The sequence below is a fragment of the Vigna unguiculata genome, chromosome 1, assembly GCF_004118075.2.
Source record: "Vigna unguiculata cultivar IT97K-499-35 chromosome 1, ASM411807v1, whole genome shotgun sequence".
NCBI lineage: Eukaryota > Viridiplantae > Streptophyta > Magnoliopsida > Fabales > Fabaceae > Vigna > Vigna unguiculata.
The window spans coordinates 31,096,630-31,166,956 of record NC_040279.1 but is presented as its reverse complement, the minus strand read 5'-3'; the positions used below and the strand labels follow the sequence as shown (position 1 = coordinate 31,166,956).

The following is a 70,327-nucleotide window of genomic DNA, read 5'->3' as shown; positions in this document are numbered from 1 at the left end:
ATTCATAAAATTAATCTATATATTTATATAAGTAAATCAATGTACTTAAATGCCATTCAATAAAATTTCAAGAAGTGAAAATTCATAGTTTAGAGTAATATTCAACTTAAACATATTAAATTAAACACTAGTTTTCATAAAACTAATAGTTAACAGTTTTGGTAGTCAAATATACATAGTTTTATATTTTGTATTGAAAAAATCACTTGAAAAATGATAAGGAATATTTGTTCATTGTTCATTTACTTTAGTTAGACAACTAAGTATATTTTGAAATAATTTTAAAATTAATTCAAATTTTGAAATACAGGTGAATCTTAAATTGTAAAACGTTCTTCATCACATGATTCTGTGGAAAAAAAAAAGTCATCATTTTCAAATGTTTTATTCTTTTTGCTCAGTAAGCGTACCCTATGTAGGATATTTTAAGTTCAGATCCTAATAATATATCTGAATGAAGTAATTTATTTATTTGATTAATTTCTTTTAAAATAAGACGCGTTGTTTAGTTGAAAAAATTAAAAAGAAAATTGACGTTGAGTTTTTTTTTAAATAATTCAAATAACTAAAATAAATAAAAAAATTAAAATTCACTTAAAATATAAAGAAAATTAAAATTTCACAACTAAATATTTTATCTTCATACACATATTAAGAAAACTAAATTATTAAAAATTATTTAAATATTAAAATTTGACTAATACTTTTAAACTATAATTTTAAAATTTATATATTAAAATTAATATTTTTAAAATGAAATTTTATTTTAAAAGAACAATTCAATTATTTTATGCGAACAAAAATGTTATCCAAACATTAAAAACCATTTATCCTTTTAAGTTAGAAATATTGTTACCCTAATATTGTCACATATTATTGCATTCACTAATTAAGTGGCTAAATTTTTTTAAACTAACAAATTTAGAAGAGTTGGATAATAACAAAATCACAAAGACGAAAACTACTTTTGTTGACAATACTTACCTACCCACATGTGCATGTGAAATAAATATCTACACATTTTGTTTGTAATTGATTTATACCTTTTCATTAGTAGTTGGTTAAAGAACTACAAATTTTGTTTTCGTTATCTATTAGTTCAAGTTATTATCTTTATCTGTCAAATTAGTTGAAACAAAAACGTGATTCAATTATTGGAAAATCCTCATACAGATTAACTACGTACTATATATTAGGATTACATTAGCATCAATATGGTAATAAGATGCACAACACGTGTAGTGTACCATAAGGTTCATAATATGTAAGCAACCATATATATATATATATATATTTATATATATATATATATGCTAAAAGCATAAAGTTTTGAACTTTATCTGTTAACCACACTCATTGGATTAAAGGAAGCAAAAAGTGTCGCATCAATCTAAAGTTTTCTTAAAAGCGCGGGTTTTGCATGTAATGATGCCACGAACAAATATTATAGTTTGCAAACTCTTCTTCGTATTTCCCCTGTTTGAAGTTAACCAATGATGTTTTTTTTTTTGTTATCTTCGAATCTAAGTATTGCAAGTGCTGCTTTACGAGCGTTGAGATTCGGTTAAAGTCAAGCTTCGGTCCAAAATGATATTTCCACCATCGCTAGTTAGCTCATAAATGGAATCAATGCATCTTTTAGTTTCCTTTTTCGTATGTGCTTTTTCGTTTACTTTAGGATTATACGAGTCTTATCATATATCGTATATTTTAAGAAAACTATAAATGAATAACATTAACTAAAAATGAAATCGTTTGAACATTTTCAAATGTAAAAACATTAATATTTTTAGTTAATGTTTTTCTTTAACTATAGAAAAATATGGTTTTAATTAACGAGGGACAATGAAGCTTTTACATGAGTGAGAGATGTGGTCTAGTGAGGGGGTGTTTTAGTTTTGACTCAAGAGAGAGTTGATCAAGAAAAAGGGATTTCGTTCCTTTAAGAAAGTATTGCAATTTTCTCGTTTAATGAGAATATTGCTTATATTAAATTACGATATTGTTTATGATAGTTTTATTGGTATAATAACTTATTAAATTTATAGATAAATACTTGTTTCAAGGTTATATAAAGTTACAATTTTCTTTATTTTTTATTTATCAAGTATAACTTTTAAGTTGAAAATCATGTTCTAATTATAGTTTTTTTTTTCCTTTAATTCGATCTATTTTCATTAATTATTTTATTGTTCTATTTAGTCATTTTCTTTTATTAGTTGTTTCTCATGCTTTTGATATATTTTTATTATTTCATTTTTTTCTATTTAATCATCATTCTCCTTTTATTTTATACTCTTTCATTTTCATTTGAATTATTTTTATCATTTTAATTTTATTCAGTATTTTCCCCTTTCATGATCATTTTGTTTATTTTCCCTCTTTCATTTAATATATTCTTATTATTTAAATTTTCCGTTTTACATTTTTATGAAATGGATCCAAAATGAATGAATTAATTATTCTTTCATAACTGTATGTATCAATCTTCTTCTACTGAAAATTCCTAAAATTGACTTAAATTTCAAATGCACCACCAAAAACTTCACATCTAAATATTGTATGGAAACATTTATCTCCTAGGTCTACAATGAATACTACAAAAGTAACAACCACTAATCAACCACTAATTGAAAAGCGTCAATCTTCATTTACGTAGATATCTATTCAAAAACCATAATTTTTAACCTAAGGTACTGGGCAATATAACATTCGATGAAAGAGTCAATATTGATGATCTAAAATGGAAGCCATGCAAGAAGAAATTATGAACAATGGTAAAAGAAGAATTCATTTTGAATAAGTATACAATATAACTAAGGATAGACCTATATAGATCCTAGCCCTGTATTGCATTCACTTTCCTTTCGTTGCGTGGAGCGTGGAAAACCATAGAAATAAAAGAATGCAGCACTGGGATGGTCAAAACCCAGAACTCAACTTCCATAGTGGTAGCTCCTGGTTAAAAATTACTTTGACGCATCATACAAGAGAATCCAGTGCCTTTTCTTCCTTTAAAAGCTTATAATATCATAAATCTATATATGCTTAAGCAAATGATCCACTAACATAGAAGGAGCATAGTGAGATCTAGCTAGCATTTAAGGTTTCACATTCTATATACTTCAAAAGAAATACACACATTAATTGTTTTGATAAAGGTTTTCCCTTGGTTGGCCAATTTAGAACAAGTGCAAAGGTGTAGAAGGTGGATTATAAGGGCATTGGATGGTTAGGTCAATGACCTAGCTTTTCATGTGTGCAAGGCGCATATATTCTTGTCCCCTCCTTTATTTTCCTTCGCATATTCCTCTCTCTCGACCTTTTCATTTCCAATGCATAATATATAGAACTATGAATGAGATGCACCATAATCATCAATGAGTGCTAGGCCCCGTTTACTTCCCTTCCCTGCTTCAAGCATTTACACACACTCTCCTTATTGGAGGAAGATTTTTCTATATACTGCGTTTTGTTTGTCTCAAAACTAAGATTGGTACTGTATAATTGTTCTTCTACGACAACCTTGTCTCATAACTAATAGTAGTTTTGCAACGTTAAAGGGGACCACATTTATAACCGATCAAACTAATCTATGTTGTTCATGTTAAACGTGAAAAAAACTCATTCCATTTTCTTTAGCTAGTAATTTGGTATACTGGTTATGAATTAGCTCATTACTGAGTTGTTGTTTGGTGTAAGGGCCACTTCCACAGAACTTGTTCTTTTTAATCTGTGTGTGTGAATCCATGTGTATTTGGATGAAAAAGTGGACAACTTTCTTCTACCGTGATACCACATATGTACGCTACAGCGTCTGAGAATGCAAATCCGCATTATCATTCACTACTTATATAGATGGAGACTCAACAAAAGATTTCGAGTGAAAATTTGCATGTGACAGTTTTATGGATCACAGATTCATAGATACTCTCTCGTCTAGCTTATATAAAGAGGAAAGGAAACGTGATGGGTTTAGATATTTTTGCACCAAACTTTGCATCAACTTTCCACGTTCTTTGTGTGCATGATATTTCTCAAGGTCCTTGGAGATGACGATTGTGCCTACCTTTGTGCAACTCTTTTCTTCACTTGTTAAGAAAGCTAAGCCAAAACTATCATGTTCTAACCATAAAGTATTGTTTATTTATAGTTAATTTGAACATGAGATCTTATTTGACAGGTTTTAACCTAGTTTTGGTTAAATCAACTTAAGGTTGGTGTTGATGACCATCTGCTTTTTGCAAAATAGTTGATCGAATTATAAAGATATCAGACAAGGAATAGAAAAGTGAGAAAGTGATGCTATCTTTTTCTCTGACCAGAAATATAATAGACATATATTGAGTTTGAAGAGTGTGTTGTAAACTTTATGATGGAGTGAAAAAGTCAAGAAAAGCAGAGACCTCTTAGCTTAGAAGACATCAAAGTGAGGATTATTCAAACATTAATTGCTTTAGTATCCATTCCTTCGGTCACTCTTGCATGGTCGGTTGATTTATTAGCTTATACTATTAGATTAAGACATCTGCCTCTCCTTATATCAGTGGTTAACTAACAATGCACATCCCATAGTTCCTTCACTAAAGTCACAATGATTCCTTGCTATCACTGTCCACATTAAAGAAAAATGAAACCAAAATTTATAGTTGTCATGTTTTATTATAATATTGTAATATAACATGTTTTGCATAAAAAAAAATCAAATTCTGCAACTATTAGAGCATAACAGTTATAGTTGGTAAGAGTCCGTAAGTGTTAAGAAATGTAAATTTCACATTAAGTAAAAAATAAGAAAGTTTATCATTCTATAAGATGAAATCTTATAATTTTATTCTCATAAGTTTTGAGTTGGAGATAATATCAATCCTTATATGTAAAAAATAAGAAAGTTCATCATTCTATAAAGATGAAATCTTATAATCTTATTCTCATAAGTTTTGAGTTGGAAATAATATCAATCCTTATATGTGAGTCAGATTAATGTTTTATTTATGTTGTATTTCTCCAATGATCTCTTTTGAAAAATCCACGAGTAAGTTGATAACTAGACCTATGCATTTAGGAATTGAAGATATTGTTGGTATACTTATAAAAAATGAGAAGTTTACTTTTTCATAAAGTACAATAATTTTTTAACTACTAAATTTTGACAACTTTATCTTATAATCTGAGGTGATATCTTTTAAATGATTTCTCATTTTTACATTTTCTCATTCCTCTATATTTCAAAATCATTTAAAAAATATTACCTTCTGTTGGAAGAAAAAAAATTCAAAATTTAGTTGTTAAAATATTACTGTTTTTTCTTAAAAAAAAATAATAATCGAACCGTTGAAGAGGCAAAGATGGATTATAGGCCTGCCTTGAGATTCTCTACCACTGTGATTGTATTATATTTAGTAAAGTTTCTGTTTTGTGAAAATATTTTGTTGTGTGTGTTTGTATAGATAAAGATGGTAATGGCATTGGCAGAGCAGCTATGGGCACAATAATCAGAAGGTAAAGAAGGGAAGTTGAGTTGACATGCAGAGAGAATACTCTGACAGTGTGTCTTCTTCCTCACTGGACTTCTATTTTCTGAGGCAGCAAATTTGTTTAACTAGTTGATGAAGACAAGCCATTCTTAGCACTGTAATAGACCACCACTATATCTATGCAAAACTGCTCATTCCCACCTATTATATATGTATATACATTATTTCTCTCTATATCAATTAACTTCAGCCATCTTTTACTTCTTAGAGAGTGCTTTAACTTGGTCCAATCGAGTGTGCAGTATAGATAATTTTGCATATCAGTTGGTTGATGAAATTCCTCAGCCAAATAGTCCAGAATATGATCATTTCACTTTCCTTATGTGAAATATAAAATGGTTGGAAATTAAAATATACTTCCACTTTGGAGAAAGATACGTTGAATAAAGCTAAAAAAGTTGATAAAAGGTAAAAGTTGTTAAAATTTTGAGTTGAAAAATAGTGTCATTTTCCTAGATAAAATTGATGTGTCTCTCATTATCTCTTTAATGCCAAATATTCCAAGTAATTGGTAAATGAGATGGTTTATATTCATTTGACCTTTTCCTCCGATCTATTCATGTTATTTGATTTTGTTTAACCTGAATAAGGATGAATCTAAGACAAGTAAATTTTTTATTGAAAACCAATATTTTACATCATTTCCACTTTGATCCAATATAACTTAACAAATAACTAATAATTTGTTTAATATGACCTCTTTCCAAAGCCGAATTACACTTCTTCACCATTGTCTAGCATGGGAGAGGTACGGGAATCCATACCCCTCATTTCCAAAAGTTTATTAATTTTGCATGTTTTGTTTAAAAAATAGGTTTTAGTAAATAAATCACCTTTTAAAGTTGTAAATTATGGGGATGTAGGTCAGATGGTAGAGTGCTCGCTTAGCATGCGAGAGGTATGGGATTGATACCTGCATCTCCAATATTTTAATAATTTTGGACAAATGCCTTTTCTTTTCCTATAATTTATAATAATCTTGGATATATCGCCTTTTAATTTTGTAAAATATGGGGATATAGTTTAGATGGTAGACTGGTTGCTTAGCATGTGAGAGGTATGAGGATTGATACCTGCATCTCTAATAATTTTGAACAAATATTTTTTTATTTCGCTATAATTTATAATAATCTTGGATATATTACCTTTTAATTTTGTAAAACATTTTTAATTTTATAAAACATGGGGATGTAGCTCAGATGGTAGAGCGCTTGCTTAGCATGCAAGAGGAGGTACAGAGATCGAAATAAGGTATTTGTAAAAAATTAGTTGCAGAAGTATAGTAATAAGGTATTTGTAAGCATGAATATTTAACTCTTTAATTGTTAACATCACTCTTTTCCAATGATGAAATGGCAAGTATTCGGTAAAAATAAGGACCATTTAAAACATTCCCTCAAAATGAGGACCATCCGCAACAAACACTACGAAAATGAGGACCATCCGCAACAAACACTACGAAAATGAGGACCAAAAAGGTATTTAAGCCTTTATTTTGCTATAATTTATAATAATCTTGAATATATCGCCTTTTAATTTTGTAAAATATGGGGATGTAGTATAATCTTGAATATATCGCCTTTTAATTTTGTAAAATATGGGGATGTAGTTTAGATGGTAGAGTTTTTGCTTAGCATGCAAGAGGTATGGGGATTGATACCTCACATCTCCAATACTTTAATTTAATCTTTTTTGGATAAATAAATTTTTATTTCGCTATAATTTATAATAGACTAAGCAGCGTAATTATTAAGTTGGGTAATTTTTAAAAAACTTACTTTGACCAAAATTGAATTAAAATAAACTCTTTGTCCTCTTCCAAATAGCTTCTTGCACCTATATTGTAAAACATGGGGATGTAGCTTTGGTAGAATGCTCGCTTAGCAGCATAATTATTAAAATGGGTATTTTTTTAAAAAACTTAGGGTTATTGATAAGTCGTGTCAAAGTGGTATGACCTCATTATGAATAAGTCATATAAAAATAGTACGACTATAGGTGAGAATATTTTTAAAACTAAAGTCGTGTCAAGATATAGCATCACTCTAGTTTATAGCATTTTAAGTTGAAGTTGTAACATCTAGCACGACTTCTATCAAAATTGAATTAAAATCGTATTATTCTATTGTGACTTTAGTTTAAATGTACTAAAGTCACATTGCGTTAACACTATTTTAGCTTAAAAATGCTCTACATTAAAGTTGTGTCACATGTAAATCCCAAAAATTGAAACTATTACCCATACTATAAACTCAATAAAGAGCTTGTAACTTTTATCAATATAAAATGCAAATATAAACTTACTCAAATATACATCTTTGTCCTCTTCCAAATAGCTTCTTGCACCTATACCATTGGGAATATAAAAAAATTAACAAATAAACAAGCGGAAGCAAAATCCATATCAAATCTTCCCTAAATAAATAATATACAAAATAATAAAATGGATAAAACAGAAAATAGAAGAACCAATAGACCCAAACACTTTTTAACACGTCCATATGAAGGAAAAACGGACGAGACCTAGTCTAGTAAAATCTTCCACTAATAATAATTAATGGGTACATCACAAGTTATCTTGGAGCTTCTAAGGATCAACAAAGCTCTATTCTATTCACCAACAAGGTAGATAGCAAACTCTAATGGGTACTTAAATAAACAATAGAATGAACCTCAATATATGAGATGATGAATAAAACATTTCTTCCAACATGACTTCTCTGCACAAAATTGCAAAAGATAAACTGCTTGCTCTTTTCTTTTTCTTCATTCTCTGTGATAACTTATTTTCTTTTTCAACTAGAGGCACTCACAACTTCTGTCTCTCTGTCTCTCACTCTATTTTCTTCCTTAACAAATCTGATGTAAGGGTTGCATATTTTAAATTGCATAATGAATTGGAAGTGCATAAATAAAAATACATCCTTTTTTTTCTTAATTAAATTAGTATGGACCAAATAAATTGGTGACTCACCTGACATATACTTATATTTGTTTGTGTACATAGTACGATCATCGTAAGTCACACTACAATAACACATGCATGGGTAAGTCATTGACATTAAAGCATGTTATATATACCATTATCATCATCAACTCAATTCAAATATACAAAAACTCTTTATAAATTCACCAAATCCATTTTATTATACTTTCTAAATATTTGAATTAATTTTTGTAGTGCCTAGTCGGGATAAATGAGTTTCACCATGATCAATAACATAAAAAACACCTGCAACTACAATAATCAAAACTTTATGCATCATACATTTTATGGTTCCAAAATAATTATTCTCATTATATTTGTTTTCCATAACCAAATGAAACTCTAAATATTTGAAACCAAATAGTATAATTGAATAAATAAATAGGACTGGTACGTAACTGAAGATAAATATAAATAATACATAACTCAAGATAAATATAAATAAATAAATATGACTATTATGTAATTAGATAGTAATATAAATAAATAAATATGATCAATGCGTAATTGAAAATAAATATAAATAAATAGGACAAAGGCCTAAGTGGAGGTAAATATATACACAACAAGAAAGTATCTTATTAGTGACAAATTTTAGAGATAAAAAATAATTAGTCACTATAGGGACAAAGCTATATACCAAATTATAAATTATAAATTATTGGTACTAAATTGTCATTATAATGAATTGGTTTCTAAATTGGTCACTAACATTAGTTATTAAGGTTTTAGCCACAAAAAAAAATAGTTTTTTAAATTTGTCCTTGGTAGCTAAAATCTTGATAACTAGTGTTAGTGACAAATTTAAAAACTACTTTAGTTAACAGTAATTTTTCGTTTATAATTTGATATTTAAATTAGTCATTATAGTGACTAATTACCTTTTTATCACTAAAATTAGTCAATAATAAAACATTTTTTATTGTAGAAATATAAATAGATAAAACCAATAATAATTATACATAAATAAAATTGACGATACATAACTAGAATTAAATTTAATATATATATATATATATATATATATATATATATAAATATATATATAAGATTGACTTATGTATAACCGATAAATATAAATAAAAATTGGACTAGTGTGTAATTTAAGGTAAAAATAAACAAATATACAACACCAATACCGATGCATAATAAAAAAAATATAAATGAATAAATAAAATCAATGCCTATCTAAGAAGTAAATATAAATGAATAATTAGAATCAGTATAGAAAATAAATATAAATAAAATAAATAAATAAATAGAATAAGATTAAAATCACCTCACTTAATAAAAAATATATAAATAAAATAATTAGAAAAGATAATAAATAAATAAAATATAAATTGATAAATATCTCAATTTTTTTTCTACTTAGTAATATTTAAAAGAGCACTCAAATCAACAATTTTTCTCACTTACCCATATATATATATATATATATATATATATATATATATATATATATATATATATATATATATATATATATATATATATCTTAAAAATTTGTAATAATGAAGAAAATATTCTTTTATTTTCTCTTCCATGATTTGTAATTAAGAAGCCTTATTATGAATAAAATTTTGTTATCTTTTTTTTTATATATATGACGAGATAAGATTAAATATATATATATATATATATATATTATTTTAATTGTTTTTTATATTTTTTAAATTTAGCACGATATTATCTTTATAAAATAATAAATATTTTTGTAATTCATAAATAATAAAATTTTGGTGCACCGAAAAGTATTGCATTATAAATTTTGATATATTAGATTATTTTAACCTGATTTTTTCACAGTATAATGGAGACAATCTTACCTATGTTTATAATTTTTTTAATAAAAGAATTGTTCATTTTAGTAAACTTTTAAAAAAGTACAGTAATTTAATAAAAAGACATGTGACCATCCAGTCTCGGGTTAAAAACAAAAATGATTATAACTTAATACAACTAAAAGTTAAAAAAAAAAAAAAAAAAGTCCTAAATGAGTCAATTCCTCATTTATGCACCGTAAAACATGGTTATACGGTTTGTCATCTATTTTTTAGATTTTACTTGACGAGGAAAAATACATTATGTGTTATTAATATAGAAAAAAAATGAGAATATTAAATTAAATCTATAATTATTAAATCATCTCTTTTAATTTCTAATATTATGTGACATTCGTTATCTATACTAAAATAAATATTTAGGAACTCAAATTAAAGATTTTAAAATTTTAAAAGGATGAAAGAGAACGAAAAATATTTCATCAAGATTAAAATAAAAAAAAGTTATATATTTTATTAGAACTAGAAATTATTATTTCAAATTTTAGAGGATAACAAACAAAAAATAAAAGGATCAAAATCAAAATACATTTATTTTATAATTTTATGAAGAATAAAAAAAAATTAAACTATGAATATTATGTGTTTATAAATATTTCACTACATTTACCAACTCAAATTATAAACGTCTCATAATATAATATTTGTGCATAAGCTAATGAACTTTTTAAGTTTACTTTTGTCCTATTTATATGTAAGAATCCTTCACTCCATAATGAAAATTCAGGAGTTAAACAAAGTTTGGTTGATTAATTTGCCTTGGTAATATTGTCGAGTATCTTAATTTTCGGAATGCAATGCATACTATTAATACTAGTGAAAACATACTGCATGCTCATTTTTTATGATAATAAAAAATAATAGAATTATTTTTTAATATTATTATTATTATTATAAAAATAAATATAAGTAAAATTTATATTTATATTGTAAATGAATTTTGTTTATTTATAATTTTTTTGTCATAAATAGTTATTTTAGACTTAAAAAATAGTTACATTTAGGTCAAATTGAGAAAGAAAAATAGTTAAATTTTAAAAAATTGTCAGTTAAAGGGTAAAATAGCAACATAATTAATTTAATTAAAAAAAACCCGTTATATAAAGGATAAAATAGAAATGAAATGTGAAAAAAAAAAAACAAGAATCTTCTTTATATAATAGTATAAATTTATTTAAAAAAATTAAATTTTACAATAGAAAATGTTAATAATTAATATAAAATACATCATTGAACAAGTAAATTATAAATTGTTGATCGAGAGTAATTAATAATTGAATGTACGGTTTTGAATAAATTATATATTTTTTGTTTTTATCTATGTTCTAAATAAAAATATAAATTTTACTTTTTTATAATGTTGAGACTTAGTAATAAGTTAGATTGAATTATAATATTAATGTTAACAATTTAAATTAGATTATATTATAAAAAGTAAGGATAAGAAATGATCGTGTTAACGTATGTATTATTTAAATTATTCATTTTAATAGAAAATCTCTTTATCGATGAGATAGAAGTATCAGTATGTATAAAATCTCATTTTTTTAATTGATTATAGGATGATAATGGATATGTATAAACTTGGCATGCTCGTGGTCTCATACCCTTCTTATACGTTTTAATTTACTAAAATATTTTTAATTTATTAAGTAACCTAAAAAAATTGTTTTCATTATTCTTTATAGTCTTTTTTTTTTCATTTTATTTGAAGAACTTTTTTGCTTCATAGATCTTTCAATTATTCAACTCATTCAATTCCACCAAATTCACTCAAATTCTAAAGGTATTAATTTTATCACAACCTTAAAAGGCACATTTTTTTGTGTGATTTTCTTTCAATTATAAAATATTAATTTTTTTAGAAAATGTAAACCTCAATTTTTCCCAATAAATCTTTTTAGTGCATACGTATGATCATTTTCACTATTTTTAAATATTGTATTTCAATTTCAAAAGCAAAATCATGCGAACTCTTTGTTTGTTAGGTAACTTAAAATACTTATCTTCTATTTTCTCTTTTGATTCTTAACTTTGTTTCATTTAAAAAACTATTATTTTCTTACTTAATTTTTTATTCTCCCTTTAAATGATCAACTCAATTTAAGATATTTATTAAGTTTACTCAAATCCTTGAATATTTTCCCATTCAACATTTATGAACAAATAATAAATTTTGTATTTGTCATGAAATTTCAATTATATATAATTATTATTTAATATTATACTCTCTTTTTTTAAGAAAAAATTATTTAATTAATATTTGATACAATGCATGAGTGGATATGAGAGCATGTACTTCACTACCTATGAAGATGGAGATGAGACACACATTTCATACTTGGTAAGGATACAGACAAGGATGAATATAAATTTTAGTTTGAGATGGGATGACTATAGTCAAACCTGTCCTCGTTCTTATAATCAATTTTGTTTTAAATTATTAAAACACTTTAGTTTATTAACCGACTTAAAGACTTATTTCTAGTACACTTTTTGCTCATTTGTTTTGTTTCCTTTGAAGAGCTATTATTTAACAATTATTTATTCTACATCTCTAAATTGTTTTACTTATTTGATATCCATCAAATTCACTCATATTCTAAAGGTGTTTTTTTTAGTTACGTATCTTTCTTTTGTGTGGTTTTTTTAAAAAGATGTATTGCTTTTCAGAAAACACAAATCTCAATTTTATCGAATTCGGTCATTTCTAAAGGAGATATTTGATCATTTTTTCTTTTAGTATTTTAATTTCAATTTTGAGGGATTAATCATGTAAAAACTTAGTTTATTAGGTAATCTAAAATATTTGTCTCCTCTTTTCTATTTGATTCTTAATTTTGTTTCGTTTGAAAAACTTATTTTATTTCAAGGGGTTAATTATGTAAAAACTTAGTTTATTAGATATTCTATAAAATTCATCTTCTCTTTTCTATTTAATTCTTAATTTTGTTTCATTTGAAAAAACTCTTCTTTTGTTACTTATTTTTTCATTCTTTTTTTCAATGTTCAACTTATTCGATATCAAGTTTACTTACAACCTATAGGTATTCTCCCTCTTAACATTTTACAAAAATAATAAATGTTGTGTTTGTCATGAAATTCCAATTACGTGTAAATATTTCTTTTTTTTGTGATTTTTTGAAGAAAAAAATATTTAATGAAAATTTGGGACAATGCGAGAATAATATGGATGTTGATATGTGTATACTTACTACTTGTTTATATATATATATATATATATATATATATATATATATATAGTGTATACATAGATAGAGAAATAAAGTATATAAATAAAATAAAATAACAAGTTTCTCTTGCAACATATCTCTTCTATCTATTACTAGCGTACACACACGCGGCACTATTGCGCCTGTGTATACGCATTTTTTACATATCAATGATAATATCTTAGTAGGTGATAATAGTGTAATGTTATTAAATTAATATATATATATATATATATATATATATATATATATTAAATTTATATTTATTAAAACTGAAGTGAAATGTTAGAAATAAAGTGAAATGAATAGAAAAATTAATTGTTGATGAATAAAAAAAAAGAAAAAAAGATAAACAATTTTATAGAAAATAGGTAAAGATAACCATTAATTTTAAAAAATTTAATAAATAATTATATTTTAAAGGGTATAATTGGTATTATGAAATGTGGACACAAAAGAAGAAATCCTCTTTATATATTGTTATAGATATATGTTTTATCTCTCGTATTTTTACAATATCTAAACAATTTCAAAACTCATAATATATATATATATATATATATAGAGAGAGAGAGAGAGAGAGAAAAATATATGACTAAAATAAAATAACAAGTTTCTCCGTATGACATATTTATTAAATCTATCATATATCTCATATATGTCATAGTTTGATAATCCCTAAAAATTTTTAACACCCATAATATTTCATATTGTAACTCCTAATATTTTATATTGTAATTATATGACTCTTAAAATTTCATATGTCTACATCCCATCCCACTAAAGTCCACATCAAACTTCTTAAATCAAAATACAGACTTAAACAAATATTTATGATAATTAAATTGTTTTTAAATTTAATTAAAATTTAATAATTACAAATCTATAAATAAAAAATAAAAAACTTTAAAAATGTAAATTAAAAAGATAAAAAAAATATAATTATAAAATTACAACTTTAAAATTTCATAATTGTATAATTTTAATTAAATTTAAAAACAGTTTTCGTCGAATACAATAAATCCTTAACGAAAATTTTCATCATCATTATCTCTTATAACAAAATATTTAATAACAATATCTAACTATGATCACAGTACACTAGTTGTCACAACACATAATTAACGGAAAAAAACTAATTATTTAATTACAGTAACTCAATTGAAATTTTTTATAATTTTAAGACTCTATGCACCAAAATATTTTAATAGAAACTTAATAAAAAGTTCCAAAAGTTACCAAAACGAAAAATATAATTAAACTTTAAAATTATAATAATCATAACGTCACAGTTTGTTTACAATTTGATTATAAACTCAAAAATACACTCAAAATTGACACATATACTCAAAACCAGATGATTACCATAACACTTATTTACTATAATAAATCATCATAATAAATATATGCTTATAATATAGTATTCAATTGTTATTCTAACAAAACAAATTAAACATCAACTCACAACAGAGTATAAAATAAAATATAGAGCATAATAAAAAACAAGTAATTTATATTTTTCTTATGATCTTAAATTTAATGAATATTGCAAACAACTAACTAACATAATATTTGATTTTAGTGTAATAAAAAATAAAAGATATTAAAAATAAATTGATAACAAATTCTTAAAAGTTAAGATAGACAAGCATGCATGACTGTAGAGAAAATAAACTTTGAAAGTACGAATAATGTAACTTTTATTTTTAATATTTATTTACGAGTGCTTTTAACTTTGAATTATATCATTACCTACTCAGAATTGTTTTGCATTTTACTGAATGAGTGAATGAGAATTCTTCCAAAACAACATTAAAAACATAGTTATTTTCTATATCAATTAGTCTTAACTCATGTAAATTGTGCATTTTCTAAGTTAAAATAATTTATTTACAAAAATTCAATATTACCTTTATTAAACCGTTTAACTTGTCCATATTACCTTTATTAAACCATTTAATGTGTAGTAGCACATTAAAAGTTTTTAAACAGAAAAAGATTTTTGTAGGAAAAGATTTTGACATTCTTTGATGATTTTTATTTCTAGATATAAAAAAGAATTACACATGTTAAAAAAGTCCTTTTTATAGTTTTTTTATAATCAAATTTTCATTCTTGCAAATTTATATTAGAATGTATTGATATTCTAATCGATAATCTAAAAAATATTGTTTGTACTATTTATATGATAATCTCGTATCCTTATGATATCTGGTAATTTTGTGTAATGAAATTCCACAGCATAATCATATCTTAAATTTAAATATTATTTATACTCATTCCCTTATTTACATTACATCCTACCTTAATTGCATTAACTTGCAAAAAAATAAAATAAATAAAATCTAAATTTAACACTTCCAAACTTATATACCAGTAATATTGTTGGAGAGAGAAAAAAAAAAAAAAAAAACATGTTATTTGTTTACCATCACTTTAGTTAGGGACCCTACCCGCACTAACTAAATGAAGTTGTGAAGTGCAGCTTTACCGTTGCCAACTATATATTCAGACCCACCCTTTTCACTTTCCTTCATCTTCATGTTCATTCTTCTCTTCTCTCTTTCCCAAGGAACCTAACACACTTTCAATTCATCCAAAAACCCTGTAACCATGTCTTTTCCTCTAACAATCTTTCTTCCAAACTCCTTGTAAAATCCCCACTCTCACCTTAGCATTATCAAACAAACTCCCAACTCCCCTGTTTTTTGTTTTTCCTCTGTTTTTCACATTTTCACTGTTGAGTGTTGACACGCACAAATGTCTTCCTCTAGTGTCTGCCAAGGGTTGCAATCTTGTCTCGAACCCTGCGTGATGGAGCCACGTGTACTCAGTCTCAAACTCGCACTACAACAAGGTTCCAATTTTCCTCAACCCTCTCCCACCACTGCCAACAACACCAACACAAACTCAGTTTCTGGCTCCGAAGAAAAACCAGTCACCAACCATGAATGTGACAAGGGCCACGCAGAATCGAAAGAGGGTAGCGGCTGGAGTATCCTTCGAACTCTCTCACAATCTTCCGACTGTCACAACAAAACAGAGGACTCTGTCTACGTCCACCCCACGGTTAAACGCTCCTCCTCAATTCTCAGTGACAAAAGCTTGGAAATGTGCACCGAAAGCCTTGGCAGCGAGACCGGTAGCAATGCCGGCGACAGCACCGATGATATCTCCTTGTTCTCTTTTGACGCCACCGTATATACTACTCTTACTACTACTACTACTACTGATGTTACAACTACCGTTGGAAGCTGTGAGTCCAAAAGAGTGAACCGGGCTTGCAACTTTCCACCGCCGCTTACCACGATCACTGATTTGGGTGGCGTTCAAGTCCGGCCACGTCGCGAAGGAGGAAGGCTGATATTGGAAGCTGTGGCTTCTTCTTCTCCTTGTTCTTATTTTCGGGCTGAGCGTGAAGATGGTAGGCTCAGGCTGTGTTTGTTTGAGAAATTTTCCAACAGTGAAGATGAAGTTTGTGATGTTGAGGAAGGTGTTGAAGAGAAAGAAGAAGAAGAAGAAGAAAATGAAAAAAGCAGAGAAGTGTGTGATGATAATGATAGCGGGGCAGAGGAGGAGTGTGTTGAGAACGTGGATGAAGAGATGGGAGTGACGAAGTTCTCGAGACCAAGCAGTTGCAAGGAAAGTGGGAAAAGAGAGATTTTTTGTGATGGCTTGGCTAGTTTGAACTTCCCTCTCTTTCTCTCTGTTTCTGAATAGAATTTCGTTTAGTGCTATTATCCATTCTCTCTCTCTCTCTCTCTCTCTCTCTCTCTCTCTCTCTCGTTTCATTTTCCATTTAGGATTGGAAGAAGATCGGTGCTTCATGTTTCAGAATGTCCTAATGCTAGTTAGTTATTATAGTTATTAGTTATATTGGACATCGTCCTTCTGTGGTGCTTGTTTCTTTTCTCTTTATTAATTTTTATTATAGGTTCAGTGTTGCTGTTTTCTTTTCTTTTCTTTTGTTTTGTATATTTATTTGGCTTTTCCTGTTCCTAGAATGCCCCGAAAGCATATTATTCGTTGACAGCAAAATTACAAAGTGTGATTAAGCATTGCAGACGCCAGAAAAAGAAAATGGAAAGAAAAGTTAGTGATGCAATGGGGTATGCAGATCCCAATCAGCATATAATGACATCAAATCATTCACACCATATTTAATTACTTTCTTTTCAAGCCCTTTTATTTTTCTACACGTACAAGTCCTAAAAGATACTAACAAAATCATTGAGCCTTTGGGTTATCTGTCTCAAGATTATTGATTTTGGATTAAAGTTCTGTACCAAGAACTTTACTTCCACAGCAGTTTCGCTTGATTCAACAAGTTTCTTAATTGAAAGACATCATGGAGATAACACAAAAACAACAGGACTTTGCGTGTTTTTTGTTTTATCTTGCTAGAAATGAAAACGAGTGAGGTAGTCCTTTTTCTTTTGACATAGTGTTGACAATGGTTAGGGTAATAAAATGAATAAAATAAAAGTGTTAGAATTGGGGTCTCACGTGAGTCTCTAATGACAGTGGCTATTAGAAGCAAATCCCAATCCAATAAGAATGGGTGCAATGTTTATTCTGAATTGGAAAATGGGGTAGCAAATCTGAGTCGTGGATGGAAAAGCATTGATGATGATGATGATGATGATGATGATGATAATTGAGTCGGAGAAGAATGTCAGTTAGAGCAACATGGGTGGGCTAGCTAGGAATCTTGCTCATGGAAGTGTTGGGTTGGGGCTTAGAGGGAGTGAGGGATATGAAAAGTGCATGGCTTCTTAATCTGGTAATAAATCAAAGAGGCAATTGAAAAAAGAATTGCTGCACGTACCTCCTCGTTCAAGAGCAAACCTAAAACAAGTGGTGGTGTACGGATTTAGTACCAATGCCCGGTAACTATCAAAAGGAGGGAGGGACCCCAAAACAGTAACGTGGACTGACTTCATCACTTGGTATCACCCATGTGAATGCCTTCCCACTCCTCTCACTCCGCGTTCTAAATTGCAAACATGGCCCTACTCTCTTCCTTTACTAATAATCCATTCTTATCTCACCTACACATTTCATCAAACACATTCTATGCAAACAAACTCTCATTAGTTTTTTTTATGAAATGAAGTAGGAGAAACCTATGACTAGAAAAGGAAAAGTGTAGGTGATACCCCTAGTTGCGTTGATGTGGCCCTGAGCTTGTTAAGGATTAGAGATGAGTGAAGTTGGGTGTGAGGTTCTTTAAAATCGTGGACTCTCTCCATCCATACGTTAACTTGTTTTTGTTGAGGTTTTGGATGACAGTGGATGGAAACTTTGAACTATCACATGCATCATTTGGTCCCTAATATCATGTGCATTAGGAACCTTATTTTGTATATTGCTTACTTTTAGCACATATTCTCTCAGCATGTCATGTCACCCTAGCAGAAATCTTTGGGGCAACTAGCTAGCTACCATGTATGTCCCTTCAAATTATGGATCCTAAATTTTTCATACTCATCAATTCTTTTTACACACCATTGTCACTCATCTCTAACTAAATTTTCTATAATAAAACATGTTTTCCTTTCCCATTCTGGTTTATTACACAAGCATTGTATTTATGATTATGAGGCATGATTAAGAAAAACATTTGTGTTAGGATGTAATGTAATAGTGAGGTAGGGTTGAAGAGATAAAGTTTAGTGTCCAACATTCTTTGTTAGGGGTTTGAGTTACGAACATGTTACACGTGAGGACATCGAGGTTGGTATTTGGTGTGGGCATAGCTCTAATTAATGTTAGTTTTTGGTGGACAGACATGTATGGCACCTCACAGTTGCAGATGGATCTGATACACATGGTAAAAGCAACAAAATAATTGCACGCAACTGTGAGAATACAATACTCTGTCGTAGTTAAGCATTTCAAGATCGATACAATTCTATAACCGATTAATGGTAGAACTTGTGAAATACAATTATCTTTAGCAGTAAACTTTTTTGAAAAAAAGAAAAAAAATATTATTTGCTGATTTAGACGTACTGTTTGATTTCCGTATCACTGAATTTCAAACGTTGAAAAAGGTTAATCTGCTTTAAAAAATTGGCTGGAATTTGGTATCTGTAAAGTAGAACTCCGGTCAGGGTTTTTAAATTCTTTTTAAAATAAAAAAAAAACGGGGAGGAGAAGAAAAAAGAATAATTAACTAATATGTTGAATTTAATTTTAACTTTGGTTTCGTAAAAATGAGAAAATTAATTTTAAATCTAAATAAATTACAGAAAATTGTTAGAATAATTTTAATTTAAATTTTTTAAGGGTTAAATATCTTTTCAATTCAATTTTAATGTAAAATTAGAATTCATTTATTTGTCAAATTTAAAAAATAATATATAAAATCTTCTCAAACTAATTGCATTAATTTTTTTAATGTGTTAAATAACATTCCAAATTCATATTTAAGTTAAAATTATTACATTAAGAAGATTACATTTTTATCTATTTGTAAAAATTGACCATCAAAATATCAATATCATCAAAATATCAATATTAATGTTTGAGGTAAAGACGAATTTCAATTTCATCTTTAAATCTAGTTACTAAACATATTTTGACCCATTTTTAAATTTTATTTTAAACATAAATGACTATTATTATCAACATAATGGTTTATAACCTAAAAGTATTATTAAATTTTATAAATATAGTGATTAAAAAATAATTTATTAACATATTATCTATAAAACAATATTTTGAATTATGTTTATGATGATTTAAATCATTTAACAATTTTCTTATAAAGAATATAATTCAAATGAATTGAAAAAAAAAATGTAAACATAATATAAAATAAAGCGATGCGATAATACTTCAGAGTACCGATTATTTTAAACTGTGTAAGATAATTTTAATTTAATTCTATTTAAATAAATTATTTGAATGATTTTAACTTGAGTAATTTATTTTTATTGAATATTTTTTATTTGGAAGGAATTTTTAAAAATAAAAATATTAGAATGAAAATCCATTAATATATTAGAGATTGTGACACGATGATTATAGATGACAAAGAAATGTGATTTTGTGAGTATTATTCAAACTCATTTATGTTTTGATGGAGAATTCTTGCATTGATTGGATATAGATCTCTAATATAGTTTTTATATGATCATAACTTTTATGCAATTATGTTCAAATGGTTCAAATGATGTATGTCAATTAAATATTTTTTATGCTTGACATTTAAATATTTTTATTCTTTTTTAATTTTTAATTTATTGTATATTTTCCTTTCACATGAAAATGTTTAACACTCTCAATGTTTAACCCTTTCAATAGCATAAACCTTTAATTTAATAGGTAACATAAAAAAATTATCTTCTATACTATATTATACTCTTTTGTTTCGCTAAAATAATTTTTGTTATTTCTCAACCATTGACTATGTTGATATTTGAAAAGTTTAGTTAGATTTCTAAGGTATTTTTCATCTTATCATACCCTTAATTATACATTTGTTTTCCTTTGTACGATTTTATTCAATAATTTCTCAATTTTTTTCTGGGACACACATATGATACATTTTTAATATTTTTATTTTTTGTTTCTTTTTATCATGTAGAATACTATTTTGATATATTTTATATAATAACTTTTTAATTTTCTAACTCATTATCATACTATAATTTTGTCACTATAATTGTATAAATAAATTTTCTTTAATATAATATAAAAATTTATTGTAATTGCCATGATTTTTTTTTATCACCATTCAATATATATTGAAGTTCAAAAGATACAAGAACGATGTTAAAATTTTATTATTATTAGTTTAATCTTTGTTCTTTGCGAGATTTTGATCAAATGATGTATTATAACTTTTATCAGTATATAAAAAAGATATTCATTAAAATATAAAAAAATTGAAGTAGACAGACATTTAAAATATATTTGAATTTAAATATTTGATTTTTTTATATTTTTTTAAAAATATTTTTAATTTTTATTGAACTAGGTTTCATTAATGTTTTCAAATTTATTAAATGTTTTAGTTATCATAAAATTTTATTTGTTTTTCTATTTTGAAATGTTTACAATTATAATTTTTTTTTCTAACTATTTGATATCGAAGAAACAACCTTCTTTTTAATATTGAATTTTTGATAAGATTATGCTTTATTTTTCGTAAGTTTTTATTATTTTATAAAAATTAATTAATTAATATTGAAACAGTAAGATAACGGACATGAGTATGGAGTATGAGCACAAGTATATACCTGTTATTAGGTGGGGATGAGGATGTGATAAAAGTTTGATAGTCCTTGTATTTAGGTGTAAGGAATGAGATGATTTTTTTCCGAGGATGATTGTGACTCAATATTATAATAAAACATCTTATTTTTATTTTTTTGGAGTGATTTGGAATGAAACTAAATAACTATCCCCTTAATTATCAATTAGTTATATAAATTTAGGGGTGGCATAACGGGTCAGCCCGACTCGTTTTGGCCCGGCTCGCTTGTGGCCCGCAAAAAATGGGCTAGGTCGGGCTAGCCCGCCACCCATAAACGGGCTGGATATTGTGACCCGTCCTGTTTTAGGGCGGACCAGCAGACTAGCCCGCGGGCTAGCCTTTTTTTTTAATTTTTTAATTTTTTTTAATTGTTTTTAATTTTTTTTAATTTTTTTTAACTTGTTATACATTTTTGTTTATAAATCTATTATATATATAAATTTATTTATATAATATATAAAAAATATTATTTTTAATTATTTTTAATTTTAAAGATAAAAAAATTATAAAAAAAAATGAGTTGGCAGGCTGGCCCGTTTTGGCCAACTAAATTGGCGGGCTGGCGGGCCAGTCCGACGAGTCTGACCCATTTTGACATCCCTATATAAATTGCAAGTATTGTTTAAAGATAATGTTGTAAGATTTAATGCGAGCAAATTAAATGAAAAATTAGTTGAATCAGATGAAAATAAGTATTTTCTATCTTCCATGATGATTATGGTGCAAACATCATCAATTTTTGTTTGAGATTCTAAATCGATTGGAGATAAGAAATTAATTTATAAGATATAAGTTGGTGGTAATCCCCACCTACAAGTAGGGCTGAGTTAAATTTAAAATTTATTTCTTAACTTCTTAACATAAGGTCGTAGTTCATGAACTTTAACTTATCTTAATGAAATTTGTTGTTTGTTGAGAAAAAAATAATACTTAGATAGCAATTAAGAATCATAATAATATTACAATAAAATATTTAAATAATAATTAATTTTTGTGACTAAAATTTATTAGTGACCAATTTAAATATTAATTTACAAAATAAAAAAATTATCGATTACTAAAAATAGTCACTATTATAAATGAAAAATTATAATTGATAGTTAAATTTATTATTAACTAATTAGAGACAAATTTAGAAACTAATTTTTTTAATAATTAAAATATAACTAACATATAGTAACTTATTTATAAACCAAAACTTTGATAATTAAATTTTTCATTTAAATGTTCAATTATAATATTTTATTTATAATAAAAACTATTTTAATAATTAATAATTTTTTATTTCATAAATTAGTATCTAAATTAATTATTATAATAATTAATAATTTTATATTCGTAAATTGATCTCTAGCGGGAGATTTTTGTGTATGTAACGTTCTGTGAGATAATAACTTTTATATTATTGTCATAGTATGTATGTATATATGAGATATAATAATGGTTTCTGTAACAACCATCATCGTATCTATTATTAACACAGTTAAGAAAAGAAAAAAGTGGAAATACTCTCAAACGTTATCCACACATTTCAAGAAGAAATTGTGGACACACTCTAAAAGTGGGTATAGTAAAAAGTATAAGTAAAAGTTGAATTCAGTGACAATTGTAGTAAGAATCATCATCTTAGGTAATGTTCTTTTCTTAACGTTGATTTTCTTTTATGGCTACCCGAAGGATGTATTCAAATAGATATCACGTATCAATTTCACAAGCACAATTAATTAAGTTTGATAATACACAATTTATAAAATATTATCAAACCTTGAAGTGTTGTTAATATTGATAAAATATTTTGTTCACATATTTTTAAAGTTGAATGCTTGTGAACTCAACCATTGTACATTAATAAGAAACTACAAGAAATTTTATAATTATTGAAAGATGTGTTTATCGATAAACATAAATATGTTGATAAATCCAAATTTATCAATGACTTTTAAAATTTAAATTATTGATGAATATTTTTTGTTGATAATAAACTCGTTAATAAAAATTGTTAGCATAACAATTTGTATTACCAACAAATATTTTTTGTCGATAATGTATCTAACAATCATTTCTATCAGAAATTTGTAATTTATATTATTGACAAAAATATTTGTAGGTTAATTTATTGAAAAAATAATCAACGAATTTTCTGTCAGTTTAAAGGAAAGATGGATGAAAAGAGAAAGAGAAGGAACATGAGGAGGAATAGAATGCGTGACAATGACAATAGTGATCGAGTGTAGTGACAGTGTTCGAGAGGAAGAAGATTGAGGAAAAGATGAGAAAAAAAAAAAAAAGAAAAGAAAAATCAAATCGTGATATTTACCAACAAATATGACCAATAATTAAAATTTATTAGTAATTACTAAATGGTATTTACTTGACAAATTTATAACCATAAAATTACCAACAAATTTTTTGTTATCAATAATATGTTGATAAATTCAAATTATTAACAAAATTGTTATTATTGATAAATCGTGTCTATCAATAATACACAATCCTTTTTATACTGTTTATAAGTAAAAAATAGTTAATTTATTATTCAACTAGTTAAACCATTATAAATATATTATCCAAATTTCATATAATTTTGCTTTCCTAGTACCCAATGACGATGCTGTAGAATTAGTCCACGAAGTTTATCAAAGAACACAAAAAAATCTACCACAGACAGCACAAAACCAATAATAAAAATCGTAAAGAATCAAGAAGAAGAAAAAAAAATTAAACACACAATAATTTAATATGGTTCAATAAGAATGTTAAAAACTTCAATATAAGTTCAAGACCTAGGCTTTATTGAGAACAAAAATTTATCTTCCTCACATAAATTAAAGAGATAAAAAAAAAAAAAAACCTTAATAGAGACTACTACTTAATTGTTGATCTTTCATAAAGTGAACGCTCAACGTTTACTTAACAATTCATATATACAGTTAACTTCATTCCTTGTAGAAAAAGGCCTGTTTGTATAACTCAATTATAAATAATTACCTTCGAATAATAAAATCACTAACGTGTGTAATATGTGTGTCACGTAGAAAACTCACATTATTTATAATGTATAACAATATATCAAGAAAATTACGTTTACATTTTATAATATTAATTTTATTTTTAATTATTTTATAAATAATTTATTTGGACCGCTATTCTAAAAATCTTTTTTATCTTAAATTATTATTTTTAACTTATTTTATACATATCTTATTCTTTTTTAATTTTACATTTAATAATTATTTTAAAAATAAATTATATATTGATTATTAATCTTAACTTAAATTTTTTTAAAATTAAAAAATACGAACACTTCATCCACGCATATATGCTCGCTAGTTAACATAATAGTAATACTTGTTTTCATTTATTAGGATGTCGGACGAGTTACAATAAGAACTCTCAATAAATAAGCATTTTGAGTTACTTTCTACTTAACTTCATAGACTTTTTTGTCTTGGGATTTTTCTTAAATTTTGCATTACCTTGCTAAACTTCATCAAATCTCACGTTTTCATTGTTAACGAGCGATCTTAGTGCAAGAGAGAGGAAGAGTTAGAGTCGGTTAATGTTGTTGTAAACTTTTTAGTATTGTATTTGAATTCACATATTATGACTTTTTGCTAGCTTGGTCCATATACTTTTGAAACCAATTACTATCTTATCTATAACTTCCTTTTTGTTCCTTTCGGGCTGAAAGTGGAAAAAAAAAAAGATAAATGTTTCGACGTTAAATTTAATTTTGTTTTACTGTACTTATTTCTCTAGTGTATTTATATGACTTCAGCCTTTTTTCGATGAAAAAAATAACTTCGATCGGATTGGCTTTAATAAATTTCCTTGTAATCAATTTTAAAATTGATTAAATTTATATTTGCTTTTATCACAACTAGTATGAGACCCGTGCGTACGCACGGGCCTTTTTTTGTTTTTTTGTTATTGCTGTGTTGTGTGTTTTGGGTTTGGGATATTGTTATTCTATTGATCGATACAATTTTAATTTATATTTGAAACAGTTATAGGGAAATCTAATATAACAAAATACTGTTTTAAAAAACGTACTTAAAAAAGCGCTGTGTTTTTCCAAAATAATAAAAAACTGAAAGGGAAAATATGTGAGATATAGTAATAATTAATTTTGTTGAAAAAATATGTGGGTTTTTGGCGGCAATGCATATTCCGAAAAATTCAGAGGGTCTTTTTGTATCTCTGCAAAGACTGCATTGCAATTTCCATTTGCCTTTTCAGTTTCCGAAAAATTCCGAGGGTCTTTTCGTATCTCTGCAAAGACTGCATTGCAGATTTAATTTGCCTTTTCAGTTTCGTGTAGTGTTTACTCTCAGTGCTTTGGTTTTCCATTTTTACGTTTCTGAATCAGAAGATCGGGTGCCCTACAGACTTCCATTTTCATCTGCTTGCATGGAGGACAAAGGTGCAAAACGCTTTAGCTTTAACAACTTTTTCCAGAACTCCATAATGTTTATGGATCGTAGACAGGTTTGTGTTTATAGTTTCGGTATTTGAATTTCGTTTTGCTGTATAATTTCTTGGCCACCTTAATATCATCATCGATTCGTCCCTGTAGCCGTTTCTCTTATAAAGATCGCATCTTTTTGGGTTTTTGAATCAGCCTTAAAGTCTGGGTAATATGTTTTTCAGGAGTTTTTAGATTTTGACGAAGGGTTCTTTTTGGAATGGGCTGATACGTTGCTTATAGGAACAAATTTTTTCTCAGATCCGAGGGGAAACGTTTTTAACATTGAGTTTGAGGAAAGGCTTTTGGCCGACAGGAAGTTTGTCGGTGGAACTCAAATTTTAGATTTTTATGGTATAGATGATGCTGCATATATATGCACCCTGTATTGCGGTGATCGATATTTTAGGTTAAGAGTATTTGACGTACACTGGAAGGAAGTACGTTATCCTGCTGTAGGGAATTCAGGAGCATCGCGAAAACTATGTAAACTTTCATGCTCACCTAGGTTCTTCCAATGTTTTCGACTGATGGTGGATACATCAAAGGTAAGAATTTTCATACTTCTTAAATATTATTTCGTTGTATTGTAGGTAATGTCGGTTTTTTTTTTAATGTTTGTCAACAGCTATTCATAGTTTTGCCAGAGGAGTTTCGAATGTTTTGTCAAGATGATCTCAAACTGGACTCCAAGGTGCAACTGTATGATCCCCTATACAAAAAGTTCGAGTTCTTTGTGGACATCAATATAGATGGCTGTTTTGTTTTGTTTAGTTTCTTGGAGTTCTATAAGTATTATGGATTGAATAGCAATTTTTACGTACATTTTAGTTATGTAGGAAACAATGTTTTTGTTTATAAGATTTACTTGGCTGAAGGAACACAAATATTGTATGAGAGGGTTTCATCTGAACCGTTGAACAATGATGGTAATACTTCGACTGGTAATGGAAATCACAACTTGACAAAGAAGCTAAGTCAATATGATGTTGAATCTTCATGTCTGGTATGCAACTTCTTTATTGTTTTAATTTAATCTTTGAATTTTCGTTTTGCTGGTTTGTCTAAATTAATTTCATTGTGTTACAGTATCTGCACTCAAATTTTGCTAAACAGTTCTTGGATAAGGATAGGAAGAGATACTTCATTACCAATGAGACCTGCAGACGCTGGCCTTGCAGAATTCGATGGACTGGAAGAACTTGTTATGAATGCTATATCACATGTGGGTGGAAAAGATTCTGCAAAGACAATCTGTTGGTTGCTGGTGATATCATTCAATTTGCAATGGACACTGAGAAGAAAAATGTAATCCATGTAGTTAAGGTTTAGACTGTAAAACCTTCTGCAGTAGTTTTAATGTAGTAGTTTGAACAACTGGAATACTTTAGCATGTTTTAACCGTACATCTATATATTTTATTAAGTATTCTACTATTTTATTTCTTGTGTTAGTATTGTGTGCTCAATATTGTTAATATTTTTATCCGTACTTATATTTTTGTTTTTATATCCGTTATTGAATTTTCTTAGTCGATGATGAATTGGTCTTTAATAAGCTATGACATCCAAGTTTAATTGTTATTTTGTTTCAACAATGACGTACAAAACTATTACCAACTTTTTAAAAAAATTTCAATTACTCAAGTTGGGTATAATTTGAATTAAAAATTTACAAACATATGATTATCATTACAACAGATGTTGATCCATAAATTTGAACAAAGAATTATTGACCGCTGGTTTGTACATATTGGTAATGGTTTTTATTGTTATTGGTCCATAAATTGGTGTAAAACATGTTATTTGGAACCGTGTAATAGGCTCTTGTACAATTATACTGGGAGATATACATTTATATTCACCACTCATCTTCGGATTTGAAAATATATCAAATCCATTCGTTTGTTTCGGGGTTCGTATCATAACGCCGTTAGGTTGAAGATATTCTGTTATGTAGTTTTAATTAATATAAATATTTTACCGTGACGTTGTTATGTAATGGAGGTGCATAAATCAATTAACGTGGTGTTGTAAGTTAAGTTAACGATGAGTTGGTGGATGAGTTGGTTTTGTCTTAAATATAGCTTTGCATATGTGGAGTAATGGTAGAAAGCAATGGTAGAGCTTCGCGGTTTCGATATTGCTTCGTACAATCGTTCATCAAATTCAGCTTGTATGAAGAAAGCAGAAATGGGACCAGAGAACAAAATATGCATCGATCTGGGTAAGAATTACTCTTCCATCACTGTGATCTAGCTATGAAATTGGGCGTAATGAAAAATTTTTAAATTTGTCTTTAAAGTTTCATGAATAAGATAATTACCCACTCTGTCGATCGTTATTGGATTTAACAAATCAAGTGTATACGAAATCAGTTTCTTAATCTGGTATCTAACAACGCGATTTCTAATTTCCAGCATCGACCACGGGTAGACGTTTCACGCATCATTGGCCTGTTTGGATGTATCTCCAAACAAAGTAAGTTTCTACTACAATGGTTAACAATATGTCATACTATATCATAGTGCTGGACAAAATAATTTGAAATTAATAACAAAAGATTGCCAAGCTATACATTTTGGAACACTTCTTTGTAAACAACATTTGTTGTTTTGCTGCATCTTTTGTTGTCATTGTCATGGATTAAGATCTTTAATCCAGATTTACTTTGAACTCTAGAAACTGCAACGTAGAGCTGACCGTGGCTAAATACGGGTGTCGGCAAATACAATCCGACAAAACCTAGTGACTGTCCTTGAGATTTGTTTATTGTCATTGCATATGAAAGCATAATGGGAAATTGCTTTCTAATTAGCTTAAATGGCCATGGGGACTGGGACGGAGACATTGACATTCGAGGAATATAAATTTCTTCACCATCCTTGTTACCTGTTATCAATTTAGCACCTATGACATGGTTTGCAAGCCTGGTGACAATCAATCTGCTTCCATTGCATAATCCTGTAGCTTGGTCCAAGTTTCTCATGAGCATTATAGGTACTCCAATCTTTAGTTTGATCTTATGGTTAGGAAGTCCAGACATACTGAGTGAATTTAGGAACTCAGAGGTTATATTGCTATAAGCATCACTTGAAGCGGATTCATCCACTGAATCAGAGCTAAGATATTCTTTTTCTTCTCCTGCGAACAATTGTTAGATATAATAATAAGACTATTATTAATACCGATCTTTCCAACATGTACCATTATAAATTCATGATCTCCATTGGCATACCTGGAATTAGTGATAGCATGTATTCATTGATTTGATTGACAATCTCAATTCTACTTGCTAATATTGCTCTGGGCTGCAGAAATGATTCTTCTGTGTACTTGTGAATTAAATCTGGATATGTTGTATTCACAATTGCTTCTATGGGATCATTGAACTCTGAAATCAGAAATTCTTTGGGTATTTCGACTTCTACTAAACCGTCATTTGGTTCTTCTAACTTACCATCCCCAATTTTAACAATCCAATCCGAGAATTCCTGAATCTCAGAAGCAGTACTACCTTGTAAACCTGGTTGTTGCAGACGCATATTTTTGGTCAATGTTAGAACTTCACAGTGATCCCAAAGATAAGACGCATTGATTGTAGAATTTACAATATCAGACCTGCTACCTCCAGGGATAACAGGAAGGATTTGCCTAAAGTCACCTCCGAATAGTATCACTTTTCCACCAAAAACAGCATTCTCTTTCGTCATACCACCCATTATGTCATTCAAAGTTCTATCTAATGCTTCAAAACAATATTTGTGTGCCATTGGAGCTTCGTCCCAAATAATAAGTTCAGCTTTCTTTAACAATTCCGAAGCTTCAGATCCTTGTTCGATATTGCAAACTGAATTATCTAATGTTGGTACTGGAATCTTAAATTTAGAATGTGCTGTTCGTCCTCTTGGTAGTAATAGAGAAGCTATTCCACTTGAAGCAACTGTCAGTACAATTTTTCCTTCAGAACGAAATGCAGCTGACAACGTTCTCCACATGAAAGTTTTTCCAGTTCCACCATATCCATATAGGAAGAATACTCCTCCTTGTTTATTTAGAACGGCCTTACTAACCTTTTCATAAATTTGCTTTTGTTCAGCTGAAAGGGATTGTTATGACAGTTGTTAAATAATGTCATTTTCATTTAAAGTAATACAATAAGAAAGAACATAGCTTCTAAACCTGTCATTGATCTTAAGTTGGATTGGAACAATTGTCGTTGCTCAGCAATGTTGTAATTCAGTTCTGCATAAATAAGCCTATTTCCACAATTTTGAACAACAAAATCATTTGGGTATGGCATGGTTGGGAAGAATTTTAAAGTGCTTCTATTCTCTTCAAGCAATTTCTCTATCTCGATCAAAGTCAGGTTTTGGAGCATTTCTGTTGCAATGGTTAAATCTGCGTACAAATAATTTTTAGAATATATTGTTACATTGGAATAGACAATCTCGTTACCCAATTCATGTGCAAATACACAAAATAGATATAACCTGCAATTCCGGAAATATTTCTCTCACGATACAAAATTCCATCTGCAAGCCACTCCCATGTTTTGTTCCATAGATCTTCTGGATGATTAACGCTATTCGACAGCAATATAGTAACGAATAGTTTCCTAAGATAATATCCGGAACCCCAATCTTTTGCTTCTCTCATAGCTTCAACATATTCTGTATCATCTGTTAAAATTCCTAGAGCTAAGCAAGCTTCTCTAAATGTAGAATGTTACATTGTTAACTGTTCTTATATCTATGTACGATGTTGGACCTTTTACATGGGTTAGCATTCTCCTAAGATAAAACACTTCACCAGTACTTGGAGGTACCCAAATTAGCCTTCCAATAGTATTTCCTCTTTTCCTTGGTTTCCAACATCTATCTTTCTTTACATAAACAAATTTGGAAACGAATTCAGCATATGTTAACTTTCTGGCTTCTGCATATTTCTTATTACATTCCATCCAGCCTGTAAACATTGATTCTGAAACTGTTGCTTTTCCCACAATATCATCCATTTGGTCATCATCATTAAAGTACACTGCCTGTTCTCCCGGTAGATGAAAAAACAATCTTTCTACTGCTGGATTTCGTCCATGAACGGGGAACGAAAATATTCTCCAACATGCCTCGCATGGAGATACGTATCTGCAGTCCAGATATTGTTTGATTTCATCTACTGCTTGTGTATTAAAATTTCCGTCGTTCTGCTGTGGAACTATGGCAGCTGTTATTCTGTCGTAACCTTTGTTGATATACTTAAATAAGTACTTGATCGAAGTACTGCGATTACACCATTCCACATTTATATGTGCTTGGTACTTAAGAAGTAGTTGAGGGTTATAAGGAACCACAGAACGGTTATCAAGGCAAACACCATTCTTTGTCACAGTTGATGAATCGCTCCTTCTTCGATAATGTGGATATCCATCTTCTGATACACTGGTGGTGTTCTGAAAGTTTTTTGGATATAGGCGCGAGCATTTTCCATTTTTCATGCAAGGCAAGGATCTGTTTATAGTACCACAAGGACCGTGTATCATGTGATCTAGAACACATTGATGCAGTTCAGGACATGTAATTGGACACGGGATTTCAGCAGAGATGACTTTGTCAATATCATCAGGAGTTGGGTATTTACTGCTCGGATGCAAAAAGATGAGCAAGTGTGCATGTGGTAGGCCGCGCTTTTGAAATTCTATAGTATATATGACTACAAAATAATCACAGAACAATTAGTATAATAGAATTATATCATTATTCATATAAGAGATAACTTACATGCAATAGTTCGGCCCAATAAATGATTCTTCGTTAGATCTATGAGAAGTTGTTCGAATTTAATCTTGAACACCCTTGAAACTATATCAGGACGATCGGTTGACAACAACTTTAACTTTTTCAATGCTCTAGTAATTTCTGGCCATTTAGGATTGCACGTGAAAGTTATGAAGAGATCTGGAAATCCCAGATAACTACAAATAGCCATTCCATCAAAATACAGTTGGTCCATAAATCTTCTGCTACCAATAAAAGATGAAGGAAGAACAACCCTCTTTCCTTGTTGTGATCCCTTACTTTGTGAATTATCCGAGGCTTGACGGATGTTATTATATTTATCAACCCTTAACTTAGATTGATTATATTTAATGAATGACAATCTTTCGGATTCCATCATTGTATATCCATCAACAATGAATTGTTGAAAAAGTCGTCTAGATGTAAGCAAAGTTAATGCTTCTGAGTGTCTTGTTTGCAACCTGAAACAAAACCACTCCCTAATTGTCAATCTATTTCTTTTCTGGATGATTCCTGGTCTATCACGATGACTGACATCATGTCTATATCCATCTTCCCCATATGGGAATAGTAAAGGATATTGAAACCCTAGGTAGCTTGTGTGCAATTCATTTATTCTTTGTAATTTGCCGGATTGCTTTTCCATTATGATGTCTCTACCTGAAGCAGTATCAACATCTCCAACAATAAGGGCTGCAACTTCTGAAACATTGGGAACATTATATATCCTTCCATCTTTTGTCCTATCTGCAATAAGTCTCAATTTCAAATCATCAAATGGTTGGTTCCTATATCTATCCCTTGCCATTCTAAATGATTTAGCATGAACATTGAACTCATCGAGCATCTTTTTTAATTTGCTGACAATTTCCAAATCGATATCATCTTGATTCCTGAAAAGAATAAGAGGTAATATAAGTACTTGTTGAGGTTCGTTTAAGTTGTATAGAAAAAACTTTTCATGTACCTTAATGATTCCATTCTGTTTTGAACTTCATTTTCGGTGTCGTAAATATATAGTTGTGCAAACTTTGGAAGCCCACCGGGTACTGGTAAAAGGCTCCCAATTCTATGACAAGATTGACCTTGGATTCTTAAATTGGGCGGTCCTTTTCCATTATTAAAAGTTCTGTCAACTTTAGCTCCAGGAGATGTAAAGGCAAACATCATATTGTATGTCCTTATATGACTTTGATAATTCTTGCTTTCTTTGGATTCATTGTCAAATAACAGACGTTTCAAAACAATTGGTGGTTCTTTTAGAATTGGTAGTTGAACTTTTCCATTACCGCAACACAAATGGAAAGTCGGACTTACACATCTCCTGGTCTTGTTAATCCTTTCCTCGTACCACATGTACGCCTTGCATTCCCTGCATATGAATGTCGGATCTCCAATGTCTGCGTACACTGTGTATATTCAAATATACTTCTAGTAAATGAACTAAAATATACTAATAATAAAAATTATAGGTACTATATAAAATCTTATCTAGGATTCATGGGCTGTTCGATTTCCCAATCTTGTGCTATAGAGTCATGTTCCATGTCTTCGTTCCGCTCAGGTGATGAATCTGAAAAAGCTCATTCGTATATGTCAAACATATATTCAAAATTCAAAATTTCAACAGTCTATAAATAATATACTACCAATTTAGAAAGTATTACCTCTAACGATATTCTCAATCCGGGTACTTGTACTCTGATGTAGTCCAACATCTTGTACTATAGCATGTGCTGATGTCTCATATGTTGAACTTTGACGAAACTCTGATGAAAACTCGTTTGCAACTTGAAACTTCTGAAGCAGATTTTGGCGATGAGAAGTGTCATTATGAAATCTAAAGCTCATAGCATTAGTTTTCCTTTGAAGTGGTTCTTCATTATAATTTCCTTGAATATAGTTATTTGGTTTAATCTGGCGATTGAAGAAATCGATCATTGTAATATCAGACAGTGGTGTAGAGTTCCTTTTCCTTCGATGATCGTCATCATGTACATCTCTATGATTCCTTTTCATTTTCTTTTCTTTGAGCATCATCTTTCTTTTCAGTCTTGCATTCGCACAACATGCATTGGACTCCATCATCAAACTGTTACTGAAACAATTATCACAAATTATATTTGTATTGCATAACGAATTTCAAGCCAAAAACAATATTTGTCTTAACATTGACGAATTAAAAACTTCTCCCACTTCATTAGAAGAACACAAAGCATGTAACAATGATATAGAAATAAAAAATAATAATAATACAACAACACATTGTACCTCAAACTTCATGTAGTTGATTACTGGATTTTGTTTTTCCTATAACTCCTCTTAGTTTAAGTCTTTGATATAGCTGAAGCTTTGTGTCAAAATATCTTAGATGAGGGAAAATAAAAAATGCGCGCCAAATTAATATTATTTGTTTACTTTATTGCATTTAATCCTTTATTATCGAAATGATTGATTGTATAGGATGGGGAAGTTGAATCCCTAAAAGGTATTCTGCATGTACTTCATTCATCTAAATGTCTACATCTATTAATGATCGTTTTCTTTATTTAAGCAATTTTTTATAAATAAGTTCAAAAGTAATCATGCTTGGCGTAGAACCTTCCATCCGACGAGTTTGAAGTTGTTTCAGACTTATATAAAGTCGGTTACTATTCATTTCTGCACCAACCAAATTTTCAAGTTGTCCAAAAAACTTTCGAACTTCACCAACCAAATATTCTGAAATGTCGACTTCTCAGGCAAACCAAACCAATCCTGCAAGACGTTATTCCTTCAAGAATTGGTTCCAGAGTTCACTCCACTTGGTATTTCCAACATGGGTAAGTATTGAAGTTGTGGTTTAACTTTTCTTCATGAATATTTTTAGATTTCGGGTAAAGATTGAAACTTTCATCAAGTTATCATCTTCTACACTGTAAATACATAGATTTTTTCTAAAAAAATCCTTCCTTGCTATATACAATTCTTCGGTTCTTTATAAAGATGAATAAAAAAGATGACTTGTTTTGGTTTCGAAACTGTTGGGCAGGAATTCCTTCGTTTTGATGAAACTTTCTTTGACTACTGGGGACAACATATGGAGATGGGGACAAACTACTTTCGTGATCCGGTAGGAAACTATCTTATGCTTGAATTTGAAGAGTCTTTCATGCAAAATCGAAGCTTTCGTATAGCACGGGAAATTTCAAATTTTTATAACTTGGATGATCTATACTGGCTTGGGATACTATACTGTGGACACTGTTACTTTCAGATTCGTATTTTCAGTTTGGCTATGAAGGAAATAGAGTATCCTGCTCCGAGACTGCTTCCTAATCCCCAACAACCTTTGTCTTCTTCGAGGTTTTTCACTTGCTTTAAATCCGAACTATTGCTGCCTCAGGTATATTTTAACGTTGATATAACTTGATCTTTGTTTCTTAGGCTAGTCATTAATTATACTTTTAAACTGGTGCAGACATGCATTAAGTTGGAATATGCCTTTGTTATTTTTTGGGCACATGAATTGGACTATGACAACATTCAACTAATTGATCCACGTCAGAAGAAACATGATGTTCGTATACACAAGTCGGTAAATGCAGACTTGATTATAGAGAAAGGGGTGTTAGAGATGGTTCAATATTTCAACGTCAAGGAAAACAAAATCATACATATGAGTTATGTTGACAGAAATACGTTTTTATTTAGGCTTTTTTCATCTGACGGAATTGAAATTAATTATGCTCCTGAAGTCGTCAACATTAGTAACCATGATACACATCTCGGAGACTATGACCCTGCAGATTTTTACTACTCAATGGCCAAATGCTTATCTGAAAATGATACCAAATCATCATCACTGGTATATAATTTTTGACCTTAGATGTTATAGTGCAATGTATTTTCATGTGTTCTAATTATAACTACCCACTTGATTTTCTTTCAGTACTTGGAATCCGAATTTGCAGCAAAAGCTCTTGTTAGGAACAGGACACGATACATATTGGTCAATTCAGAAGGTGATTGTTGGCCTTGTACAATTCGAAGATCGGGAAGAACGAACAAAGAATGCTACTTAAGTTGTGGGTGGAAAGAATTCTGCAAGGAGAACAAATTAAAGGAAGGAACCATAATAAGACTTGGTGTAGATAAGGAACAATCGAATTTTATCTATGTAATGGAGATAAAAGTATAGCCTTTGTATTCGGTACTTTGTTTTGTCCAAGAATTAACCACAATAGTATTCGTAGGTCCATCAGAAGAACGACAATGTTTTTGATATATATATCTGTTAACAAATGTTTCTTATCGTTTGTCGTTCTATATATGTATAAACATCTAATTTGTCGTTCTATAGAATTTTTATTTACTACTAATTCTATCTATAATTACGTTGGTTATTCTTATACTTTGAATCTCTTCATGCATACAATAATGTTACCACCATAGTTCGACCTTGTACACGACAAATAGTATAATACAACAATAAATTCACACAGCCTTAAGCGAATAAGTTGATTGAATATCAATTTCAATATACGAAGAAATAGCTAAATTTAGAACGGAACTTAGAATTTTGATGTGCAATAGTCAATAATATAATTTACATAATAATATAGTAGGTAAACATACTATTTGGTAAACATAGTTCGTGGATAACATAATACAACGATGGTATACTCAAAAGAAATAACTGTCCCGAAATCCAAATCTAGATTATGATTTCCAAAATACAGGACACCATCAGCAACTTTGATCACCACGACATCAAAATCCATATGTATTTACAAACTTCACTGGTCAACCTTACAGCTTCTCCTGTTTCATCCGCTTTTTAGTTTTGGACCTAGAAAATTCTGCACTTGGAATATCATCCAGATGGTCACAATCAACCTCAAAGTCGAACAACAGTTCCTTGGTAGGGGTAACACAGAAGTCAATATAAGGGTCATGATCTGCGGATCCACTCAAAGTCAACTGCATATTCCAAACAATTTTTGATTATATTTATTTTGTGGATTAAAAAAACATCTAAAACTAACATAAGAATAGATTATAAATTACCGTGCACATATCAGCTTCTGTATTTCGTTCAAAACCTGCCTGTTCAAGGATTTCTTTATTCTGCGATTTTAAACATAAAATCCTTAGAACAATCAATAGTACTATAAAAATTATGTATACAGTGACTTTAAACTCTAGATACCTTTCCTGTATGGCATGCACTTTTACTGGAACCACCAGACTTTGATTTGTTCGTGGACCCATCAGATGATTTGGGTTCCTTTGTGGATACAAGTACAGGTGTGCGACTTGACTCTTCAATCTGTCAAATTCATTCAAGAACTTTTAATAAATTTATAATTATCAAAGAACTACAAAATTTTACCAATTAGACGTACGTTTTTTGTATGACGACCACTTATATTCAGAGCACTTGCTGGAGATTGCGTATTGGGAGCACATATAGCCTTAGGCCTCGACTCTTTGGCCTATGATTCACCGAAATGAAAACTGTAAAACTCTACAATTAACAAAGTAAAAAAATTGGACATTACAAATAACTTTATCCCATGAGGTGCACTTTTAAAAGAGCCAACTGTTTTTGGTTGGTTATTCCAAACACATATATCTGTTGCCTTACTTGATTTATCCTGTCATTGAAAATCAAAGTACTAAAAACATAATCTCAAACTAACTTATTGCATCACCAAATCATAATCAAGAGAATGACCTCCTCTATTTCGGGTCCCTCTTTGGAGTTTGCTTCGTGACTCGAATCAGATGTACCTTCAGCACTGTTGTCCTTAATCTACATATAATAATAGTAAAAAAATCATCCAATAAAGGATAAGTCAAACACATAAATTCTCTTGGTACAATATACCAACCTACCATCTTAGGGTCAAGTTTACTTCTAATTGAAGCAATAGTTTCAGGATTGGTAGAAGCTTTCATTACAGAGGAAGATCTGTTACTTGGTTGAACTCTAACCTTAAAAGCAAGAGTACATCCTAGCAAAGCATCTAAATCCTCTGGAAAACATTTCGGATCATCTTCACCATCCTAAAAAAAATAAAATGCAATCTTACACATCCATTTAGTGAAACAATTGACAAACAAAGTAATACCACCTCAATCATCTTATTCATCAATTCAAGAGCTGATACACCAATCAAATTAGTACAGTCTTGATCCCACATTACAAAATTTGTGTAACTGTTCCCATCTGTAACCTGTAATTCTAACTTATATCTGAACCAAAAAGATTTAGTTATTTAATAACATAATATTGCTGTAAACATGAAAAATATCAAAAATATAAATACAAACCTAATTCCATGTTTTTCATTATCAAACCCACAAAGAATACACTTAAAAGGACCTACTTCATCAGTCTTCTTCCTGCAACTATTGCATACTGGATAACACCATCCATCATTACCCAAATTAAACTTTACAGTATTTGCAACCGTAACACAATATTGTTCCTATTAAAAAAAACAAACTTATATCAACAAATAAATCATAAAATCAACACAAAAATTACAAAAAAACAAAATAACTTACGGATTACCTCTTTCATACATGTGATTTCAGATATCGTACGCACAACAGCTTTATACATAAATTTCTCATGTTCACTATACTGGGACGGTGAACTCAATTGGCTACACTCTTGACTCGGATTAACTTCATTGCCAAAACGTCTATAAGTAGAAAATTTAAATCATTATAATACAACATAAGTTAAACACAATCTCTAAAATATAACAAAACATACTCTATCCATTGCTCCCTGAACCGAACTAACTCAGCACATTCTTCACCCATAAAGAGCTTTGAACCATTCCAGGAATTGGATATTGAGACTGGCCACCGACCTAAATTAACAGCAAGATCAGCACAAAAAATACCACAAAACACACAAATAAAATGGACAAACCTGAACACGGCTTAATCTTAGCCTGTGTCAACAGAACGACAAGAAGATAGGAATCTGGTTCACCCCTCCAATTACTCATAAACTTGAAGTAATATGAATCCCACAACGTACAACCAATCACTGCAGAACTGTAAAAAATGCGACAATATCAACTGTTAAATGACAATACAACAATATTAAAAAACATAGTAAATAATAACTAACCTCATATCCCTTATATGAAAGACCACATTCTTCGACTGAGGATTACACCTCACATTATCAACCACTCCAATAATATCTAAAACAAAGAATAACAACCCATTCAACTCATAATATTGATATACTAAATTCCAAACAACAACATCATATGTACATACCATACACCAAATCAGCAGAGTAATTTCCATCCACTATATCTTCAATACTTTTGAAATTGTAAACGTTCAGTGGAATACTCGAAATTGGTTGTTGTTTTATAGTTGTGGCCCCAATGAACAACAATTTGTAAGGATGTTCACATACCCGAAATTGTCCTTGATTTTTCAATATCTTAAAGTTATGCATTATATAGGTTTGACCCTCTACGACTTTTTCTTCCCACAAACATAAATCCTCCTTTCTTACCATGGCAGCAATCATATCACCCTGAAAAAGAAAGCATCAAAATAGCAACACATAAAGCAGCAACACATAAAACAGCATCACAATTGCATTACCTTGTGATCCAAAAGAATCATCTCCATATGACGACTATTATCCCGGTTTTGAACAAACCACAAGTCTTTGACTCTAACAGCAAGTTTCAATGTTTCTTTCTTGTCATCAATATCTTTGATAAGATCAAGTTTTCTCGCCATCACAACATACAAACACAACCTACACCAAGTTAAAACACAAAGAACGTAATAACACCAACTACAGAATCGGACAAAAAAATAACAGCCACCCTTAACGGAAAGAACAAACGAAAACCACAACTCATAAACTCAAAATCACAGAATACATACCTGGCAAACCATACAAAACTGAAACAACAAAAAAAACGATAAAAACTACAAAATCACAGAATACATACCTCGTAAACCATACAAAAATGAAACAACAAAAAAAAAACGAAGAAAACTACAAAATCACATAATACATACCTGGTAAACCATACAAACTGAAACAACAACAAAAAAACGAAGAAAACTACAAAATCACATAATACATACCTGGTAAACCATACAAACTGAAACAACAACAAAAAAACGAAGAAAAGTACAGAAAAACGAAGAAAAAAACGAAATCTGAGGCTTAAGATAAGACAAACCCACGACGAACTCAGAAAAGAAAATAAAATAAAGACTCAACCACAAAAACCAAAGAAATGGAAGACCTTAAGAAGATGGGTTAAGATTCTGAAGAACGGAGATGCAAAACTGAGGAAGAAGAAACTGTGGAAGAAGAAACTGCAGAACCCAGCTCAAACAATTTTTCAAATACACAACAATGAACTTTGTACGCAAAGGAATAGAGCAAAGCAGCTGAGAGCATTAATTAATCCATGCAAATCAATCAAATCATGCAGTACTCCTCCATCTAAGGCGGGAAAACGAAAATTACATATTTGGCCAGACAATCGAACAAAATCCAGGCTTCATGGTAGGGGTACATTGGTCAGAAACGAAATTCAGTATGGGCAGATGACGGGAAGAAGCAAAGTTACGAAAAAACCATTAAATGGGACAGCTGTCAAGAGGGTAAGTGGGGGTATTGGGGTCTTTTCCAGAGGGTATTGTTTTCATATATTTTAGATTGTAAGGATGAATGAGAGAAAAGTGACTTCATTATTTAAAAATTTATGATAGATGTATATGCTATTTTTTGTTGGGAATTGAAGTATAATTTTAAGTTTCAAGTAAAAATGAGAAAGTTGAGCACCATATAACAACGAAGATTTATAAATTTATTATCTTAAAGTTTTAGATTAAGATTGGTGTTAATCCTTTATGTGTGAGTTGGACTAATGTTTGATTGGTGTTAAATCTTTTCAGTGATCATCTCACGAAGGATTCGACAATATTTTACACATTACAATCGTATGGCTAACAACATACATCATAGACAGTAAAAATTTTAGATATTTATTTTGGATATGGAATAAAAAAAATCAAAGCTTAAAATTTTAGATATTTATTTTGGATATGGAATAAAAAAATTCGAAGCTTTTAGATCTTCAAAATACGCATTACAGATTCTTGATAACAAATGTTCCTTTAGAAGACGGCAAAAAAGACTCTGCAATGGCACTGTCAAGAGCATCACATATATCCTTCATTAGCTTCCTATGATATATTCCATGACTCACTTCACATTATCGCAGCATTTCATTACAAAAATTACATTTGTAGGGACAAGTCGTTTTCATCAAACAATGGTGTTCATTATTTTTTAATGTTGTTTTGTTTATGGGTTCATGATTTTGATCCAGTAGGTAGGTAACATGATCTGACAACAAGTTTGTGTGATCACAAACATATATGCTCATTCCTTCTACACAGAGAGAATGTTAGTAACCCAACTTGTAGTGTACAACGTAAACATAGAGTCAAACATATCATTGTACAGAAAATAATTGGTTCAACCACTTGTGCCCAAAGTTAGGACTTTTTTTTTTTTTTCTTTCGGGATAATTTAAATTTTGCATTTTCTTGCAAGCATAATACCCTAATAATAGTTTAACAACTTATTTAGCTGAATAATTTAAAGAGACTAACAAGCATGTAATGTAACTTGGTTAATATGTTCAAATGTAATATTATAATGTTTGAATCCTTCACTAGGAAAACCACTTTCTAATGATATTATCTACGTTTCATTAGAAATGATATTATATTCAAAGGTTCGAAATTGATTTTGGGAATATTATAATTATTATATTTGTCTATGAATTTTTGTTTCAAGTTTAAGAATGAGCTGCTTCTTGGTGATGGAGATGAGTTGGTTTAGGGTGGTAATAAATTAAACCGCTTAAAAGAGAATATAATTTAATTTTGATCGGTTCAAGTGTTAATCAAACCTTTTTATAAAAATAAATTATATTTAAATTTTTCTTAAAATGTATTTAGTTAAAAAGATTAAATTATAAGACATTAGGAAGTTTCTTAAACTAAAATCATTGCCCTGATATAAAAGTAATATTAATTGTATTTATTCTTACATTATTTTGTTTTTGTTGTATTTAAAAATCTCAAAATGAGTTAAAATTTGTGAGCTAATGCGGCTGATTACATGTTCGAACCAGATTGAATTAAAAAGTTGTAAATTTTGTACAAGCAAAAAAAAAAGGACATGATTGAGTTAAAAAAGTTATAATTTGGTACAAGTAAAAAAGGACTCGGTTCACTAAAAATTCAGTTCACCAATTGAACTCGTGATAAGCAGGATTGACTCACCGACACAAAGATAACAAATTCTATTTTATTCTTAACATACCAAACTAGCCCAAAACATAAGAAAAAATCTTTTTTTTAAGGGAGAGAGACCCAGTGATACCTCATTCACTCTCTAACTTTGAGATTATTTAAATTTTACTTAGGTTTATGATTTAGTTTTTTGGATTAATGATTTTTTTATTGTCTAAAATGAGAAAAAATAATTTTTTAAAATAGGTTTTGACTTTTTAGAATTTAGTTACAAATTAAAAAAATGTTAGATTGAAGAAAAAAAATTGTTTTTTTTAATTAAATGAATTAACTCGTTTAACCCACCAACCCATGGTAGGTCGAGGCAGACTCAAATTTTTTGAGCTTATTAATAAGTGAGTCAGGTTAGGTTGACTCACTAAATGACTAACCAGTGGTGACTCGAGTCAGATTAGACTGGTGACCTGTTTTGACAGCTCTAGTTGTATTAGATGCATAATGATATTTTAAACTTGTAGATTATTTTTTTATCATGTTTAGTACTAACAATATGACCTTATAAAAAGTCAAACTTGTAACTTTATTAAAAAACTAAATTTAAGTAATATTTAAAAGTAAGGATGACAACGTGGGACAGGCCATATGAGTCAACCCACAACCCGCAAGACAGTGTGAAGCTTGGTTAAGTATTTTGGTCTGTTGATTTGTTTATGTCTATCTCGTATAAGTCCCATCCCGCATGGCCAACGATAGACTAGTTCATATTTGGTCCACATAACTCGTATTATTTAAATTCTTAAAATCTAGTAACTCTATTGCAATGCGTCAGTCGTATGTGTTTTTTCTAAGTAACTTGCTTATTTGTATTCTTCTTATGTCCATCCAAAAATAACTCGTTCATTCATGTCCGGTCCATCTAAAACTAACTTCATTATTCACATTTATTCATATAGAGGTTTGATTATTAATTATAAATCAAAACATGTTTTATCCAATATGATATGATTATGACTGGTTTAGGTTAATGAACAAAAATCTGATCGACACATTCATTAGCCAAAAAGGAAAAAAAAAAAAAAACAAACAAAATTAGGCATTTGGTGATGGGTTGCTAATAGCTTATCCATTTGACAACCGTAGCTAAAACTCCCTCGTGCGGGCCTGCAATACCTTACATAATGGATAATATAACATATACCTGAGACAACACACACAATAATTATCACATCTTAATTATGAAAGAGATAGGGCATCATAAAAACACACACACACATAAACATCAACTTTTATGCAAAATAATAAGAGCCTATTTAGTTTCCCTAATTCCAAAGAAGGACGGATCTGAATCTCTCTTACCTTTGTTGTTGAATCTATAACTTTTTTTATTATTTTAAACCAGATATAAAGATAATAATATTAATAATAAAAAAATCATTAAATAACAACTAATTATAAAGATAAAAAATAATTTTATTATTATATTGATTAGTTTAGATACTATTTTATAAATTAGAATTTATTTGAATTTAAAATAGTCTATTATTATAAATAAAAAATTATAATTATTTTATGAATTGGAAATTAAATTGATCTCTAACATTATATGTCAATGTTTTAGTTATTAATAAATTAGTAAAATTAGAGACTAATTAAGAATCAATAATAATAATGAGTTAAAATTGTGGTAGCCAATGTTAGAGACGAATTTAAACTCCGATTTACAAATCAATTATAACATTTTATTCGTAATAGAAATTATTTTAAATATTAATAATTTTTAGTTTAAGAAAAGTACATTATTTCTTTATCTTTGTTCACGTGCAAAGAGAGAGAATAATATCTTATAGGTGAGAGAAAAAAAAGTTTGCTCATTATCTGATAATATATAAAGAATGAATCTTAATAAACAGAATTTAAACTTAATTTAACCTTACAAGATTAGTTTATAAAATAAAATTACTGTAAATTCATATTAAATCTAGTCGATATGAAATTTCTAACACATCTCTTATATCAAGGCATATACATCAAAGGTAAGACTAGACATTACTAAATAATCCAATAACAACACGATAACGGGTAACACAATAAGTCCAACACTCAGCAAATCACGTTAGAATAGATTTTGAATGACTTTAATAATATCTTAATAGGTAGATTTTAAATCTAAGTTAACCTTACAAAATCAACTTGTAAGATAAGGTTTGTATTTATTTATATACTGTAAATTTATCTTATGTAAAATCTCTACCAATAAACTTAATAATTTTACATGAAAATTAAATATTATTATTTAAAATCGGCTCATCATCAAAATAATTGGTTAAAATTCACTTGTTATTATTTGAAGTATCCACACGAGCAGAAGCACATATATATGTGGTTTTGGAATCCTATGAGTATAAGACTATGTTTGATAGGTGTTACTGTGTTGAAGTGTTTTGTTTGGCACATGTTGTAAAGTTTAAATAGCAGGTACGTAGTCCTTTGAGTGGCTTTACATGAATTGTAACGTTGGATCCGTGTCATCCTAGGCCTAATCCACATTCCATTTCGTTATGTTATGTCTTCAAAAGCTTCCCAAGATTTCATTTTTAGTTTTTCATTAAACATCTTTCAGACATATCCCCAACTACCTCGCTACTTCATTAATCAACCCACTGATAGGGACAACTTGCATGTGTAAAGCCATCCAATTATACACTAACTTTTTATGTTCCTTTATCTATACTTTTCCCTCACATTTCAAATAAAACAAAACCGATTTACTAATTTACTTTATTCTCAATCTAATTATACTAAAATTTTAAACTAATTTAATTAAATTCTATTCAATATAATAATTGATCAACCTCTATTTTGAGGAACATATTCCAACATTTACATTTTGGATACACCATTATTATACATTGATCACTCCCATACACTAATGCAAGGGAACTAACTAAGGTGTGAGTGAAGTTCATAATGGTAAGAAATAATATCAACTTGTATTCTAATATTGTCATAACATATAATGGCTAGGATTTTAGGTAAGAATATATTCCACCCATGGGAAATTAGTGTAAAGATGGTAGGAAAAGTTATCATTTAAAAAATGAAAATCATGAACAAAAGTCAATATTAAAATCATTATATGACCATTTAAAAAATTATATATATTTACCTATTTTTATTTTAACTGTCCAAAATATGGTTACAAGGTATTTTTATTTTTCTAGTGTTTCTTCTTTTGACAATAATTACGAATTTTTACTTAATTCCCTTAATATTATATAGAGAGAGATGATGGTAAGGGGAATAAAGATGCACATGCTACGTGTGAGCTAGTTGGGAGTGGTCTGCAATTATAAAGGCATAGACCCAGCATGTACTTGCATACAATACTGTACGATTAGGTATACGTATACATGTACATCAATATTGGAATTCTTTTGCATTTCAACATCTAATGCATATGCAAAAACAATTAAACTCTTCTAACAGTAGCTTTAAAATAAATAATTTTCATCAAATATTTTAATTCAATGGTGGTGACTAGTTATCTTTTATCATAAGATTGAAAAAATGATAAAAAGATTAAAATAACTGTTAACAGAATATTTTTTAAGTGACTGAATTGAAATAATTTTAGAAAACATTCTTGAAGTTTCATTTTTTTTTTCTTTTATTAAATTTCTATTTTTTATTTATTTTAGATAAGTCAATTCATATAACCAACTATAACTTTTAGTTGAACTGGCTATATCTTAATTCATTAAAAGTGTATTTCTTAATGATGACCTAAAATTTTATTAATCCAATCCTAGCTTAGCCTATAGGGCCAAACCAGCGAACTCATCATACCTCACTCACTTTTTAATTAATCCTTATAAATGAAAATAAAATAATTACATGTAATAGAATAAAATAATAAAATATATATGCGATAATAAAAATAGAATAAAGTGTCACAATTGTAGTTGTAAATAAATATTATAAAGTATTAATGTTAATTGAAATATACATTATGAATATACATGAAAAACTAAATGTATCATTTATAATATTGCTAATCATATATAAAAACAAATAAGGGCAACATAGTGAAGGTAGTGACACCGACCCATAACCCAATTTGAGAGTTCCATTCCCCAATCAAAAGGTGGATTGGGTTAGAAGTTGGTGATCCCTATCTTTAGGTTTGTATATTTGAATTATAAAATAAATTATAAATTAGTTTTTGATGTTTACAAGGACCACGTGTTTCCTAAAACTCGCATGTTATGTAAACAGGTATGTACTTGCAAAAATTGCCTAAAAATAATTCACATAAATTTCTGAAATATTAAACATATTTTAAGTATCCCAAATAAAGTATAAAGTCAGCCAAATTCAAATAAGAGAATTAAAATTGAACATAAAGCGTATTAGATATTAAATTATATAAAAAGTTTACCTTCAAACTTTTTGTAAATAATGGAAGTCCACACTCGTGCAAACTATGAATTATGTCGGATGAAGAATAACTTTTTCCCAAATATGGAGTTGCAATAAAATATTGGGTAAAAACAAAATGAGAGGTTAACTTTATTTGCTGTTTTCTTTTTTTCTCTTACTTGATATTAATTTTATGTTGAAATTTTGAGGAAATAGGTCATAAGTTGGTCTCCCTAATCCAGGTTGTCTTTTTTTTTATTATTATTATTATTATTATTATTATATTATTATTATTATTATTATTATTATTATTATTATTATTATTTTTCTGAATGGAGGATAGGAAGTCTATGTCATCCACAGAATCCAAAAGATTGTCCATTGTGTCCCAACTCCATCAAATACTATGGCAAGTTTTTGTTTTAGGTGAAAATCAAATACTAGTTTCTCACTACATCATTTGTTTTCACCATGTGTGGGACTGTATTAATCACTGTATCAATTAATGATCGATGATGTTGTGAGGCTAAAATTCCAAAGTTTAATATTTGTATACACTTATACTTAATTAACGGAATTGGAGATTATTGTTGGTACGAAAAACCTACTAAATTTAGTATCTCTAAATAAGATGCCGAGTTTGAATCTTGTTCATGGAAAAGTATGGTTGATTTGGAAAAAAAGGACTCAAGATTAATCATTTCCTAGATGAATATTAATCATAAACAAAAACAACGAGTACTCCACATCGATAATATAGTATAAAAAGGTAAAAAAAAAAAAAAAAACTATCCAATTGATATAATTGAAATTCATAAAGGTTAGATAGGTATACACAAGGAACAGTTAATTCTTAAAAATATTTTCCAAATACTTATCAATTTAACCGTACAAGAATTTCCCTTTTGCATTGTCCCCCACAACACAACCTAGGACGTGTGTACGAAATTTGCACCCAATGACTGAGATATCTTGGTCATTTTTTTTTTTTCATTTTACGTTTCTTGGGCTCTGATTGAAGCCTAATCAGCGTTATGGGCTAAGCACAACGAATTGACACAAGCCCTTGGCCACTCATTTTTCAAAATTCAAGTTAGCCGTTGTATTTTGTGTGATTATATTATTTTCAATAATTTTGTTAACTCGCCAACTCATACATTAAAAAAACGAAATCCATAATTTTAATTAAAAATAATAAAGTGCAAACCTCTTGTGTTGATAAAGTGTATAACAGAAAATAACGTTGAAACGGTGGATGTACCTATAAAGTTAATTTAGGCCGTGTTTGGATTGTAATTAAATAATTAAGTTTGGTTGAATAAAACTGAAAATTTTATGGTTTTACTTTGAAAATAATTAATGTTTAGAGCAGCGTTTGTGATCGGTTGTGTTGTGAAACAAAATAGTAACAAGTAACGTTTGAAATAAAAAGAAAAATAAAAGATTGTGATCGGTTGTGTTGTGAAGGGCAGCGTAGAAGAGTGATAATAAAGTTTGAATCGAGAATGGAGGAAGATGAAGTTGGGGACCATGCACTTTGAAAAAGGATGTAGGAAAGTAATAGAGGACAGATTGAAATCGATGAGGGTGGTGGTACAGACTAGTATTTGTAGGTGATATAACGTGTCGACTCCCTGCATGGTTGTGAAGATTTCCATGTTGCATCTGATTGCTAAATTTTGATTTTATGTTGTCTTGCTCGTGTCCCTCACTTAACAAAACAGGTAAGAGGGAGGTAGCTAGACTCTTGCTGCATGCCAAACCTGTCAATCATGTCACATACAAGAATATGTTATGAGAATATTCATGTTTAATCATTGAAACCACTACCAATGTTGCAACTCTGCATTATTCTCTCCCCCATGTGTTGTTCTTATGGGAGTGAAGGAGAAACTTGGTGAGGAACAGGAAATTAAGGATCTTTTGCCAAGGTGTTGTTGTACAAATTTATTTATTGCACGGGAAACACACCACCATTTTAGATTTCCTCAGGCTAACTTTTCACATCAGAGTCACACCCTTGTTCAGTTCTTCTACCATCCTTTTGCAATTTTTCTTCACATTGATGATTTTGGTGCGGTATGTGTTTGAGAATTGTGTTTGGTTAGTCATAGCATGCATGCTGCCATGTGACAGACAAGGTCCAATCACATGTCATACCATATATTTATAACTCTTTCTTCACATTAATGGTAAATATGTTTCATATATGGAAGGCAACAGATTAATACAATAGATTTTTTTATCATAAAAAAGTTGAATAAATTAAATAACAGAGAATACTTGGGATACTCTTACTCTTTTAAAAAAGAGTTATAATGTACTTTCACATCAAATTTACACATTTTAGAGGTACTTGTGCTAACAAAATGTTTAAGGAAGAGACTAATATATTAGTCTAATATTACAAGAATCTATAATTGTACAGATATTATAAAATCATAGACATATCTAGTAATAAAATAATTTTCCAAACGTTGTCACTTTATATTAATCTAGAGGTTATAGAGTCACATGAAATTGTGCTATCAATATAACGTTATATTGACGTAATGGACATAATGACATTTTCCTAGTGACTGTTTACCCTTGCTTAACCTGCTGCAACATTGTCCCCTATGCCTGTATATGCTTTTTGTCACCCATTTCCATTCGTGCAGTAGAGGAGTTGTATTATCTTGTTGTCTATTCCAAATAGAAAGAACATTTGTGCAATTTCATCCCTTGCAAAAACAGAACATATCTTTCTCAACCCTTCCCATACACTCCTTTCCTACAAAATAAGTCTTCCCTTCCCTGCTTTCAAACCGAGTGTGTGTTTGTCCTTGAATAATAATTTCTCGATAGAATTACAATGATTTTACTTGAATTGGACATTGGTACTAATCACTATATGAAAATGTTAAATTTGGTAATTTATGTTTCATCCAAATCCATGCACTCACTTATGTCATAGAAAAGATTTCTTCTAGGTCTACTTTCCTTTGCTTAGAAATAATCTCGTTTCTATGCTTTCGGATTTTTCAGATAATAGCCAACCATATTCTTTTCCAACTTCTATTTTGTTTTCCATTTAGTTGCATAAGATGAAAGTGTTGGAAATTGACACATAGTTTGTTATGATGCACCGTATTCACACCAACCCACCAACCACACATCTCCCACACTATTTTGGTTACAAGAAGGAATTCAATGGAATAAGATATAAGCCTATGTTGGGAATGACCATTTGTTAACCCAAAAATTTAATACAATAAATTTATATAAATATCTTTTTGTATGATATTCAATTTTTTTTTACTTAATATAAAACTTTAACTCATTTGAATTTTCTAACGACAAATAATAATATCTTACAACTAAAATCAAGACAAAATTTTTTTTTTCTGAACAACGGTTAACAAGGAAAAAAATCCAAATTAAAGAAATATTTTATTAAATAAAAATAAATTAATTACCATACAAATAAAAGAGAACAAGTACATACTCTTTTTTTTTATAATATAATAAAAGAATACACTCATTTAAATATTCTTGCTTCTACAAACTATAATTTTTGGACAAAAGAGAAATTAATCTTGTACAAAATTCTTAAATAGTGATCAAGATTAAAAATAATTAGTCATTAAAATGACCAATTGAGATATCAATTTAGAAACTAGAAATTATTGGTAATTAAAATAGTTTATATTATGAATAATTTGTCTCTAAATTGGTAACTAAATAATTTTTATTATAAATTGGTTTCTAGACTAGTCACTAATATTAACTACCAATCAAGATTTTGTCTACCAAAGGAATTGGTCTCCAAATGACTAATTAGAGACTAACTTTTTTCATTGCCAAAATCTTGGTAACTAATGGTAGTGACTAGTTTAGAGACCAATTTATAATAGAAATTATTTTAGTAATTAGTTTATAAACAAATTTATAATAGAAACCAAGTTGTTCAACTTTGTCATTTTTTTTTTATTTTTTATTTTTTTAAATTTTTTAAAAAATGTCCACATGTCAATCTGACAATGTGCCACATGTCATGATTAATTTTTAATATTCAATTTAGTCCATATATTCGTTAATTTTGTTCAATAGTTCCAACTTTTAAAAAAATTGAATAATTTTGAATTGAGCTCAAATTTAATATTTATATAAATGTTATATTGAGTTTTTATTAAAATTCACATTTTTATTAAATATTTTTGGTTTATGGTTACACTTACTTTAAAATTAGAACAAAAATATTAAAAATGATGACTAAAAGGTTAAAAATTATATAATCACATCAAGTAATGGCGTTACTCTCCACTCTTTAACCTCTTAACATTTTAAAACAATAGTGTTAGTCCTCATTCTTAACATTTTCGTTTTAATTTTAAATTCATTGTAATTCTAAACAAAAAATATTTAATAAAAATATCATTAAACATTTATATAAAAGTTAATTTGGTCACTCCAATTAAATTTGGTCTCTATTTAGGAAAAGACAAAATTACTTCGTTTAAAAAAAATGAGACTGAATTGAAAAAAATAATTAATATAAAACATTGATTATATATATATATATATATATATATATATATATATATATATATATATATATATATATATATATATATATGTGTGTGTGTGTGTGTGTGTGTTGTGGCAGCAGTTTTAATATAAAATGTTAGTGAAATACTAAATTTAAAACTCAGATATTATAAGTAATTTTGATTGAAATATGTAGAGAAGAATCTTAAAATTAAGATATTGAATATTAAAAGTAAAAAATTATTTTTTAATATGAGTATGTTCATATTCTGATGCAGTACTATTAAAATATTAGAAAAAGACTAAAAATCGTAATTACCACAAAAAAGACTTATATTCTTTATTCATCTAAAAATATCAGATTGAAATTTAACTATAATAATTACGTTAATTTTTATAATATTAATTTTATTTAATTATAAATTCTTTTGTTTGCAAGATTGTAATATCATTTAATTGATATTTAATTGTTTTTGAAAATTGTAAAAAAATTGAAATACAAATAAAAACGATATAGTAGAAGATTCACTTACAATAAAATACTGTAGAAAAAATAAATTAGAAGAGCCTATCATCAAATAAATTTTCACGATCACATCTAAATACTGACAGTAAGCTAATTTAAGTATCATAGTTCTTGGAAATATCCGTCCTAACCCAAGTTCTACGTATTAGACATGTATAAATAAATAAGAATTTGGATTCTTATTGAGTCTCCAATATTGTAAATGTTAACATTGTACCTTTTCATTTTTTTTAAAGTGTTCTTTTTTAACTATTTCATTTTTTATTTACGTTATTTACTTTTAAAATTAGCTTTATCAAAATAAGAGTTTTATTTTTTTGCACTAGTTTTTCATTCCAAATCTCTATTACCTGTACCCTCAAATTAATTATTGTTTTTAATTTTATTCAATTTGCTCGCTCATTTTAAATATAATATACTCCTGTACTTATTTATTTAAATTAACCGTATAAGTTTCTTATAATAATTTCAAAATTTTCCTTTTGATCGTATTTTATAGTTTTAGCTAAACTATAGAATGTATAGGATCCTTCTTTAGTTAATTCACAAGCAACTTGGACACGTTAAATAAATTAAAATGAATTGGTGATTTATTAATTTTACTAAGTATGATTGTCAACCAAACAATTGAAAATAAATTAAATGTTACAATTTTTCACCGAACTTCACACGTACTTAAGTCAAAAAAAGGTTTCAAAATTAAATTATTTCATATTTGAAAAATAAAATAGGTACATGAAATATTTAATTCCAAACAAACTCCAAAAGAGAGAGATCAATAATTACATCAAATCAAAGTAATTTAACCATGAAATATACACAATAAAAATCAATTTGGAAAAAAGAACCAAAACCATGTTCAGTTAGCTATATAAGAAGCCGTTCTAGCAATAAAAATAAATGAAATTAGTAATACTATACATAAAATATAACTTGAGGTTAGCCAGTAAGATTAGTGTGCCCAATATTGAACACGAATTCAACAGTTAATTTAAGTCAGTTGGGTAAGTATAAAGTTTCTTGATGACTAACCAGAAGAATTCTTCTTCACTGCATATGCACGACATGCTGCCAAACCAACAAATGCCATTGCAGTCCCAACTGTATATTCAAGACAGACAGTTATTTAAAAATCAACAATTGAACAATACAAAAACAGATACTTTTGAAAACTTGTGATCTATGGCTTTATGACCCATGCAGCAAGTTCTAGTAGTGGAAGGTAGCCAAGAAAAACATACCTGAGGCAAATACAAGAGAGTGCTGAAGAAGCCGATGGTATTGTTTTCTTTTCTTGCCAATCTCAGTTTCAGGAATGCTTAAATGAGGGTGCTCAGCAGCATGGACAATCTTATTGTACACGTTACTTGAATCGCCTAATTTCATACTTACGTGAATAGATGCCTCTATTCCCAATTCCTGAGTAACCTGTAGCAAAATTAAATGGATGGTAGTAGCATCCTAAACTCGAAGGTTTAACTATGAAATAATACATAACGATAACACATTCAATTATGTCATAACACTGAATTGATATGCAATACCTTTACTGAATCTTGTACTGCCCTTGGGTATGGCGTTAAATCATCCTTAGCAGCAATAAGGAGACAAGGAACTCTATAACCGGTTAGATCTCCTTGTCTAGCAACCTTCTCAAGCAAATCTCTGGATTTCCTCCATGAAAGTTCATCTGAGCTGGAAAAAAAAGAAAAAGAAAGTACAAAACCAAGATACAGCAGCGTAATCCAAAAATAAACAATCAAATATGCAACTACGAGTTGCACTAGGTTAGTCAAATTAAGGAAAATTCCACCTAAGAATAGACGTGTAGCAGAACCTCAAAATCTATGGTGGTACTAATAAAAGTATCTAAGATCAATTTTTTTATAGTCTAACATGAACTTTTGACTTGAGAAAAGAGCCTTGCCTAAAAACATAAACAATGAAGTGAGTTTTTGGTTCCTGCTTTAAATATAGCATGTGTACAAATGGACTCGGAATAAATTTGCATCACAAGATATATTCATCCATAATATGAGCCATCTTTGTCAATCAATGAGCGCCTCTCTTTCCCCACCTCAATTCTCCCACCCACCATCTCTGTCTTCCACTCTCCATGATACCAGCCCACTGATAAACTCAGAAAATTATTACGATTCCTTCCAGAAAGATGGTGTTACTTTCTGGATTCCCTCCAAGCAAATGCATCAAGTGGCTAAAAGGCTGGCGTCTAAGTTTATATTCTAAATATGATATGTTGGCATGCACACACACAGACATATCGAGAGAGAGAGAGGATGGATCATGTTACTCCTAATGGCTCTAACAAGCAACTACTCATAACCATTAGATTAAGAAATAAGAAGTTTGAATAGGGAGTAACTCTTGATCAAGCTACTGCTAGAGTAACTTTAAAGAGTCACTCCTCATCTACACTTTTCATTTCCTCCTAATCAAATGGTTCTCATAAGTAACTCTTAAGACCATTAGATTAAGAGAAATGAAAATTAAGGATGAGGAGCAATTTTGTTAGAGTTACTTTGGAAATAACTCGATCTCTCCTCTAAATCATATTGGTTTTCATATTTTGTTAGAGTGGTGGGGATTTATATTGTGGCATCATTATACCTCAAATGATCAGATCAACAATAATTCTTTCGAGTGATTCATAGAAGTTGAGTATAAAAGCACAAACAAAAGAATATAAGTTAAATAGACAAGATGGACAAAGACCCAGCCTACAAACAGGGTAAGAAACTGGAAACTCCAGAAAGATGGTAGGGAGAGTGGAAGAGAGAAGGTGAATGTAAGCCACGAGAGTGAGAGAACAAAAAGGGGGCATGTGGGATTTTAATGAAATATGTTTTGATAATTTACCGTCTGTTTCTAATTAGTAAATAACATTCATATCGATAGCTAATAGGGTAATATACCATGAAAGGCAGATATTCAAGGGATCTAAGCAAGAACCAGATGTCAATGCAAGCAATATTGCACAAAACAAATTTAGGTAGTTAGTTTATGCATAAATACACTCGATACCAACATCTCTTCAATGCATCATTTTAATTTACTGCTCATAAATATGCTGATTACAGAAAAACACGGTGTGAAACACCAATCTAATAATTTAAATGTCCCAAAGCATGATCACACAAACACACTTCGCACCGTACCTGTCATACACAAAAACAGCAACATCACATGCTGCCAAATAGTCCTTATTTGACAAAACATTTGATACGTTACTCTCTGGTATCTCCCGCAACACAAGAGTTTTTCTGGCTCCCTGTATAGCAGAAGCAAACACTGGGATCATGAGAAAATAGACTGCATATTGTACCCAATTTCCCCCACAACATCTATGTGACTCCTATATTTACTAGCAAAGCATGAGATAAGGACAATATCATTTTTCAAAATCATTTAAATAACGGTAATGTTGTGACATCATGATACTCACCCCAATCAATTCAATGGCATTTACGGCAAACCTTTCAACTGTTGATGGTGTATAATTGTTTGAGAACGGCCTGTGAAAATGGAGCTAATTGTTTCTTAGAAGGAAAACAGATATAAACAGTAGGAGAGAATGAAATTCACTAACTCATGGATCAAAATATATTTAAAGACACGCTGACTATGGTGATTGGTTCAGAAGCACACCTTCCCAATAATGAATCCAACAGAGCAGACTTCCCAGAACTTTTAGAACCAAAAACATAGCATTGGAACACATTCCTTTCTGTTGATTGCTTCTTGCGATCTACTGCTCTTCTGCGAGTAACACGGAGAGCTGCCTCAGGATTACCACTATATCCAATGTAAATCAAATTAGCCAGGCTACATGGTGGATCAAGTAATGTCATAAGGGCCCACTGCATCATACAATTCAAGAGATATATCAATAACTAACTCATTCTGAAGAATAAACAACAGTATATATTATCCCCACCTGTGATTGGAATCCATTAAGGGATATGTAACCCATGTCATTCATCTCAGCAGAATCCTTATACAGCGCATCATTCCAAGGACTGCAATCACAACCATGTACCAAACCTAAGATGGACGACATCAAGTGGAAAAACTAACTATAATAATTTCAAGAGTATCACAATTGAAATAGGAAACAAAGTGAATAATATACAAAGTACATACCCCCTTTGAACAGTAGATAAAATTAAAAATCAATACTACTATCAGATATGCTTCAGCTGAAAAATTGTAAAATAGTAATTTTTCCAAAGGTAACACTGTCTTTTATAGGATTGTGAAAAAAACATCTATTTTTTGAGCTCTCATAACGCAGAAATAAATAGGTGTTTCGTGCTGCACAAACATAGACTTTTTGGCAAGGAGTAGTCAAAGCAATCTTTTAAACAGAGAATTATTGTCAAACACAGAATATCCTGAATTTTAGTGATGTCTCCAATATACTGATTGCTTCAATTAGTCTAGATAATGTCTGGATGAACTTCTTTTTAAACACTTATAAGAGAAGAAAATAAAAATATCAAATGAAGTGAACTTTTCTCATAAGCTAAAATCAACTTATGCACTTAAGTTTTATAGAAGTTTTCTCATCTGACTTCCCCAAAGCTAAGATGCTTAAGTTGATTTCAACTATTGGGATTAGTTATTATTTTCTGTTTCTAAAAGTGTTTATAAAAAATTTTGTGTAATTGGCACCCTAATTACATTTCTAAGCTTTTTGATATGCCAAACTTGGTTTCTATCAAATGACATACATATCTTTAAAGCAAACCTATGAAGCTCGGACATATCTCTCAAATGATGTATTTCTGTGTCCAGCATTTATCAGACACCAAGACGTGTACAATAGTTATACACCACGTACGTATTGATCAGGTTTCTAAGTCAAAAGAAATTTTTTGTCTCTAACATAATTTTGACATGTTTCCAACACAATATTAACAAGGATAAATACAATGATTTTTTAAAACCTATAAAATTATAAACTTATTACATAAGTTTCTATTATTATTATAGAAATAAGGAACAAATCTTATATAATCATATAAGTATTATTCAGAACGTTTTTATTTAATCCCCTCATGTCATATCTTCATATAATGTGGAATTTTTTAAAATTGTTAAGCATAAGACAACATCATCAGTCACATCTTACTTGCGGAATTGCACAAAATCTATAACCAATACCTATAAAGGGATAACAAGAGGCAGGTCATTTAAGACTTAACCTGAACATTTGCAGGAAACAAGTCTACTAATTCTCAGTGAGCCTATTTATAAAGGATATTATCTTCTCTTAGCAATGATTACTCAGTTTTGTTGCACCTATAACTTATCTTAAAAATTTAGTCAACCAAATCTAGAGTTATACATCCACAATAAGAAAAAGTAATTTAGTTATGCAGACTAAATATGACATTAATGAGATGCGGGTTATAGAAGGGACAATCAAAAGATGAGTTCACCTTTTATTTTTCTATACAGAGAAAGTTTAGGATGAGGGGGTTAGCAAACTCACCTTTCTGGAGCAGTACAAAATAACTTATCAATTTCAGCAGGCCGTAGGGCTCGATCCTGGAGAGTATCAAGGTTCAAAGAAGTAAATAGAGAAAATGTATATTAGATTTGGAATACCACCTAAAAAGAACACAGAGTGAAGGGGGTCGAAACGCATAATAGAAATCAAGAAAGTGATAAGAAAACCATTACTACATACTTTATCTGAATCTAACAGTCGAAAGATACCATTTAGAAACTCTACAGCTTCACCTGTCAGCTCCACACTCTGTAAGATTATGTTGTACAAAAGTTAATACTTCGTACCATTTTAAATTTTAACAAGAAAATTAAAATAACTTCACAACAATTGGTGATGAATTGATGACCTATACAATGTCAGGAAATGCACTAATTGGGAAAAAAATGCATATTATCATGCTGTGTCTTTTTCGTCTTCATAAACCATTTGACTCAACAAAAATGTATCATAAAATCAATAGCAACAAATATCATCATCTCTCTCCATCTCAGTATCAAGCAACATGGAATAAAAGCATCCCCTCAGTTCCATTTTACCTAACTTTTAAGTTCAACAAAACAGTAATTACTATTTTCTCAAATATACCCTCATCTTTACCAATCCTTAATTATTCTACACACCTATAAAAAAATGAGAGAGGTAATGGTAGAAAGAGTTTCAGAGTAATTAATGTGATCTTGAACTTAACAAGTGACCAATAAATAGAAACAAATTCTCCAAAAATCTAACACCTAAAAAGAAATGGAGTGAGCAACTGAGATAACATATAAAAGAGATAAGCGGCATAATTAGGAAAATAAAAATAATTCTAGTACATATATGAGTAAAGCAATTGAAGCAATTGTATTTCTTAATATGTGAGCTATAACATTAAAAACCAAATATAAAGAAAAATTGGGAGAATGCTATATTAACAACAACAAACTAATTGCAAATCCAAAATTCTAAATAGCCATATGTATACAAGAGGAATGCTGGCAGATAAGGAAAGATCTGGACAATAACAATGTCTCAACATATAATGGTCATTTTTAAGAGCAAATTTAAAATCCATACTTCACTTCTGCAATTCACCAATCCCGGAGGCATGCGTTTTCACAACTAGTATATGCAAAACCTACCTGTGAATAGCTGAAATTGCAGTCAACAAATAAGTGTAACCTAAATGTAAAATTCTACTCTTCCAAATTCAACAACCACACGTATTTTCTATTATTGTTAATACCAATACTGAATAATGTACGGTCAATTTGTTGTATCGCTACTTCAGCCTCTTCAATTTAAACCACAGTCAGGTAGACATAAAGGTGGAATTTTGACAGTAATATAACAAAGAAACTGTGTCACCTGATCCAAAGCACGCTTGGCCGGAACAGGAAGGAAATCATCCTTCAGTTTCAAATTATTATCATATCCAAAGTTTCTTAGAACAGCCCATAATGTCTCTGGACGCCCTTTTTTGAGGAACATATTATGAACACAAACAAATCCTGGAAAAGTAAGACCAAGTGAGTTGACCCCTTCTGGTACTTTCTGCTGTACAACTGATTTGATTCCAGCTATTTCAGATGATTGCAATGGTACATTGAAACATCTAACCTGTTGGTATATTTGCATGCTTTGAATAAATGGCCACAATGAAAATAATAAATATTCAAACGCAAAAGAGGAAATTTGAAAAAAAAAATATAAATACAACAATAACCTGAAAATCATTTAGTTCTGCTTCATTGAGGGCTTCATCCATGTCACGATCACAAAGAACAAATATTCTTCTCAATGCCCTAACACATCGATCTGTTAAAGCTTGACTTTCAATATTATACAATGGATCTACTGGATGCAGTACCGCTTTTTGAGCAAAATAAAAAACTTCAGGGACCTGAAATATTAGAATTAACATTAAATTCAGGCACTTATATTTTGCAAACAATGATGACAATATTATCAAGATCGTGTCCTTATATATAAATTAACTGCAATATTACATAGACTCGTGAATTTCTTACTTTACACTTGAGTTAAGCTATATTCGATAAAGTTTTCCCATAAACATTTGTAGGAAAAAGAAAATAAGAGAAAAAAAATGAAATAAGCTTATCACATGAACTAAAATGTTTGTGTACAAGTTAAAATCAGCTCTTTGTAGAAGCTAAAATCATTTAACTTTTCCAAAATGTTGATTTTAATTTATACACAAACTAATTTTAGTTTATAAGGAAAACTTATTTCATTTTTCCTTTTAATTTTTTTTTTCTCTTACAAGAGCTTCTAGAAAAGCTTATCCAGACATGGTAATGGATCTAAAGGAGAAATGAGAACTCATTTAGCTGGATTTTTTTTTCCGTCTTTTGCACTATTTGTATTTGATGAATTAGTAGACTTCAATAAAACATAGCTTTTATTTTAGCACAAGGGAAATGCAATAGAAACTATATTTATTTACAATATACTGCTGTAAATTGTAACGAATGGACGTGATACAATCTATAGTAGCATCGACCGATATTTGAGCAAGAAAATAAGATAGAATCCTGTTTTCTTATATACAGGATAAAATGTCTATGAATAATTCAGCATCACCAGGAACAAATAATGCAGAGAAGTAAAATACCTGGTATTGCGTAGCAGCAGAGCACTCAATGCATGTGACAATTTCCTTGAACTGTTGCAGTAGCTGTGTCATGAGGCGCTCCAAGCTCACTTGCTGGCTTTCATCCCTAAGATCCAGCTTGCAACCAACCACAATTACAGGCACCTTCACCTACATCAATGCATCACCAAAAAAATCAACAACAATAAACAAATTATCACTATTTGTTTACCACTCGTACTTCGTTCCTCGTTGAAAAATGGAAAAAGCCACCAACCTCCAACTTATGCAGTTCCGGGAACCAGTAAGAACTCAACCGAGAAAACGAAGCCGTGTCGTTGCAAGCATAGGTTAAAACCACAACATTAGCTCTTTTCAACTCTTCGTTACGCTTGCTTTGTTTGTCCAAGCTACACACAACAAAAACGCGCGTTCATTCGGAGCATAATCAAACACTTCAAATCTAGAGGGATCACGGCGAATAAGATAGAAATAACATGCATAACGTAGAACGAACGAAGTTCAGTAAAAAAATGCGATTCAGCTATCGCGCCTTTAATTGATCAATTATTTCGTAAAATACGGATTGCGTCGACAAAAAAAAAAAAATCGATGAAACTAATGCGTGGAATTAATTTTGGAAAGTTACGGAACTGAAAGAGAAGAAGGAGGACCTGGAAGATGTATCAATGACGGTAAGCGGAACCTTATCGGGGAACAAATCAGGGGGCAATAGAGTGGGCGGAATAACCGGCGTAATGGACTCGGCAAATGACTCCGTCGCGATGGCAGCTATCAGGCTCGATTTTCCGGTGGCGCGGTCGCCGGTAACCACTACTCGAACTCCACTGCGACCGCTGAAGCTTGACTGATTTGCCATTGATACGATGCCTGATATCAGACCAGGAACGACGGGAAATAATCAAAGCACAGATAGGTAGAGTTTCGGGTTTAATTGCTTGTAAATGTTGGTTAATTTTAAAATTTATTAATTAATTATAAAATAGTTATTTTTAAGATAATTTATACTAAAATAGTTTAATTATTCAGTTTATCAGTTATATAAAGACCACCTTTACTTTAATCTTTATACTGATTAATATTATTTATTATTTGTATATACTATTTTTAGCATTGTTTTGTTGTTATCAGTTTAGGTGATAAAAAAAAATTAAATTACATTTGTAGGAAATAAAAAAAATTAAAACGATATGGGTAAGAATTAAAATAAATAATTTTAAAATATAAGAAACAAAATGTTAAACTTCAATGACTATAAAGATTAAATGAGTAACTAAACGTCTACAAATTAATAACTTGTTATACATCGTCTTTTGCAATTGAATAACGATATAGATTATTTTATATAATTAGACTTTTTCTTCTTAACACGACGACTATTTATGAATTCAAATAAGAAATAAATATGTATTATTACGGAATAATAATGAAGCTCTATATTAAAAGATAGTTTAAATTCGATGGAAACGCGCCCTCTTAATATAATTAAATTATTATAAGTGAGAAATTATAATTAAATGATATATATGGTATATTTTAATTAAGTTTTTAAAATAAATTAAAGAAAGTAAGAATTAAGTTACTTTTATTACAATGAGTATTATCTAATTTTTTGTAAGTTTAATTGTGTCACATTAATTTTTTATGCATTTTGCAATTTTTGTTTAGGTTAAACATGTAAACATTGAAGTAAAAATGAGTTAAATTATGTAAATAACTCAAATACGCTGAAATGCGTTTAAAACTTCAAATAAACTTAAAAATAATGGTTAAAATAACTAAATACACACATTTTCAAAATTGAGAAAATAAATTAATTTAAAGTTTAATAGATAGATTATTTCTAAATTTCACATAAAATTAAGGGATAAAAACATATATAACATATTTAACTTTTTTATTTTAATAAGACACTTTCATGAATAGTTTATTTTATTACTATAAAAAGTATATAATCTTAAGACAGACAAATATTTTTTTTTTAATTTTTATGATTTAGGATTTCATTTTTTGAAATCTTAAATTTTATATCCTAACAACATATTTTAATGGGTTCTTATAAAATTTAAATCTTTACGTTTACGTGAAGGGACCTCAGACTTTAATTTCCCTGTATTAATATATTTTTATAAAATTAATCATTTATTGATTAAATTACTAAAAGCGTCATTTATCTTTTATATATTATTCAGCTTGATTTCTCATGCTTTAAAATTTTTATTTCAATTCTGTATCTTTTTAAATTACATTAAATCATTTTTTGCCACAATTAATGATAAGTTTTAACATGTGAATTTGGTAAAGGAAAAATTGGAAAGAGGAAGATTTTTTGAGGACTTATGGTTTATTTTATTTCGTTAATAACTTGTGCAGGAAATTTGTTTTTTACGGGTTTTTATCTTTAGTTTCAGTAAAATTTGAAATTAGTTATCTTTAAAAATACGTGAATTTAGTTTTTTTTTACCAAATTTTGTTAAGTTTATATGATGTTTCAAACGCATTTCATAATAGTATTTGAATTGTTTACACTGTTTGACACATTTTCGCTTCAATGTTAACTCAAATATTATCATAAAATGCGTTTAAAATGTCAAATAAATTTAATAAAATTTGATAAAAATAACTAAATTCACGCATTTCTAAAAATAAAAGACTAAATTGATATAAAATTTCAAAAATTAATTAATTCCAAAATTTATTAAAACTTGAGGAATAAAAAATATATTTAATCTTATATTATATTATATTATGTTTACCGATCATGTCATACTTACTTCTCTTGAATCTTAAATGTGTGGTGTAACATAACAACAAAGCCTAATTGTAAAACATAGGAAAGATTATAGAATTTTCAATAGTTGAAATCCGAAACCAAAATCAAACGCTAAATGTCAGGAAAAAAATGCAATTAAGCTAATCTAGTTATAAGTAATTCGTCACAAAAATCATCTTTGCTAAAAAAACATGAAGGCAAAGAAATTTATGGAAAGTTACTTAAGTGTGTTTTTAAACAAAAATAATTAAAGCTCTTATTTAAAAAAAATATTAATAAACATATTTGAAGGTGCAGAATTAACTTTTAAAAATTCATCACTAAACGAAAATTATATAGATATTTCGTGACATGATATATTGTTCATGCATAGAATGAAAAAATAATCTACGTAAAGTTAAACATATTTATGACTATCAAATATTTAATATTATTCTTATGTTTGTTTGTAGTTCTTTATAAAAAGAAAAATATCATTTGCATAAATTAAAACAAATTTTGGATCGATGATGATTAAAAAGAGACACCGTGAGCATAAGAACCTGCCAACTAAAGCCAAACAAATAAATTATGATCGTATGGATGATGACGCTAGTTGGTGAAATGCATATTAAATACATTTAATGCACTCTAGGCATTTTTTTATATTTGTTAAATTTCAAATCAAATAATCCAAAAATATCTATAATATTCAAGAATAGATGGAGGAGAATACTTTATACTAACATCAACTACTTTCATTTGAGGGTTAAATGGAAAAAAATAAAAAATAAGTTAAAGGATGAAATACAAGTAATTGATGTGAAAAATCGTCAAAGTTAAAATATATGGATAAAGATTTTTCTCTCTCTATATATATATATTTACTGTTGTTAACGGTAGAAAAATAGTCAAAGTTACTATTTTATGAAAGTTTCACAAGTATTCATACAAAAAGATAATAAAAATCATCAACAAGCTCTCTTTTAAAACCAAGTTTTACTAAAGTGTCTCTTATGCTATCTATGTGACATTCAAGTATATCATCTTTTATTTATTTAGGAAGTGTAGAACACTAAAAAAATGGTTAAATATGTTTTTGATCCCTTAAGTTGTAGTGAAATTTGAAATTAATCTCTTTTCAAAATCTTTGATCAATTTAGTTTTTCATTTTTTTAAATGCGTGAATTTAGTTATCTTAACCAAATTTTGTTATGTTTACATGACGTTTCAAGCGCATCTCATGATAGTATTTGAATTGTTTACACCGTTTGACACATTTTCACTTTAATGTTAACTCAAATATTATCATAAAATGCGTTTAAAATGTCAAATAAATTTAACAAGTTTGATAAGAATGACTAAATCGACGCATTTATAAAAATGAAAGACTAAATTGGTATAAAATTTCGAAAATGAACTAATTACAAAATTCATTGAAACTTGAGGGATCAAAAACATATTTAACCCATAAAAAATTATTGCTTAAAAGTAAAATATTTTCATGTAATAATAAAAAATACTTATTTAAACAAGTTTGCATCTTAATACAACTTAGAAGTTAACTTAAACATAATAAACAAAGCAGTACAAAAATATAATGTTTTTCTTTCCCATTCTTATAGAAAATAAAACGTTATCTTCAACCATGACCTCTTTTTGGATATTTTTATACTAAAAATATGATGTTAAAATTTTTACTTACGTGAATAATATTTTTTTTATTACATGCTTACTTCTTTAAACTACTTATCTTTATGAGATTTGAATAAGTAGACTAAAGATGTTCTCAAATTGTAAGATTAAAAGAATCAATTTTAATTTGAAAAAGATAACAAAATTATCCAAAATTATATATATTTATTTATTTTTCCTCTAAGATTTGTTTCATTGACCATCGTGTTCTATGTGGGGTTAATATTAAATGAGGGCATTTAAAAAAATCATCATTGATTTGCAATGTTAGGGAAGACTAATCCTCCATATTAAACCTAATTGTAGGTTAGTTATTATTTATTTATAAAGTTTTGGTTTTGCAAAGTTCGGTTGCCATAACTGCTTTTGTGCAGTGTTGAATTTTGTTGCCTGGTGTCAACTCATGATAAGATTAGAGTTTTGGTGACCTAAATCACTTGAGTTTGGGTATATACAATCTACTTCGTTTGGTTTCTGATACATAACCTACATGTATCTAGCTTTCTCAACATTCTTCACCAGAAAAATTAAGAACATTGCTTCACCAACCATAATCTGCCACATTAAATACAACATGTCTAATAATAAATTTATAAAAAATGTTTCTCCTTTTTTCTTTATTTTTTTCTGGTTTCTTCTCAACTACTCATTAATCGCATTCATAACCTGCTTCAAACAAATCCTGCACACATTAAACAAGTCGAAATAATAAACAACAAAAGATTATTAAGATTGACTTTTGTTTGAATTAGTATTGTATGTTAGTTTGTATCAGAAGCATGAGTCCCACCACATGTCATCATCCTCAATCATTGTAATCACTTTCGTGTTTTGTTTACAGAAAAAAAAAAGGTTAAATTATAACCAAAAGAAACATAATCTTTTTTTGTTTAAAATCTTAAAAATATGGTTCCATTACTTTAGACGACAGTTTTCGTCATCCATGGTAATCTATAGTATACATTGGTATAAAACTCGAGCTATTTTAATTTTTCCCTCACAACTTATTTTTCCGTTATATTTTTTATAAAAAATATACAGAAAACGATATTGTTACCTACCTAATTTTATTATATTTTAGTTAATTTGTTTAAAAATTTTGCGCAGTCTTTATAACAAAAAAATATAATAATTTTATATTAGAATTTTGATTTAAAAAATAAATTTTAATTTTGAGATTTTGGATTGACGCTGTTAATTGAAGAAATTTATCCATACACTTCCTAAAATCGTAAATCATTAAAGTGTTGTGATAAAGTGATGAAGATTGTTTCTTTCAAATGTTGGAATGGTTTGGTAAGGTGGTTAAGAATAGTTGCTATAATTATATAGCTTCCACATATGTAGATAGAATAAGGGTTAGGAAAGAACCGTTTTGTTCCCATTTTGAGAATTTAAGCTTAGAAGATTGATTAAACCAATTGACAATGATTATTGTATTACCATAAGTATATATTATTAGAACAAATTTACATCATTAAAAAAAATAATCCAATTGAGGTTTTGACCAAAATAAATAAACAAAAGAGCATGGAGCAAGTGTTACTAACCGCAATCACACGCAGCTTCAACAACACCAAAATAGATGAAGGGGTTTACCGAACTCAACCTAAGTCCTACACTCATCATGGTCTCTATTTGTACTTGCTTTCTTTCATCTAGTTCTATAATATTAAATTAAATACTCATATTTTTATATATCTGATAATAGAAAATGACACTTAATATTCATTTTAGTTTATAAATATACATAAGTTCACTTTTTTTAATGAAATGATATTCCTTTCTTTTACTTTATTTAGAAGTTACATATTATAATAAAAAGTTAACAAAAAAGTATGAAACTTAGCATATTACATTTACATATTTTTTGTAAATGAAAAAATAAACCATTTAACTGCCACAAAATTACTTATAATGTTATTAATAACTATTGCGAAAATTATTATGTAAAATAGAGGATACTGAGATCTAATTCAGCATTATCAAATAACCTCTGTGTCAAGTAAATGTAATTTTCTCTTTATTCTATGTATGCTTATGCAAATCTCGTATATCTTTTATCAGAGTAAATATTATTTCAATTTGATAAAGTCGTTATGAATAATATTTTTTTAAGTATTTAAGATTATTATAACTTTAAAATTTAAAATGATGAATTAAATTAGGACAAATTCATGTATATATATATATATATATATATATATATATATATATATATATTGATGCATACACTTCTTTTTAATTTATTATATTCAACGCTTTACACGCATGTCTCTCATTTCTAGAGTACGAGATCAAATGATTTCAAAAGATAACATAAAGTAAACAAGAAAAGAGTGCGAAAAGCAACATAAAGAATAATCACTGGAGCATATGTGTGGGGAGAATTACTTTTCAAGAAACAATCATCTTTTTTTCTAAAGTTCTTCCATGAGTGTGATTAGTAATCAGTTATTTCTTTAAACTAAGTTAATATATACATTCACGAATTAGGAATGTTGATTAATTTACAGTTCTTGCTTTTTATTTTGCATTTATTAAGAAAGACTTTAATCCAAGGAAATATATTACAGTGACGGAGAAAAGTAAAAACTTTCTCTAAAAGATCGTTATTTTCTATATTTTTATGGATGAAAACTATTTTTCAACGATAAAAAAAATTCTATTTAAAAGATAATTATTTTTTGTATTTGTGATCGATGTGGACCCTGAATATGAAAACTAATCAATTGAGAACTTTTTTGTGAAAGATGATTTTTTTTTTCTGCAGTCACTGACACGCAAGTTATTTTAGTTGAGTTGCAGGTCGGAAGTTGGAGTTTAAAAAGCTTCTCTCTCCCTCTCTCACATTCCAGTGTAAGATTCATCAAAATCATTATCACTGTAATCTTTTCTCTGTTCCTCTCATGGCTTCTCTTCATGATGATGGTGAAGTTGGTTTCGAAGAAGGAAAGCTCTTGCTACCCTCTAATGTTCTGGACGAGGCATGTGACTCAAATAACAACAAGGTTAACACTAATAGTACCTTAGTTTCTCTTCTTTCTTTCATCACTTTGTTTCCTTCAACACCACTTTCTCTACCTGTTTCAATTCCAAACAAGCATCTGGGTCGCTTCATTATAATTTGAGATTCATTTCTCTCCACATTTCTGGGTTTTTTTATTGAACCGATATAATGCATTTGATTTCTCTGATTGGATTTGATGTAGAGTTTTGATAAATAACAACATATTATTCTTCGACTAATTTGTGTTATCTGAACTTTCATATAGATTCATAAGAGGAGTCACCAGAAACACCAGCAACCAAGTTATCACAGATATCAAAGGGAAACACAGTCACAGGTACTGTTCTATGTAATTCTGTTAATCACTCTCCCTGCCTCTGGTTGTGGTCACAAACAAAAAAGGTGCAATATTTGCGTATTTGTGGTAGGTAGAATATAAATATATCCTTTTATTTTAGTTAGGTTTAGGTATTAATCAGGGTGCAGTTTTAGTAATATGCACTTTAAGGATAGATATATGAGATGACAGAAATTCCAAAAATGCGTTAGGCGCTTTATTAATAAGTGAAACTACCGAATGAGAAAGTAAAAGTAGTTTTATTTAATCATTATGGGAACCTCTTGTTAAGATTTGAATTTGGCATATCTGTGACTTTCACTTTTGTATAAGGAAATTTAGCAGCTAGGTGTTAGTGGGAATAAAAAGATATGCTTTTGCACTTGAACTGTTAGATCCTTTGCTGCACAGAGTTTTCTTTTGGAACAAAAGGGTCTTTAGATGCATGCTTCTGATATATATTCCTGGTCTTTTTACTTTGTTAAATTTTTGTTTTGTCCTAGTCTTCTGGGTAACATTCTTTTGAGTTGAGAACAGCAAAAAGACCAGAAATAAAGCAGATCCTAGTTTTAATTTATGGCGTGGCTCAAAGTTCAGCAATAAAGGGATGAAAGTTAACTTGTCAATTGAAAACTGTCTCAATCTAGCTAGTGAGTCTGGTTTAGTTTTAAAAATTGAAAAGGTGAAGCATCTATATATACTATATTAAACAGAACTGTGCTATAGTTAGATAACATTGAGTGGCTTGTTAGAAAAGTTGCAAAGCTTGCAATATGAAATTAGACATGTCATGACGCATGCCTCGTTTCTGATGGGGAAAACAACAACAAACAATATACCAGAGAATGCAGCGGATATAATTTCCCCTAACTTGCAAGAATCTATGAGGAGCAATAATCAAAGAGCAGCAATAATAAATCACCAAAAGCACAAATAAAGGCACCAAGATTTTTAACGTGGAAAACCCCTCAAATCAAGGGTAAAAACCACGAGTCGTCCAGACCAAAGAAATAGCTCCACTGTGATCAACAAGAGTACAAAAGAGTCTCAATCAATAGCACAAATTAGTGCCAACACCCAACCAAATAACAAAGCAACAAAGCTTTCAAATAGAGAAGAACAAGAGAGGAAAACCTCTACAAATCACTGCTGCAGTGCGAAATTAATATCTCCCAACTCAGACCTCGTATCAAAGATCCGACCGGTCAGAATGAAGAGCAATGAGTTCCGAACCTGCTGTAAAAATTTCAGCCCGATCCAACGGTGAACGAATCCGCAGCGCCGAATTTACTGCGACAGCTCTATGAAAAACGTGAACAGAATTTTCCCTCTACCTCTCCCTCTATGTGTTAGGGCTTTCAGTGTATTCTTACTCTATTGTTCTGCCTCTCTCTTTATTTTATAGCCTCCTCTCCACTAGGTTTAAGTGAGACATGGGCTTCTCAAATTTTGGGCCTTTTCTCCACATAGGAAGGGAGCCCAATACCCAACAAATCTCCCCCTCACAACTATGTGGAGATAACCGCCAAACCGGCGATCTCACAACAAACTTCAAACTTTCCTCTTGGCAATGCTTTAGTCATCATATCAGCACCATTATCATCTGTATGAACCTTTTTCAACTCCAACAACTTAGCATCCAAAGCATCACGTATCCAATGATACCTCACATCAATATGTTTGGATCTAGAATGAAAAGTTGGATTCTTACCAAGATGGATAGCACTTTGGCTATCAACAAACAATGAATAGTTATCTTGCCTAAAACCAAGCTCCTGCAAGAATTTCTTCAACCATAACACCTCCTTGCATGCTTCAGTAATAGCAATGAACTCTGCTTCTGTAGTAGACAACGCTACACACCTTTGTAGTCTTGATTGCCAAGCCACAGCTCCCCCTGCAAACTTTATCAAATAGCCCGAAGTGGACTTTCTGGAATCAATATCCCCAGCCAAATCTGAGTCTGAGTAACCCATCAAAGTAGGTTTATCACCTCCAAAACAAAGCTTCATATCAACTGTACCATGAAGATACCTCAAAATCCATTTCACAGCATTCCAATGCTCTCTACCTGGGTTTGACAAAAATCGACTAACTGTACCAACAGCATGTGCAATATCTGGTCTTGTACACACCATCGCATACATCAAACTGCCCACCGCAGATGCATAAGGAACTCTACTCATATTGGTCTTCTCAACTTCATTTGAAGGACTCTGTTTAACACTCAGTTTAAAATGAGTAGCAAGAGGAGTACTCACAGCTTTAGCATTTTCCATCTGGAATCTCTGCAACACCTTCCTAATGTATTGCTCTTGTGATAGATAAATCTTCTTTTCTCTCCTATCACGTGAGATATGTATGCCAAGAATCCTTTTAGCAGCTCCCAAGTCTTTCATGGCAAAAGACTCGCCAAGTGTCTTCTTTAACCTGTCAATTTTGGAAATATCTTTTCCAACA

General features: G+C 29.3%; 5 protein-coding genes across 5 annotated transcripts in view; 2 read left to right on the top strand and 3 right to left on the bottom strand.

Moving 5' to 3' along the window:
• Positions 1–16,067: 16,067 nt before the first annotated feature.
• On the top strand, positions 16,068–17,718 carry LOC114163416 (protein FANTASTIC FOUR 2-like). The gene has a single exon (XM_028047735.1). It carries the CDS (start codon positions 16,361–16,363, stop codon positions 17,318–17,320), a length of 960 nt encoding a protein of 319 aa, XP_027903536.1. The 5' UTR covers positions 16,068–16,360; the 3' UTR covers positions 17,321–17,718.
• Positions 17,719–28,902: 11,184 nt separating this feature from the next.
• On the bottom strand, positions 28,903–34,213 carry LOC114190774. Its single transcript, XM_028079806.1, is given in 8 exon segments — positions 28,903–29,474; positions 29,569–30,429; positions 30,513–30,731; positions 30,824–31,059; positions 31,061–32,042; positions 32,111–33,021; positions 33,096–33,537; positions 33,796–34,213. Coding segments are annotated over 8 exon segments (4,641 nt in total).
• Positions 34,214–36,919: 2,706 nt separating this feature from the next.
• On the bottom strand, positions 36,920–40,267 carry LOC114190767. The gene is made up of 18 exons (XM_028079793.1): positions 40,256–40,267; positions 40,187–40,203; positions 40,049–40,066; positions 39,758–39,917; positions 39,419–39,686; positions 39,264–39,339; positions 39,060–39,187; positions 38,898–38,997; positions 38,691–38,823; positions 38,447–38,604; positions 38,245–38,368; positions 38,009–38,179; positions 37,848–37,925; positions 37,714–37,767; positions 37,516–37,605; positions 37,320–37,439; positions 37,178–37,237; positions 36,920–37,090 (listed from the first exon to the last, which is right to left on the bottom strand). The coding sequence occupies exons 1-18, from the start codon at positions 40,265–40,267 to the stop codon at positions 36,920–36,922; spliced, it is 1,938 nt and encodes a 645-aa protein (XP_027935594.1).
• A 12,541-nt stretch (positions 40,268–52,808) lies between these two features.
• LOC114192304 (mitochondrial Rho GTPase 2-like) lies at positions 52,809–60,988 on the bottom strand. The gene is made up of 14 exons (XM_028081995.1): positions 60,727–60,988; positions 60,330–60,462; positions 60,074–60,223; positions 59,165–59,341; positions 58,807–59,058; positions 57,637–57,705; positions 57,439–57,494; positions 55,879–55,960; positions 55,590–55,801; positions 55,387–55,456; positions 55,100–55,212; positions 53,468–53,618; positions 53,165–53,351; positions 52,809–53,024 (listed from the first exon to the last, which is right to left on the bottom strand). Exons 1-14 carry the CDS (start codon positions 60,930–60,932, stop codon positions 52,951–52,953), a joined length of 1,932 nt encoding a protein of 643 aa, XP_027937796.1. The 5' UTR covers positions 60,933–60,988; the 3' UTR covers positions 52,809–52,950.
• Positions 60,989–67,302: 6,314 nt separating this feature from the next.
• Positions 67,303–70,327, top strand: part of LOC114195765 — a 9,654-nt gene continuing 6,629 nt past the window's right edge. The window contains exons 1-2 of the mRNA XM_028086251.1: positions 67,303–67,531; positions 67,796–67,867. Of these exons, the coding sequence (XP_027942052.1) occupies positions 67,430–67,531; positions 67,796–67,867 (174 nt within the window). The 5' untranslated portion in view covers positions 67,303–67,429. The remainder of the gene's footprint in view (positions 67,532–67,795; positions 67,868–70,327) is intronic.

Excerpts from the sequence above, each read along its gene's own strand:
- LOC114163416 (XM_028047735.1), top strand. The coding sequence starts at position 16,361 with ATGTCTTCCTCTAGTGTCTGCCAAGGGTTGCAATCTTGTCTCGAACCC.
- LOC114190767 (XM_028079793.1), bottom strand. Across the intron at positions 39,687-39,757 it reads TGATTCTTTTGGATCACAAG|GGTGATATGATTGCTGCCAT; the intron begins GTAATGCAATTG and ends TTTCTTTTTCAG. Across the intron at positions 38,180-38,244 it reads TGAATAAGATGATTGAGGTG|GATGGTGAAGATGATCCGAA; the intron begins GTATTACTTTGT and ends TATTTTTTTTAG.
- LOC114192304 (XM_028081995.1), bottom strand. The coding sequence starts at position 60,932 with ATGGCAAATCAGTCAAGCTTCAGCGGTCGCAGTGGAGTTCGAGTAGTG. Across the intron at positions 59,342-60,073 it reads CTGCTGCTACGCAATACCAG|GTCCCTGAAGTTTTTTATTT; the intron begins GTATTTTACTTC and ends CTAATATTTCAG. Across the intron at positions 53,352-53,467 it reads CAGTACAAGATTCAGTAAAG|GTTACTCAGGAATTGGGAAT; the intron begins GTATTGCATATC and ends ATTTTGCTACAG.